The 70,836-nt window shown below is 37.0% G+C and overlaps 1 protein-coding gene across 1 annotated transcript; it reads left to right on the top strand.

Moving 5' to 3' along the window:
* Positions 1-42,569: 42,569 nt before the first annotated feature.
* LOC136319295 (NKG2-A/NKG2-B type II integral membrane protein-like) lies at positions 42,570-60,569 on the top strand. Its single transcript, XM_066252610.1, has 4 exons — positions 42,570-42,773; positions 43,132-43,227; positions 50,961-51,112; positions 60,393-60,569. The coding sequence occupies exons 1-4, from the start codon at positions 42,587-42,589 to the stop codon at positions 60,567-60,569; spliced, it is 612 nt and encodes a 203-aa protein (XP_066108707.1). The 5' UTR covers positions 42,570-42,586.
* Positions 60,570-70,836: the final 10,267 nt, after the last annotated feature.

Here is a 70,836-nt window from a genome sequence, read left to right as displayed (position 1 = left end):
TAAGTTTAAATAAGCATTTCTTCAGAGTTTACTAAATCCAAATTTGTATTACCAAACAGCTTTTATTTAATAGAATTGCATTTAGGATGAACTATGTTTGACCTTCACAATTTGGCACATTCATTTCAAGAATCTATTTTTTAAGTATAAGGTAAATTAAAATAGAAGTATATCTATTAATTTCAAAATCTAAAATTACTAGTTCTTTCTCTTCATGCTATGGGATGTCATTTTAAGTTATATAGGTTTTCAAACCCAAATACACCTGGGCGTATGCACTTTAGTAATTTTTTAGAGGCAAAAATTTAAATATTTTAAGATATCTTCCAACATATTTCATATTTTATTTTACTCTCTTTACCCTAATTTGTACAAATAAGGACACCAATATTTTCATAGATTTATTTCTATATTAATGGTACTTCCATTGTATCACATCTAGCCTGTGCAATTTCCCATTAAATAAATTGTGCCACTGAGAGAGAGGAATAAAGACACATACCTGTGGAAGTCAGAAAGTCCTGCATCCTTTCCGAGGAGATCAGGGTGCTCCTGTGACCAAACAATATCTGTGGTTCAGAGACTGCCCTGTGAAGACTGATGGTGAGGCAAAGGAAAAAAACGGTTGATTTCTCATCACTGCTTCACTTAAAGTTTGGACAGGAAATTCTTACACTTAGGCAATTTTGAAGCTGATTTAACTCATCACATCCTTAGAATATAGGACACTTTGAGCTTTAGGTACCTCATTAATTTGTCTATTGGTAAGCTCCTCTAAGAAATTTTTATTTCTCGGACAAAAGATTTGACCACTCACGTTGTTAACTTATTTCTGTTCTAAAATCACACACACTGAAAGCTTAGGCCTTGTTCAGAGTATCTGAGAGGGCAGTTCCGTTTTAATCTTCTGAGATAACTCCATTCTGCTATCCACAGTGACTGCTACCACTTGCATTCCCATCGACAGTACACGAGGATTCCCTTTTCTCCATATCCTCACTAAAACTTGTTTGTGGACTTCTTGATGATAACCTTTCTAACAGGTATGAAGGGGTATGTCATTGTGGTTTTAATTTGCATTTCTCTGATGATAGTGATGTGGAACACCTTTTCATATGTCTATTGGCTTCTTTGGAGATGTGTTTATTCAGGTCTTTTGGTCATTTCTTAATCATAGTGTTTGTTTTTGGTTTTGAGTGTTATAAGTTTCTATAAATTGTGGATATTAGGCCCTTATGAGAAAAACTGGCAAGTATGTTCTCCCATTCAGTTTTGATTGTCTTTTCATTTTGTTGACGGTTACTTTTGCACTGCAAAAGCTTTTTGGTTTGATGTCATCACAATTATTTACCATATTTTGTTTCCCTTGCCTGAAGTGAGGGGTGGTGGAGGAAGGTAAAGGGGAGGATAGATGGTGAAGGAGGAAGGAGACTTCACTTGGGCTGGTGAATACATAATACAATATACAAATATGTATTGTGAAATTGTACTCCTGAAACATATACTTTTATTAAACAGAATTTTAGTTCTCACTTCCTGTCTGTTCTTATCTGTCCTTCTTTCTATCTCTCTCTGTCTCTGTCACACAAAAGAAAGAATAAACACAAAATTTTATTACCACAAATATAATTTTTAAAAAAGAGTGCAAAAGAAAAGCTATCTTAGAAGTTTAAGTTCTATTCTTCAGTCCTCTTAAGCAACGTTGCTAAATAATGGCAATACCTAATTTTATTTGTACTGTCATTATGTTCTTTATATTATAAAGGAAGTAATAAAAATAGTAATCCCATTAACAGGCACATAATGGTAGATATCATTAATTCTCTAAAGAACTGCTACATTTTTAACTTATGGTAACTGTAAACAAATATTACTTTCAAAACTTATCTACTCTGCCCTACTTCTTAAAATCACTGCATTCTATTTTATTATGTTTACATAGATCAGTAACATTTCCCCAGAAAAAAATTAACACCTCTTTGAAGGACAAAATATTAAACAACATTAAATCATTCTATAATGTAATAAATTAAAATATTAAATAATCACTCATTATATTTTTCATTAACTCATCATCCCATTACAATTAGTTGTCTAAATTTTAATACATATATCATATTTGTTATGAATGTCAAAAGCCCATCTAACTATATAAGAGGAAAACAAATGCAATTTAAAACAATTTTATTTATCTAAAACTGGGGAGGGCAGAAAAGGTAGACTTTGAAAACACATGTTAAAAAACATATTAATATCAGAAGAAATAAAACATTAAATCTAAATTATTTCATGTATATCAGATGATATTCTTTTCATCCTTGTTATATTGTATCATAGAAAGTGGAAATGTTTATATATCATTGGTATATAAATTTAAATTGAAAGTACCATGTGATTTAGCAATCATACTTCTAGTTATATACCAAAGAAAATTACATAATGTTTTGAAGACATTTGCATACAATTGTGTTCATTGAAGTATTCTTCACCTTACTTGAGGTATTTTTTTATTAATGTTAATGGGGTGATATTGATAAATGAGGGTACACATCTCCAGAGAAAACATCTCCAGATTATTTTGAGATTTGATTATGTTGCATACCCCTCACTCAAAGTCAAATTGTCTTCCGACACCTTCTATATGGTTTTCTTTGTGCCCCTTCCCTTCCCCTACCCCTCCCTCTCCTTCCTCCACCCACTCCCACTCCAAGTTACCATCACATTCTTGTCCATGTCTCTGAGTCTCATTGTATTGTAAATGATCCGATATCATCATTTCTTATGGCTGAGTAGTATTCCATAGTATATATGTACCAAAGCTTTTTAATCCACTCGTCCTCTGACGGACACTAGGGCTGTTTCCAGATCTTCCTATTGTGAACAATGCTGCCATAAACATGGGGGTACATTTCTCCTTTCGAAACAGTGCTATGGTGTTCTTAGGGTATATTCCTAAAAGTGGAGAGCTGGGTTAAAAGATAGTTCGACTTTTAATTTTTTGAGGAATCTCCATACTGTTTTCCACAGTGGCTGCACCAGTCTGCATTCCCACCAGCAGTGCAGGAGGGTTTCCTTTTCTCCACATCCTTGCCAGCACTTATTCTGTGTTGCTTTGTTGATGAGCACCATTCTGACTGGTGTGAGGTGATATCTCATTGTGGTTTTAATTTGCATTTCTCTAATGATTACTGAAGTTGAGCATTTTTTCATATGCCTATTGGCCATCTGTATGTCTTCTTTGGAGAAGTGTCTATTCATTTCTTTTGCCCATTTTAGATTGGATTGACTTCCTCCTGTTGAGTTTTACAAGTTCTTTATAAATTTTGGTTATTAACCCCTTGTCAGACGTATTATCGAATATGTTCTCCCATTGTGTGGTTTGACTTTTTATTCTGTTCTTTTTGTCTCTAGCTGTGCAAAAGCTTTTTAGTTTGATATAGTCCCATTTGTTTATCCTGTCTTTTATTTCACTTCCCCGTGGAGATAAGTCGGCAAATATTTTGCTGCAAGAAATGTCAGAGAGCTTACTGCCTATGTTTTCTTCTAAGATGCTTATGGTTTAATGGCTTACATTTAAGTCTTTTATCCATTTTGAGTTTATTTATTGTGAATGGTATAAGTTGGTGGTATAGTTTCATTTTTTTGCAGGTAAATGTCCAATTTTCCCAACACTATTTGTTAAAGAGGCTGTCTTTACTCCATTGTATTTCCTTACCTCCTTTGTCACATATCAGTTGTCCATAAAAGTATTGGTTTATTTCTGGGTTCTCTGTTCTGTTCCATTGATCTATATGCCTGTTCTTATGCCAGTGCCAGGCTGTTTTGAGTACAATGGCCTTGTAGTATAACTTGATATCGGGAAGTGTGATACCTCCCACTTTATTCATCCGTTTCAAGATTGCTGAGGCTATTCGTGTTCTTTTTCGTTCCATATAAATTTTTGAAATATGTGTTCTATATCTTGGAAGTATGTCATTGGTAATTTAATTGATATTGCATTGAATTTATAAATTGCTTTGTGTAATATAGACATTTTAATGATGTTGTATTCTTCCTTACCATGAGCACGATATATGTTTCCACTTGTTTGTATCTTCCTTGATTTCTTTTATCAATGTTTTATAATTTTCTGAGTACAAGTCTTTAATCTCCTTGGTTAAATTTACTCCTAGTACTTTATTTTTTTGGTTGCAATAGGGAAGGGATTGTTTCCTTAATTTCCTTTTCTGACAGTTCATTGTTGGTGTATAAAAATTCCTCCGATTTTTGAGTATTAATTTTATATCCTACCACCTCACTGAATTCATTTATCAGGTCCAGTAGTTTTTTGATTGAGATTTTAGGGGTTTTGATATACAATATTATATCATCTGCAAATAATGATAATGTTACTTCTTCTTTTCCAATTTGGATGGCTTTTATTTCTTCTTCTTGTCTGATTGCTGTGGTTAGGACTTCCAGGATTATGTTCAATAAGAGTGGTGAAAGGGGGCACCACTGCCTTGTTCCTGATCTTAAGAGGATTTCTTTTAATTTTTGCCCATTGGGTATGATATTGGCTGTGGGTTTGTCATAGATAGCCTCTATCATGTTGAGGTATGTTCCTTGTACTCCCACTTTGCTGAGATTTGATCATGAATGGGCGCTGGGTTTTACTGAATGCTTTTTCTGTATCTATTGAAATTATCATGTGGTTTTTCTCCTTCCTTTGTTTATGGGATGAACCACATTGATTGATTTGCAAATTTTGTACCAGTCTTGCCTCCTCAGAGTAAATCCCACTTGATCATGGTGTATGATTTTTCATATATTGCTGGATCGGTTTACTAATATTTTGTTGAAGATTTTACCATCTATATTCATCAGCCATATTGGCCTATAATTTTCATTTTTTGTGTTGTCTTTGTCTGATTTTGGAATTAGAATTATACTTGTCTCATAAAAGGAACTTGGAAGTCTTTCTTCCTCTTGAATTTTTGAAATACCCTGAGGTGGATAGGAGTTAGTTCTTTTTTGAATATTTGGTAGAATTCACTTGTGAAGCCATCAGGCCAAAGATTTTCTTGGGAGTTTTTGATAACTGTTTCAATCTCATTTGTTGTAATCGGTCTGTTTAGGTTTTATGAATCTTCCAGATTGATTTTTGGATGATTGCATGTTTCAAGGAATTTGTCCATTTCATCAAGGTTGTCTAGTTTTTTGTCATACAGTTCTTCATAGTACTTTCTTACAATATTTTGTATTTCTGTTGTGTCAGTTGTTATATCTCCACTCTCATTTCTAATTTTATTTATTTGAGTCCTCTCACTTTTTTTCTTGGTGAGTCTAATTAAAGGTACATTGATCTTGTTTACCTTTTCAAAGAACCAGCTCTTGGTTTCATTGATCCTCTGTGTTGTTTCTTTAGCCTCTATGTCATTTATTTCCACTCTGATCTTTATTATTTCCTTCCTTCTACTACCTCTGGGCTTTACTTGTTCTTTTTCTAGTTCTTTTAGGTGCAGGGTCAAGTTGTTTATTTGAGCTTTTTCTACCTTCTTAAAGTATGCCTGTAGTGCTATGAACTTCTCTCTTAGTACTACTCTTTCTGTGTCCCATAAATTTTGAATTGTTGCATGTTCACTAGTATTTGTTTCTAGGAATTTTTTTATTTCTTCTTTGATCTCATTGTTAATCCATTCATTATTTAACAACCTGCTATTTAGTTTCCATGTGTTTGAGAATTTTTTAGCTTTTCTGTTGTGGTTGATTTCTAGTTTTAAGCCATTGAGATCAGAGATATTGCTTGATATGATTTCAATCTTCTTAAATTTGTAGAGATTGCTTTTCTGTCCTAACATGTGGTCTATCCTAGAGAATGTACCATGAGCACTTGAAAAGAATGTGTATTCTGCAGCTTTAGCATAAAAGGTTCTGAAGTTATCTATTAAATTCAGTTGATCTAGTGTGTCCTTTACATCTGCTGTTTCTTTGTTAATTTTTTTTTTTTGAGGACCTCTCTAGTGATGTTAGTGGGGTATTGAAATTCCCTACTATTATAGTATTGCTGTTCATCTCACCCTTTATATCCATCAAAGTCTGCTTTATATATTTAGGTGCCCCTTTATTAGGTGTGTAGATATTTATAATGGTTATATCTTCCTGTTGGATTGCTCCCTTTAACATTATGTAGTGGCCTTCTTTATCTCTTCCTATAGCCATTGTTTTAAAGTACATTTTGTCTGATATAAGTTTTGCTACCTCAGCTTTTTTTTCATTTCCATTTGCATGAAATATTTTTTCCATCCTTTTACTTTCAGTCTATGTGCATCTTTTATTTTAAGGAGTGTCTGTTTTAGACAGTCTAGCTTGGTGTTGTCTGCCTCCAATTTTCAGTTGTGTTATTTCTAAGTCTTCTTCAGATGGCATGTACAGGTCCTGTTTTCTTATCCATGCAGCTACCCTATGTCTTTTGATTGGATCATTTAATCCATTTACATTTAAGGTTATTATTAATATGTAGTTGTTTATTGAAATTTTATTCTTTAAAGCTGTATTTCTCTTTTGCTATATTCTTTCCCCACTTTGATCTGTTTATAACAGGCCCCTTAACATTTCTTGCAGCATCGGTTTGGTTGTAATGAATTCCTTGAGATGCTTTTTTGGGGTTTTTTTTTTTTTTTTTGTCTGGGAAGCTTTTTATTTCTCCTTCAATTTTAAATGATAGCCTTGCTGGATAAAGTAGTCTTGGTTGTAGGTTCTTGTCCTGCTTTACTTTGAATATTTCTTGCCATTCCCTTCAGGCCTCAAGTGTTTCTGTTGAGAAGTCTGATGTCTTCCTTATGGGGGCTCCTTTGTAGATGATAGCCTTTTTTTCTCTAGCAGCTTTTAATATTTTCTCTTTATCACTTAGCTTTGGTGTTTAATTATGATGTGTCTTGGTGTAGATTTCTTTGGGTTTCTCTTTAATGGAGTTCTCTGTGCTTCTTGAACTTGTAAGAGTTTTTCCTGAATTAATTTAGGGAGGTTTTTAGCTATGACATTATTGAACAAAGTCTCTATCCCTTGTTCTTCCTCTTCTTCTTCAGGAATCTCTATGATGCAGATGATATTTATCTTCATGTTGCCACAGAGCTCTCTTAGAGTTTCTTCAGACTTTTTGAGTTTCTTTTCCTTTTTTTGCTCTGCTTCCATGCCTTTGTTCAACTTGTCTCTAACTTGCTGATTCTATCCTCAGCTTCATCCATCCTGTTTTTAATTCCTTCCATTGTGGTCTTCATTTCTGATATTGTATTTGTCATCTTCGACTAATTCCTTTTTAATATTTCATTGTCCTTTTTTATACTCCCTATTTCTTTATTTAGGTGTTTGTAATGACCATCCATTGTTTCTCTAAGATCCATAAGCATCCTAACAATTATTTTAAACTCTGCATCTGGAAGTTTGGTTATTTCCATATCACTCAGTTCATTTCCTGGAGGTTTTTCTGGTGGTTTCATTTGGATTGCACTTCTCTGTCTTCTCATTATGTCCGTGTGTTTTGGTGTATTGTTTGTAGAGCTGGTTGAGGCTAGCTTGGCGTTGTCTGCCTCCAATTTTCAGTTGTGTTATTTCTAGGTCTTCTTCAGTTGGCATCAGCTGTTATTTGTAATCCAATGTTGGATTTGGCTTTTCTAGTAGAATTGCTTTGAAGTCTTGATTTGTTTGTTTTTTTCTCAGTTTTCTTAACACGTGGTAGTCTGGTTTACTAATCTCAGCAGGGGGTTTATTTGACACTGTATCCAGGAATGCATGGTTGTAACCTGAAACTCATGAAGGCCTGATCTGCCAGTTACTCTCTCCAGGGGTGGGGTGTTTACTCAGCTTCAGTAGGGGAGATCTATCTTAGATCACCATATAGAATTGATATACTGCCCCTCCTCCTTAATTCTTGTTTTCAACTGTGTCTTGTTGTGCTGATTGGAGCTAGAAAGATGTCTGGAGATGGGTCACCGGAAACTACTTTAGTCTTGTATTGTGTGGAAAAATCAACCCCTCCCCCAGCTTTAGCCACCTCCAGCACTGGATGAGTCAGCTTCTCAGGTAATCCCATGCATTCTTTTTCCCCTCACCTTCTGTCTCTCTTTCTCTCCTTTTTTCTTTTGGAAGACTAGCCAGCCCTTTCAACACACTTCATTCCCAGGTCCCCAAGAAAGTGACTGTGAGCTATATTTTCTACTCTTTTCCTTGGAGTGAGAGCCCTTCTGGGCTCTCAGCCTCACCCCCACTCTGTTTCTGTAAGCAGGGGAGACCCACCACTCCTCAGTTCTCCCTACCAGACTCATTGTGGCTTCTTCTTTGCTCCTTAGTTTTTGAGAGCTGTTCTTGTAGTCCAGAGTTGGTTTTTTATGCTGATTGTTCCTAAATTAATTTGTAATACAGTTTGGTGGTGTGAGCTGGGAGTCTGTGTATCTGCCTATTTTGCTGCCATCTTCAGGTTTCTTAGTTGAGGTTTAAAAGCAACCTTAGTGTCTTCACTGGATGAATGGATAAAGAAAATTTTATATACATACACACATATGCACATATCCAACACAGAATGGACTATCATTAAAGCATAAGGGAAAAAATTTTCTGTCATTTGTGACAGGGATGACCTGAAGGTATTATGCTTCCTGAAATAAGCTACACAGAGGAAGTCAAATATTTCATGGTATTATTTATATGTAAAATTTTAAAAATATCAAATTTGTAGAAAAATGATTACCATGGTTTGGGGTGTAGAAATTAAGAAAGGCAGTATATGGTACAAGCAAAAAATCATGAATATACCTCAAGGATTTCAAGTATTACATGGTGACTATAGTCAATGCCACTAAAATGTATAGTTAAAACTTACTAAGAGATAAAACTGGAAGTTAGATGTTCTCTTCTAAGAAGAATAAAGGTAACAAAATAAACCCCAGATTATAAAAGCTACAACTGATATGCAACCCTGTTAATTATGAAAAGTTATAAAAAGAAAATTCTATAAATTGTTTATTACAAAATTTTCATGAGATGTAAAGCATAGGAAATATACTGAGTAGTACTGTAATGATTATTTATGAAGCCGGGTTGGTACTAGACTTATTTAGGGATTATTACAAAAGTTATATAAATGTCTATACACTATGATGTACACCTGAGGCTAATATAAAATGTATTAAATCTCAGCCGTAATTGCAGAATAAAAAATAAAATAAAATTGTATTTGCAAAACATAAAAAAAGTTCTATAATATTGTTTTATCCCATTATCTCAGTAAAACTTTCATAAAGCCCTGTGAACAATGTCTTTACTTCTTACCTGTTATATACTGAGAAGCATAATGAATGTCGGAAAGTTATGGGATGAAAGCGTGGTCTTAAAAACATTCACTTTGGCACTGGCCAGTTGGCTCAGTGTGTAGAAGTCTGCACCCTGCGTGTGGAAGTCCCGGGTTTGATTCCCAGCCAGGCCACATCGCAAAAGTGCCCATCTGCTTCTCCACCCCTTCTCCTCTCTTTTTTCTCTCTCTCTTCCCCTCCTGCAGCCAAGGCTCCATTGGATCAAAGTTGTCCCAGGCTCTGAAGATGGCTCCATGATCTCTGCTTCAAGTGCTAGGATGGTTGCTGTTGCTATGGGACAACACTGAAGATTGGCGGAGTATCTCCCCCTGGTGGGTTTGCCGGATGGATCCCAGTCGGGTCTATGTGAGAGTCTGTCTGTCTGACTTCCCACTTCTTACTTCAGAAAAATAAAAAAATTAAAAAAGAAACAAACAAAATCATGTACTTTATTAACAAAGAAGAGAAATGATGACACAAACAGCTTTCCCTAAGAATATGATATCCATATTCATTTAAAAAAAGAAAAGGTTAACAGAAGTTTTCTTATTTTTAGAGAAAAAGGTCTAACTTATTTAAAGTTGTAAACTTAATTTTTAAGCCATCAGTTTTTATTTTTCTGAACTAGTAAAATAAAGCACTATGTTTATGGCATCAAGGAGTTTTATTTCCATTAAACCATTGCAGAGAAACAATAATCTAACCAATGTCTTTATTTTGCAACCAACTGACTTATCCGTGAAATGTAGTCTAAAATGAGTTACCACAGAAATGTTCACTCAAAGAAAGTTATCGGCCTTGGCTGGTTGGCTCAGCGGTAGAGCATCAGACTAGCATGTGGAAGTCCCACATGATTCTTGGTCAGGGTACACAGGAGAAGCGCCCATCTGCTTCTTCATTCTTCCCCCTTTCCCTTCTTTCTCTTTCTCTCTCTCTTCCCCTCCCAGAGCCATGGCTCCATTTATTTAAGCAAGTAAATTCCAGGTGCTGAGGAAAGCTCGGTAGAAGCTCTGCCTGCAAGGATGACCCCAGATGGGCTAAGCACCAGCTCCAGATGGGGGTTGCCAGGTGGATTTTTGTTGAGGCACACATGGGAGTCTGTTTGTCTATCCCTCCTCCTCTCACTTGAAAAAAAAAAGAAATAAAAAGAAAGAAAATTATTTAGTCTCAGATATCACTCTCAGATATCACATATATTGCCATTCTTTCATCATTATTTTTCTCTCTAATTTTCACTCTGTCCCTAAACTGTCAGAATCAGTAAATGTTAGGTTATGGAAAGACACAAATGCCATGTGATTTTACTTATATATGCCATCAAATGTACAAAATAAACTAACATCAAACATAATAGAAATAGACTCCTAGATACAGAGAACAGACTGACAGCTGTCAGAGAGGTTGGGGCATGGGAGGCTGGGTGAAAAAGTGAAGGGATTAAGCTGAGAAAAAAACATAGACAACAGTATGGGGATTACATGAAAGAAATGGGGTGGGGGAAGGAGGAGACGGTAAATATTATAGGAGATAAATGGGGATGAAATGAGACTTGACTTGGGGTGGCGAACACACAATATAATATACAGACGATGTACATATCATAGAATTGTACAGGTAAAGTCCATATAATTTTATTATCCACTGTCAACTCAATAAATTCAATGGCTTTTTAAAAAAGAAAACATAGCCTTTTAGTGTGAAGCATAAATAGGCAAAGAATCACTATTTTTCTGGTCTCCCTACTATTTTGGGAATAGTACAATAGAATTCTTGTTTTATTTTTTCATTGATTCAAGGAAGAGAGGGGGAATGGAGAGCTAGAGAGAGCAAAAAAAGCATCAACTTGTTTCACTTAGTTCTATTTTTTTAGTATGCCCTCATTGGTTGCTTCTAGTATGTGTATTGATCTCAGATCTAACCTGCGACCTCCGTGCACCAGGACAATGCTCTATCCACTCAACGACCCGGCCATGGCCAACAGAAAAATTCTTTAAACAAATCTTATTATTAACAGGCACTGAATGTTATGAAGAACTATGAAAAGAGTAGTTGGCTATCTTAAACAGGTAATAAAACATATTGTCAACTACATAAATTGTGAGTCTAATTCTTTAAAAAAAAAAAAAGGTCTATTAAAGCTTAGTTTCGCCTCTAAATCAAATTAAGATTTTGATAATTTTTAATTTGACATTGGCTCAGGATAAGAAAATCACAGTTTGTTTAAAGACATTCATACTGCAGTCTTTTGTATTAACCATAAAACAGCTAGATAATCTATGTGCAGATGAAATTCTGCAATTTTACATATTTAATGTCTTGTGGATTTTTATATTTTTATAAATTTCATCACACCTTTGTAGTAGAAATACCAGTTAACTGGTTTCAATTAACATTTACCATTTGTAATACTTTTATATATTAGTTTGTGCCATTTAAATTTTATGTACTCTGTTTTACTGATGCTTAAAAGAACGGAAGAGTTTAAATTGTGGGGAAAAAAACCTACAATGTTGATAAAATGAAGGTATTTAAATGTCATGCAATGTGTTATATCTGTAACTGTATATAAGGCAATTATTCTAAAAAAATTCATTTTTCTCTAATAAAACCAATTTTGAGGAGGTGGTTTCACGATGTTATATGCTAGAGAATTTTCCCTTCTCTTCTGAGAGCCTTCACATCACACTGCCAACCCTTAACATATACAGGGTTGGAAATCAGTTTTTACAAATACTGAACCAAATATTATATCCTGTTACAATGACGCCCAGACAAAAGATGTGGACATAATTTGTTGTTTTTAGTCATTTTCTAGTATCGCATTTTCACACACCTCCAACCCTCAAATTGATGTCTACTAGAGCCAGTGAATATGTCCTGAATTGGATATAGGGTCTTTGCAAATGCAATCAAGTTAAGATGAGGGTATACTGGTGTAAGATGGGCCTTATATAATACATATGATGTCCTATAAAAAGAGAAACATTCGGACAAAAAGACAGAGATTTACAAGCAGAAGAATGATAAACAGAGACAGAGACTAAAGTAATATGTCTGTAAGCCAAGGAATGCCTAGGACTCAGAGTTACAACCAAAACTAAAAGAAATGTATACAGTACAGAGTCAGCCCCGGAGTCTTCATAGTGAAGATAGTCCTGTTCACGTCTTCATTTCAGACTTCAAACATGCAGAACTGTGATAGAATAAGTCTTTCTGATGTAAGCCAAAGTACATTAGAACATATACAGTAGTTGACAATGTGTTGTTTATATCTGCTTAAGATAACCAACTACTCCTTTTATCATTTCTTCATAACATTCAGCACCAGTCAATAATAAGATTTGTTTAAAAGATACTTTTCTACTAGCCCCACAAAAAGTGAAAAAACTAGACCACATGGTGATTCTTTGTGTATTTATGTCTCAAAGTTAAAAGGCCATGTTTTCACTATTCTGTAATACTTACTGTTTTTGACAGTTTAGGGACAATGGTGAAAAGCAGAGAGAAAAAAAAACACAAAAAGAATGGCAATATGCATTATACCTGAGACTAAGTGATTTTCTTTTGAGTGAATATTTCCCATATAACTCATTTTAGAGCAATTTACACAGCTAAGCCAAATAATTACATAGCAATAATATGTCACATTATTGTCACTCTCTAATGCTGTAATAAAAATAATTTCCATGATGCCATAAACACATTTCTTTTTTTAAATTTATTATGTTGACATGATTTCAAGTGTCCCACTCAGTATAGCACCCTCTACACACTACATTATACCTTTCCATGGCCCCATGCAAAATCTCTTTCCACCCTTATTTTTCCTTCCCCATGTTCCCTTCCCCCCTACCTTCATCTGCTTTCCCTCTGGCTATTGCTAACATGTTATATGCTAGAGAATTTTCCCTTCTCTTCTGAGAGCCTTCACATCACATGTTGTGATGCTACCATGTTGTGTGTGTGTGTGCACGCCCGCGCACACACGTGTTCTGGCTCATCCTTTCACCTTCTTTGTTTCAGTCTGCTCTTCCCATTCCTTCTAACAGCTGTCCATCTGTTCCCTGTGACGCTTTTTCTGTTTCTATTTTGTTCCTCATTTTGTTGTGTTTATTAGATTCCACATATAAGTGAGATCATATGGTATTTGTGTTTCTGTGCATTCGTTTCATTAGTTAAGAAAATTTAAAACTGCTGGCATAAGAATTAAGCCAAAAACCTTAAATAACTTAGCCTTTTTGTTACAGAATAGGGAAACTTCAGCTTTTTCATTTCAAATGAACATACATATCATATTCTTAGAGAAAGTTGTTTGTGTTGTCTTTTCTCTATTTTAATGTGGTAATGAAGTGCATGTTTTTAAGACCATACTTTCATCCCATAACTTTCTGGCCTCCACTATGTTTCTCAGAATATAACAGGTAATAAGTAATGACATTGTTCACAGGGCTTTCAAAAATTGCATTTAAAGATTTGAATAAAACCATTTTATAGAGTTTCTCTTTTTACCTTTTGAAAATACAAGTTTATTTTATTTGTTTATTTTTAAATTACACTTTATATTTAATACTATTTTGCAAAGTTTCAAGTGTATAGCATAGCCATTAGATATTTATGCAACTTAAAAAGTGATCTCTAAATAAGTCTAGACCCACTTGGCACCAAATTTAATTATTTTAATGTTGTTGACTAGATTCCCTGTGGTTTAGGTCCCTGTGACAATTCTGTAACTACCAATTTATGAAATATTCTTTTGAACTTCTCATATTCAACAGGGTTGCATATCAGTTGAGGTTTTACAATCTTGGATTTATTTTGTTACTTTTCTTCTCTTTAATGAGAACATTTAAGTTCTCTTTGTAAATGTCAATTATACAATACAGTGTTATTGAATATAGCCACCACGCAATACATTAGATCCCTAGGCATATTCATTTTATAACTGAAAGTCTGTACTCTTTTACCAACCCTCATTTATTTTCTCTACCTCCAGACATTGGCAACCAATTTTCTATGAATTTGATATTTTTATTTTCCACATATAAATGATAGCATGCAGTATTTGTCTTCCTCTGTCTAGTTTATTTCACTCAACAGAATTCCTCAGGTTCATGGTCATAAATGACAGAATTTCTTTTTCGCATGGCTGAATGGCAATCCATGTGTATGTGCATTCTTATGCGTGTGAACATTTTCTTTATCCGTTCTCCCACTGAAGACACTTAGTTTGCTTTCATACCTAAATTGTGATGAAGAATGCTTCAATGAACATAGGAGTACAGATATCTTTTCAAGATAATCATGGGAATATACACAGTAGTAGACTTATTGGATCGTATAGCACTTACAATTTTAATTTACTTACCAATGATATATAAACAATTCCCCTTTTCTTGATACAATATGAAGTGGATAAAAATAGTTCCATCTGATACACACTAGATAATTTAGATTTAACATTTTATTTCTTCTGATATTAGTGTGTTATTTAATTTGTGTTTTCAAGTCTACCTCTCCTGCCCTCCCCAGTTGTGGTTTGGAAAAATTTACAAAAATTACATTTGTTTTTCTCCTGCATATTTAGATTAAGGTTTTTCTAACTTAAACATTTATTTCTGTAAAATACCTACAACAAATTATGAGGAGAGGCTGAGTTAAAGAATAATGTAATGAGTAGTAATTTAATATTTCAATCTCTTACATTATGGTATAGTTCAATGTTACTTAATATTTGATCATTCACAGAGGCAATTATTTTTAGCAGGAGAAATATAAATTATTTATATAAAAATATTAAAATTAATTGGAGCAATTATAAAACTAAGGTGGGAAGATTGAAAGTTTGAGAATTAATATTTGTGAAAGATACTGTAATTTGAGAATATAGTAATTCTTCAGAACATTAATGATAAATATCACTAAGTACTATTGTTACTGGGATTCTGCATTTATATTTTCCCATTATAATAAAAATAACATGATAAGAGTATAAAGAAAATTATGTAATGCCAATATTTAGAAAATTGTCTATGAGTAGCAAAGTTAAGTTAACTTTTTGGGGGGGAGTTTGTATTTTTTTGTATTTTTCTGAAGTTGGAAATGGGGAGGCAGTCAGACAGACTCCCACATGCGCCTGACCGGGATCCACCTGGCACGCCCAACAGGGAGCGATGCTCCGCCCATCTGAGGCATCCCTCTGTTGCAACCAGAGCCATTCCAGCGCCTGAGGCAGAGGCCACAGAGCCATCCTCAGCTCCCGGGCCAACTTTGCTCCAATGGAGCCCTGACTGCGGGAGGGGAAAAGAGAGACAGAGAGGAAGAAGAGAGGAGGGGTGGAGAAGCAGATGGGCGCTTCTCCTGTGTGCCCTGGCCAGAAATCAAACCCAGGACTCCTGCACACCAGGCCGATGCTCTACCACTGAGCCAACCGGCCAGGGCTTAAGTACACTTTTTTTAAAGCTGTTATTCATTTTAGAGATGGGGGGAGAGAGATAGAGAGAGAGAGAGAGAGAGAGAGAGAGAAGGGGTATGGAGCAAGTAGCATTAACTCCCATATGTGCCTTGACCAGGCAAGCCCAGGGTTTTGAACCAGTGACCTCAGTGTTCCAAGTCAACGTGTTATTTACTGCGCCACCACAGGTCAGGCTCTAAGACATTCTTAACAAGACCTAAGTTTTTAGTGTCTGTGTTTTTAATATGGAAGTTAACAGCACTGGTTATCAAGTCTTTTGTCCCAGAAATCTTTTAGAATATGAATTTCCAAAGGCACTTACCAATGTACGTACTAAATGATACACTACAAGCTCAAAGTCTCCATATTCTGAAGGTGTGTATGAGATAAATCATCTTCAAAATTGCCAAAGTGTAAGAATTTCCTGTTCAAACAGTAAGTAATACAATGATGATAAATCTGTTTTTTCTACTGTTCTTTCAGTCAATATTATATTAATATAATTCATTCACATTTTTGTTACAAATTGCCCTTATTTAAAATCTGTATACTGTTTCAGTGTTTGACTTCATAATATTTTATGTTTTATACCACTAGTGCACATTTGCTAATTTGCAGGCTTTTATAAATGTTTGGTTTCTAAAATAAACTTTGCCAGTTAATTTTACCTTTTTTTAAGAAAATTAAACATATATATCATAACTGAGCAAAATGATTACAAGGGAAATGGAACCATGTACTTACAAATCAGGTCACAGATAGAGTTTGCAGACTCCTCAGCCCTGCTCCCGTGTATTCTCTCATCACTTCTCCTCCCTCATCACTTACCACTGTGCTGACTTTTAATATTCTAGTCTCTTTGTTTTTGAACCTCATATACTGAAATCGCACAGTATACATTTTACTTATCTCTTTTCATTCCCATATGATGTTGTTGCACTTTATCTATATCGCATTAATCTGCAGTTTAATTTTTACTGTTGACTTATGTAAACGTAATATTTTAAAATCCATTCTAACTGATGTCATTCATTGGGGAAATAAGTCTCATGCTTTCGGAGATAAAGAGTGTACTGTGTCCATTAGTTTTAGTCATAAGATTGTCTTTGCTAGACCCACCTCCAAAAGCCTACTTTGGTTTAGAAGAAAAAGAAGCACTTCCTGTGATTGTTTTTGTTGGCAGGTTACCTGATGGATCACCCTCATAGGCTTGGCAGGTGTTTCTGGACAGGATTCTCACTGAAACACAGAGAAGAAACTATCTCCTATTGCTGGGCTGTGTATTAGGAAGTGGCAGGTCTAAGTCACTTTCTAGTTTTGAATGGAGATACAAGATACCCCGTCACTCAGCTGTTTCTTAGGCCTGAGGAACCACATCATTTTCCCTTTCTCTTTTTTCTTTCAGAATTCTCCTTGTATCTTTCATTAGTCCCAGAATTTGTTATTTTTCACTATGACACTATAGAGCTTTAACAAAGTTGACAAAAAAACCCCTCAATTCTTACAATACAAGCTAGATTTAATGAAGTTTCTATTTATTGCAATGTATTTCAATAATTTTCTATTTAATGTAGATGTTAAAATGTATTCAAGGCCCTGGCCAGTTGGCTCAGTGGTAGAGCATCGGCCTGGCGTGCAGAAGTCCTGGGTTCAATTCCCAGCCAGGGCACACAGGAGAAGCGCCCATCTGCTTCTCCACCCCTCCAGTCTCCTTCCTCTCTGTCTCTCTCTTCCCCTCCCACAGCCTAGGCTCCATTGGAGCAAAGATGGCCCGGGCGCTGGGGATGGCTCCTTGGCCTCTGCCCCAGGCGCTAGAGTGGCTCTGGTCGTGGCAGAGCGATGTCCCGGAGGGGCAGAGCATTGCCCCCTGGTGGGCGTGCCGGGTGGATCCCAGTCAGGCGCATGCGGGGGTCTGTCTGTCTCTCCCCATTTCTAGCTTCAGAAAAATACAAAAAAAAATGTATTCATAATATGGCTTTATTATCTCTTAGTATCTGTAATTATGATAATGCTATTCCATGTTTATTCTATATATAAAAGATTTGTATTTTTAATTTTATTCAAGTCATTTGCCAATTTTATTATTTTCAATAAGAATAACTTTGACCTTGTTGATCCTCACTACTATAATTTCGTTCTTTGTTTTGATTTTGATTTTTTTGTGTGTGTTTTCTTTTTTTATTAGGATTTAATTTCTCATAATTTTAGCTTTTCCATTTTTAGGTTCTTAAAATGCATGCTTGGGTTTCTTTATTTTTTGTGGTAAAACACATATTTCAGCAGCCAATACTTTCAGGACAGATTTTTACTGTTACATTTCTCTTGTAACTCTTGTAACAATTGTGATCGTTCATTACAATCATTTCTTGGACTCATACATTATTTAGAACTTTATTACTGAATTTAAAACCATGTAAAATTTTTTAAATTTGGGGTTATTGACTTTAATTTTTGGTAAACTACTGTTAAAGAATTTTCTGTAAAACTGTAAATGTTTCATATCTTTATTGAAATGTGGCTAGTGTGTCAGAGAAAACTATCTTAAAATTTTATTTTTAATTAATTAAAATTTAAATTTGAATACTCACATTTCTTGTGCTCACCTGCGAAACTTGATGAGTAGTTACTGCAGTGATACCACGTACTATATATTTTGTAATAATGTTCTTCGTAATATGAGTTTAAAGAGTGGGGCAAAAGTAGGCTTACAGCAGTTATTATTTAAAATAATTCAACAATTAATAAGTAATAATACAACAATAATCTCTGTTTCTAAACTCATGACTATACACCTACTTTTGCCCCACCCTAAATAGTACATCGTTTTGAATATTTTTATGTAAACTGAGAAATATTAGTGTTTAATACTTCTATATAGTGTGTGTGTGTGTGTGTGTGTGTGTGTGTGTGTATTGGTTAACTGTTTAAAACTTTCTGTAGTATTTTTGATATATCTGCTTCTTTGGTAAGTAGTGAGAGAAAATTGTCTAATTCTCCATTTATACTTATTCTTTCTTTTTTTTTTTTTTACTTATGTTGAACTTATATTATTAGGTACATACAGATTTATAATAAAAATATTGTCTGACCTGTGGTACCACAGTGAATAAAGCATGGACCTGGAATGCTGAGGTTGCCATTTGGAAACACCAGGCTTACCAAATCAGGACACAGATAAGAAGTAACTATGAGTTGGTGTTTTCTGCTCCTCCCCTATGCCTTTCACTCTCTATCTCTCATCTCTTTAAAATCAATTATATATATAGTAAAAAGAATAAAAATAAAATAAAAACATTGCTAATTGGACACTCAATCTGTCTTTATGAAACATGCTTCATCATTTTCAACAGAGTCTTGTCTTACATTGTACAGCGCATTATCTGTAACAGTTTCCTCCTGTTTGTGTTGCATGTTTTACTTTTTTATTATTTTCCTCACAAGCATCTTTCTGTTTATAAGAAGGAAGTGTCTCATTACAAGTCAACAGTTATTTAAAATATAAATATTCTAGTAATTTAAATAGAAAATTATTCTACTTGTATTAAATATAATTAAATTGTTATATAAGTATTATGTAGTATTTACATCTTTTATGTATATGATGTATATGTATAAATATATAGTTATAATTAATTACTAAGTGTTATATAGTTACCATTTAATTGGGATAATACTGCTGTTAATTTGAACTCTACTTTTTCTGTTTTCTTATTCACAATAAATATTTTTATTTTCAGTTCTGTCTATAAAAACTTGTTAATTCAGGAGATGACGTCAGAGTAATGGCGGAGTAGGAAGCGATACCGATAAATCTCCCCCAAAACTCAACAAGATCTTCAACCAGAAACAGAAAAACCTATACTTGGAGCCTCCAGATGCTTCACAATACACCCGAAGGTATGGTCTAGTGAAAAATTGGCTAAATATATAACCAAATCCTGAAGGAAATAGGGAGTAAGAAATGCTCCGCCTTCCTCACTAACCTAAACAGGGCGGCTTTCTCTGGTAACTGTGAATATAGAAACTGAGGCGGGCAAAGGGGGTGAATACATCCAGGCCGCGCACAAAAGGCCGAACCAGGCTGTGGCACGGAGATCCTAGCGGAGGAAAAACTGTTCCTGTGGCAAGCCGGGCAATACAAGCTAACACTCGCGCCAAACCCAAACAAAGAAAGACAAGCGGGGCAGCCATTTTACCCGTTCTCCTGGTTGGTGCGCAGTTAGTGGGCGAGAGATCTCTTCCTAAGCCCAAGAAGTGGGTGTCCGTGTTGCCCCACAGAGAGGCAGGGTCAGAGGCCTTTCTGTGGGCCGAAAGCAGAATCTCTGGGCAGCCCCAGCGCCCTGGGAAAGCCGCGCACGGGAGGGAGCGAGAACTAATTCCAACGGTGGAAATTTTCCGTGCTGGTGAGGGTTTCACTCAGGGAAACGCGGCCGGCCTCATATCCTGGTGTGCGCGCGCAGATAGGTAGTGAGCGATTCCTCCGAGTGCCTCGGCAGGGCGCGCCCGTGTTATCGCACAGAGGGGCAGAGTCAGGGGCCTTTGTGTGGGCAAAAGCAAAATCTCGGGCCGCCCAGCGCCTTGCAAAAGCCGCGCACGGGGATGGAGCGAGAGCGAATTCCAGCGCTGCAAATTTCCATGCGGTTGGGGGTTTCACTCAGAACGTGAGACTACTGGCCGGATATCCTGTTCTGCACGCGCAGATAGTGAATGAGAGTTTCCTCCAAGCACCCCGGAAGTGGGTGCCCGCCTGTGTTACCGGACAGAGTGGCAGAGCCAGAGGTCTTTGAGTGGGCGGAAAGCCCGCCTGATTATGCTAGCAGCTCTGACTGACTGAGCCTTACCCAGAGCCCTGTGCTGAGTGGAAATAGAGTGGGGAGTTGCCAGCTCTTTGAACCTCTTACTATCCAGGCAGAGGCAGCAACAACCCCATAGCTGGATTATCAGGCTACTAATTGAGGAAGGAAAGACTAGGAGAAAGGCTCCCGGAACACGGACTCTCTCACTGTCGGAGCCTATGAAAGCTAATGAGCCTTGACACCCAACGAGACTAAAGCACAATACATGACATTGCCATAGAGACTTATCAACTGCAAACCTCTACCTGAGCGTGCCAAAGGGGCAGAACCTGGGGTACAGAGTTACCGACCAGGAAGAGGGAGAGAAAAGAAAAAACAAGAAGATAACCTCTCAAAATCAAGAATAATCTGCAGACTTTATAACCTATCCCATTTTATTATATTTGTTCGTTTGTTTCTCTTATCTTCATTCTTGATACTTTTTTTCCTCCTCCAATTTGGCCGATTAACTCTCTGCCGGTCTTACTCTCTCCTCTCCTTGAACTACACTACCCATAAGTGTTACATCTCCCATTATCTTTTTACTCCTCTTCCTTTCTCTCTATGAGGGTTGCACTCCAAAACCCTTAACTCTCTCTCTCTCCTTTCTTTTTTCTTCTTTTACTGGTTCCCTCTTTTTTTCTCTCTCTCTCTTTCTTTTCTCCCTCTATATTAGTTTCTTCCTTTCTCCTTTACATCTCCTCTCATTCAAACCTCAATAACAAACAAATTATCTTATCTGGGACTCAAACTTATGTTTGTGGCATTTTGGGGTTTTTACTTCACCTTTTTAACTCACTAGCAGTGCTCCCATCCCTGGCTCTCCATTTTATCTAGTTCTTGTTCCACTAAATACAATAGTATTTTTTTAATTTGTCCCCCCCATTTTTCTGTTCTCTTATTCCTCTCATCATAACTCTTAGACAACACCAACACCTAAAAGCAAATCATTTTATTCTTGACCCAAATTTTTTCCTTATTTGCTTTTTGTGGGTCCATACCGCCCCCCCCTTTTTTTTTCCTTTTTTTTTTTAGCCCCTTTCTTACTTTTCCCCAATTCAGGACCTCCATCACAGGCATTGTTTGTTATAATTCACAGTTCACCACAAGATTTTCTCAAGAAAAAGGGGAGAGGAGAGGAAAAAAAGAGGGGGGGGAATAATTTCCTTTTTTAAAAAATTATTATTTTATTTTTCTTTATTTCATTATTAATTTTTTAAAAAAAAACAAATCTTTTTGATTTTTTATTTTTTTTAACTTTTTATACTTTATTAAATCTCATTAATACTATCAACAAAACCACCCTCAGATGCCATTAAGGAAGAGAAAATCGAATATCATGGGTACAAAAGAAAGAGAGGTAACACAGCTAGATGAGGAAAAATCTATGGAGAAAAAATTTAATATATTGGAAACCTTGGAGCTAAATGACAGAGAATTCAAGATAGAAATCCTAAAAATCCTCCGAGATATACAAGAAAACACAGAAAGGCAATTTAGGGAGATCAGAAAACAACTCAATGAACACAAAGAATATATGTCCAAGGAAATTGAAACTATAAAAACAAATCAAACAGAGATGAAAAACTCAATTCACGAGCTGAAAAATGAAGTATCAAGCTTAGCCAATAGAACAGGTCAGATAGAAGAGAGGATTAGTGAAATAGAAGACAAGCAACTTGAGGCACAACAGAGAGAAGAAGAAAGAGACTCAAAAATTAAAAAAAATGAGATAGCCCTACAAGAATTATATGACTCCATCAAAAAGAATAACATAACAATAATAGGTATATCAGAGGGAGAAGAGAGAGAAAATGGAATGGAGAACATACTCAAACAAATAATAGATGAGAACTTCCCAAGCCTGTGGAAAGAACTAAAGCCTCAAGTTCAAGAAGCAAACAGAACTCCGAGTTTTCTTAACCCCTGCAAGCCTACTCAAAGGCATATCATAATGCAATTGACACAAACCAACAGCAAAGAAAAAATTCTCAAGGCAGCCAGGGAAAAGAAGAATACAACATATAAAGGAAGGCCCATTAGATTATCATCAGATTTCTCAGCAGAAACTCTACAAGCTAGAAGAGAGTGGACCTCAAGATTTAAAGTCCTGAAAGAGAGGAACTATCAGCCATGAATACTATACCCATCAAAGCTATCCTTCAAATATGAAAAAGAAATAAAAACATTCACAGATACAAAAAAGATGAGAGAATTTATCATCAGAAAACCCCCACTCCAGGAATTACTAAAGGGGGTTATCCAATCAGATACAAAGAACAAAAAAAAAAAACAGAGCCACAAGTAAAAGCTCCAAGAAGAACACAATAAAACCAAATTTACACTGTGACAACAACAAAAAGAAAGAGGGGGAGAAGATGGAGATTAACAGTAGCAAAGGACGATGGAGTGCAAAAGTACTCACAAAATAGTTCGCTACAATGAACAGGGTAGGGACCCTTTTCATTACTCAAAGGTAACCACCATTGAAAAAACCACCACAGAAGCACATGAGATAAAAAAGATAGCAACAGAGGAAAGATGTATGGAATACAACCAAATAAAAACAAAAGATAGAAAAACGAAAGAGAAGGATCAAACAAGACACAAAACTAACAGAAAGCAAGATATAAAATGGCAATAGGGAACTCACAAGTATCAATAATTACACTAAATGTAAATGGATTAAACTCACCAATAAAAAGGCACAGAGTAGCAGAATGCATTAAAAAAGAAAATCCAACTATATGCTGCCTACAGGAAACTCATCTAAGTAACAAGGATAAAAACAAATTCAAAGTGAAAGGCTGGAAAACAATACTCCAAGCAAATAACATCCAAAAAAAAGCAGGTGTAGTAATACTCATATCGGATAATGCTGACTACAAGACAGGAAAAGTACTCAGAGATAAAAATGGCCATTTCATAATGGCTAAGGGGACACTGAATCAAGAAGACATAACAATTCTTAATATATATGCACCAAACCAAGGAGCACCAAAATATATAAGACATCTACTTATTGACCTTAAAACAAAAACTGACAAAAATACAATCATACTTGGAGACCTCAATACACCGCTGACGGTTCTAGATCGGTCATCCAAACAGAGAATCAACAAAGACATAGTGGCCTTAAACAAAACACTAGAGCACCTGGATATGATAGACATCTACAGGACATTTCATCCCAAAGTGACTGAGTATACATTTTTCTCCAGTGTACATGGATCATTCTCAAGAATTGACCATATGTTGGGCCACAAAAACAACATCAGCAAATTCAGAAAAATTGAAGTTGTACCAAGCATATTTTCTGATCATAAAGCCTTGAAACTAGAATTCAACTGCAAAAAAGAGGAAAAAAATCCCACAAAAATGTGGAAACTAAACAACATACTTTTAAAAAATGAATGGGTCAAAGAAGAAATAAGTGCAGAGATCAAAAGATATATACAGACAAATGAAAATGAAAATATGACATATCAGAATCTATGGGATGCAGCAAAAGCAGTGATAAGAGGGAAGTTCATATCACTTCAGGCACATATGAACAAACAAGAGAGAGCCCAAGTGAACCACTTAACTTCCCACCTTAAGGAACTAGAAAAAGAAGAACAAAGACAACCCAAAAGCAGCCAAAGAAAGGAGAAAATAAAAATCAGAGCAGAAATAAATGAATTAGAGAACAGAAAAACTATAGAAAAAATTAATAGAACAAGGAGCTGGTTCTTTGAAAAGATCAATAAAATTGACAAACCCTTGGCAAGACTTACCAAGGAAAAAAGAGAAAGAACTCATATAAACAAAATTCAAAATGAAAGAGGAGAAATCACCACGGACACCGTAGATATACAAAGAATTATTGTAGAATACTATGAAAAACTTTATGCCACTAAATTCAACAACCTAGAAGAAATGGATAAATTCCTAGAAAAATACAACCTTCCTAGACTGAGTCAAGAAGAAGCAGAAAGCCTAAACAGACCTATCAGTAGAGAAGAAATAGAAAAAACCATTAAAAACCTCCCCAAAAATAAAAGTCCAGGCCCTGACGGCTATACCAGCGAATTTTATCAAACATTCAAAGAAGACTTGGTTCCTATTCTACTCAAAGTCTTCCAAAAAATTGAAGAAGAAGCAATACTTCCAAACACATTTTATGAGGCCAACATAACCCTCATACCAAAACCAGGCAAGGATGGCACAAAAAAAGAAAACTACAGACCAATATCTCTAATGAATACAGATGCTAAAATACTAAACAAAATACTAGCAAATTGAATACAACAACATATTAAAAAAATAATACATCATGATCAAGTGGGATTCATCCCAGAATCTCAAGGATGGTTCAACATACGTAAAACGGTTAACGTAATACACCATATCAACAAAACAAAGAACAAAAACCACATGATCTTATCAATAGATGCAGAAAAGGCTTTCGATAAAATACAACACAATTTTATGTTTAAGACTCTCAACAAAATGGGTATAGAAGGAAAATATCTCAATATGATAAAAGCCATATATGATAAACCATCAGCTAACATCATATTAAATGGCACTAAACTGAAGGCTTTCCCCCTTAAATCAGGAACAAGACAGGGTTGTCCACTCTCTCCACTCTTATTTAATGTGGTACTAGAGGTTCTCGCCACAGCAATCAGACAAGACAAAGAAATAAAAGGCATCCATATCGGAAAAGAAGAAGTAAAGGTATCACTTTTTGCAGATGATATGATCCTATACATCGAAAACCCCAAAGAATCCACAAAAAGACTACTAGAAACAATAAGCCAATACAGTAAGGTCGCAGGATACAAAATTAACATACAGAAGTCAATAGCCTTTCTATATGCCAACAATGAAACAACTGAGAAGGAACTCAAAAGAATAATCCCCTTCACGATTGCAACAAAAAAAATAAAGTACTTAGGAATAAACATAACAAAGAATGTAAAGGACTTATATAATGAAAACTATAAACCATTGTTAAGGGAAATCGAAAAAGATATAATGAGATGGAAGAATATACCTTGTTCTTGGCTAGGAAGAATAAATATAATCAAGATGGCTATATTACCCAAAGCAATATACAAATTTAATGCAATTCCCATCAAACTTCCAATGATGTTTTTTAAAGAAATAGAGCAAAAAATCATCAGATTTATATGGAACTATAAAAAACCCCGAATAGCCACAGCAATCCTAAAGAAAAAGAATGAAGCTGGGGGCATAACAATACCTGACTTCAAACTCTATTATAGGGCCACGACAATCAAAACAGCATGGTATTGGCAGAAAAATAGACACTCAGACCAATGGAACAGAATAGAAAGTCCAGAAATAAAACCACATATATATAGTCAAATAATTTTTGATAAAGGGGCCAACAACACACAATGGAGAAAAGAAAGCCTCTTCAATAAATGATGCTGGGAAAACTGGAAAGCCACATGCAAAAGAATGAAACTGGACTACAGTTTGTCCCCCTGTACTAAAATTAACTCAAAATGGATCAAAGATCTAAACATAAGACCTGAAACAATTAAGTACATAGAAGAAGACATAGGTACTCAACTCATGGACCTGGGTTTTAAAGAGCATTTTATGAATTTGACCCAATGGCAAGAGAAGTGAAGGCAAAAATTAATGAATGGGACTACATCAGACTAAGAAGTTTTTGCTCAGCAAGAGAAACTGATAACAAAATAAACAGAAAGCCAACTAAATGGGAAATGATATTTTCAAACAACAGCTCAGATAAGGGCCTAATATCCAAAATATACAAAGAACTCATAAAACTCAACAACAAACAAACAAACAATCCAATAAAAAAATGGGAAGAGGATATGAACAGACACTTCTCCCAGGAAGAAATACAAATGGCCAACAGATATATGAAAAGATGCTCATCTTCTTTAGCTATTAGAGAAATGCAAATCAAAACAGCAATGAGATACCACCTCACACCTGTTCGATTAGCTATTATTAGCAAGACAGGTAATAGCAAATGTTGGAGAGGCTGTGGAGAAAAAGGAACCCTCATACACTGTTGGTGGGAATGTAAAGTAATACAACCATTATGGAAGAAAGTATGGTGGTTCCTCAAAAAAACTGAAAATAGAACTACCTTATGACCCAGCAATCCCTCTACTGGGTATATACCCCAAAAACTCAGAAACATTGATACGTAAAGACACATGCAGCCCCATGTTTATTGCAGCATTGTTCACAGTGGCCAGGACATGGAAACAACCAAAAAGCCCGTCAATAGATGACTGGATAAAGAAGATGTGGCACATATACACTATGGAATACTACTCAGCCATAAGAAATGATGACATCGGAACATTTACAGCAAAATGGTGGGATCTAGATAACATGATACGAAGCGAAATAAGTAAATCAGAAAAAACCAGGAACTGCATTATTCCATACGTAGGTGGGACATAAAAGTGAAACTAAGAGACATTGATAAGAGTGTGGTGGTTACGGGGGGGAGGGGGGAATGGGAGAGGGAAAGGGGGAGGGGGAGGGGCACAAAGAAAACAAGATAGAAGGTGACAGAGGACAATCTGACTTTGGGTGACGGGTATGCATCATAATTGAACGACAAGATACCCTGGTCTTGTTATCTTTGAATATATGTATCCTGATTTATTGATGTCACCCCATTAAAAAAATAAAATTATTAAAAAAAAAAAACTTGTTAATTCAATATGCTTTAAATATTCTTCTATTAGTGGCCTGCATTTATAGCATGCATTCTTTACTCATTAAAATCTAACCAATTAGTATGTTTACACTAACAAAAGAAGACAGACCATCTTCTTTTATACAGTTAACAAAAATTAGGGAATATTTCAAAATGAAAATGAAGGAATAAAAAAAGAAGCATTTGATTTCTTTTTATTAAGCAAGAATGTCAAAAAAGGAAATGACATATCAAAAAAAGTTGTTCAATTATGCAAATAGATGCAAAACCAACATTTATTTCAATGTTGAAAATGCACTATACAAAAGCCTGAAAGTACTAGAGTAACTGCAAGTTCCCTGATCTTGAAAGTGCACATCATGCAATTTGCCAGCCCTTGCAATGCCCCTGCAGCACAATTTGCCCAAATGCAAAGCCTGGAGAGCCATAGGATGTCCTAAAGCTGGTGAAACAGAGACAACAGGGGCAACAGCACTTGGAACATCCCAAAGCGTGATTAGCAGACTATAGAATCACTTTCAAGAGACTAACATAGTACCAAGAAGACAAGGGCAGGGTAGACTATTTGACACAACAGCAAGAGATGACCGTTACTTAACCTTATTTGCAAGAAGGAATAGGCACAGCAATGCAACAGAGCTGTGGGGACAGATTCTTGCTGCCACTAGATAACAGATATGCACCTAGACCTAGACAATACAAAATAAGCTCCATTATGTTGTACTGCACGCCCGATGACCAATCATATGTGTTCCATTATCTGCTGAATACCGCAGAACCCATAAAAGGTAGGCAGATGAGCATCGTTACTGAACCTGTGATGAGTAGTCAACTGTCTTCTTCTCTGATGAGTCATGGTTCAGTCTGCAGCCTGACAATCATTCTGTCCTGATCTGGCGTGAATAAGGAGAAACATGGGAGAATCCATGTTTCATGTGAAAAAGGGACTCTTTTGGTGGTGGTGGAATCATGGTGTGGGCTGGCATCAGCATTGGTGGTTATACTGACCTCCACATCATCAAAAACAGATCGCTGACTGCTGTCAGATAATAAGATGAGGTCCTGCACTTTATAATGGTACCTTAGGCTGGAGCAGTTTCAAACAACTTTCTTTTCATGGATGATAGTGCAAAGCCCCACCATGCGCACCTCATCGACAACATGCTTCTGGAGGCAGGAAATGAGCGCATGGACCGGCTTTTCTGTTCTCCAGACCTGACTCCCATTGAACATGCTTGGGATGCACTGGGAAGACATCTGGCAAACCGTCCAATGTCTCCCACAACACTTCTTGAGCTGGAAGTTGCCCTGCAGTGAGAGTGGCAGAGATCCGACTATTGCTCAACAGTCTGATCCTGTCCATGTGTCATTGCTGTCAGTGTGTTTTGCAGTCCTGGGTTGACCATACACCCTACTGAACAATGTCTGGCACTCTCATCCAGTTTGACGTGTCTGTTCACCCCCACAAATATGTCACTTGCTGTTCAATCAACATAATTAAGCATGCATCTCATTTGCATAACAAAACAAATTTCTTTAACTTATTGTTTGTTTTTCTGATGTTCTTGTTTAATAAAAAAATCAAATGCTTCATTTTTTATCACTTTATATTCATTTTGAAATATCGTCTAATTTTTGTGAGCAGTCTATTTACTGCTTGTGCTATATTTTCTCCCTTGAATTCCAATACAAGTATTTGTTTTTAAATTGGAAACATTATCATTAATATTTTATCAAGTCAATATCTAGATGGATATAGCAACACAATTTATTACATGAAACTTCTCTTCTTTTTGTACATCCAAATTTCCATCTAGAACAGGGGTTGAGAATCTTTTTGGCTGAGAGAGCCATGAATGCAACATATTTTAAATGTAATTCCGTAAGAGTCATACAATATGTTTAACACTAAATACAAGTAAACGTGTGCATTTTATGTAAGACCAACACTTTTAAAGTACAATTAAGTCTCTGAATTCTTTTTCATAATGTTGTTAGGCTGTTGCTAACCAATGATGAATAAAGTACTTCTTACCATTAATACGACTTCTGGTGCTGCATGGTTTTGCTGATGGCTTTGTAGCCTGGTTGATAAGTGGTGAGGTTAAGCTTCATGCAGGCGTTGAGACTTTCATCCATTAAATGTGATCGTAGATTGGTCTTAACATTCTTTAGATGTGAGAAAGACTGCTCATATGTATACATAGAGCTAAACATTGTCAGTACAGCAATACTCACATGCTGCAGTGTGTGGTATGTGACCGGAAGCGCGTTCCAAGTTTTGAAGATCAGCTGGTCCATGGGTTGAAATTTTTTCATTTCTCCCCATTTGTGTTTGCTCACCAACTCTGCTTGCTGTCATAGAAGTCTTTCCAAATCTTCACTCAGTGACTTAAACTTATTCACCCACATGTCTGAGGCCTTCAGGTCAGCAGCTTATAGCTCAAAATCTCTGACGGAGACACAAGGGATGTAACTCAGTTTGATACTGTCCACTGCACACTCTTGTGGATGGGTGATAAACTTAAAAAGACAAGTGCACTCACAAAATTCTCCAAAATGTGCTTTGAATGACTACAGGAGATTAGATGTGAAGCCCAATAGCTGTTGGAGATCAAGATGTTGAGCAGGGTCACTTGCTGTGCATGAATCTTTAAACTCTCCCAGTTTTTCAAAGTGTAGTAAACGACCTGTTTCAATGTTGGCAATGAAGGGTTTTAGCTGTTTTCAAATGAAAACATTGCTTGTTGAAGGGATAAGACTGTATTTCCAATACCTTGCATTTTCACACTGAGCTGGTTCAGATGTTCAGTCATGTCCACGAGATAGTAGAATTTCAGTGTTAGCTAACTCAGGATGCTCGATGTTTTTCATTTCAAGAAAAGTCTGAATTTTGCTCAGACAAGTCACAAAATGGCTGAGCGCCTTCCCTCTTGACAACCAAAGCACATTGCTGTGCAGAAGCAGACCAGGATAATTATTTCCAACTTCATCCAGCAGTGTTTTAAACTGGCGATCATTTAAAGCTTGGGCAACAACAAAGTTGACCACCCAAATGACCAGCAATATCACCTCACCAAGCTGCTCACCACACATCTAGTGCCTCCTGATGTAGAATGCATTGAAAACTTAGGATGGGTCTCTTTTCATGTTCACGAAGAAGCGCTACAAATCCTCTGTTTTTCCCCACCATGCACGGAGCTCCATCAGTACACACTGAGATAAGTTTTTCCATTGGTAGATTTTTTTTCTTTAGCGAACTCAGTGAAAGACTTGAATAAATCCTCCCCTTTTGTTGTCTCTTTCATAGACAAAACAGCAGGACTTTCCTCATGTACTGTGTCACTGACAGCGTACCTTGCAATCACACTGAACTGGAATAAATGGCTTATGTCTGTTGACTCATCCAAAGCAAGAGAAAAGAATGGTACTGCATTCATGTCCTTCACTTGTGTTGCCTCAATTTGATTTGCCATCATGATGGTACGATCAAGAACAGTTCTTGCCAACAGTGGCATGTCTTTTATTCATTTGATTATCTTGTCTTTATCCGAAAAGTCATCAGAAAGTTCACTGGCAACATCAAGCATGAATGTTTTGGCATACTCCCCATCTGTGAATGGCTTTCTGTTTCTCACAATTGCTAAAGCACCAGCAAAGCTAGCCGAAGTCCAGTCATCTTGTTGGGTCCAAACACGGAGGTGCGGTTGACAAGCTTGCACTCTGCACAGTAGCTCTTGAGGTGCTTTCTTCCTGCTGTCCCCTGATAGATATTTTGATGAAATGTAGTAAGGGTTGTGTTGAAGTGCCGCTTTATACATATTTGACCGTTTCATCGATGCAATTTTATCATTGCATATTAGACACACACAGAACCTGCTCTCTCTACAAAGGCGAATTACTCTGTCCATTCCTGCTGAAAAGTACGATACTCCTCATCTTTTTTCTTTTAGCCATCTTCTTCGCCCAAAGGGTTTCTGCAATTAGCTATCTGAGTACTTGATTAAAAGGAGGGAAGTTTACTTCCTGACTTCACAACGACCTGTGTACATTATGCACTGTCCAATGAAAATTTGGTGTTGTCCCAGAGGACAGCTTTGATTGGCTCCAGCCACCCACAACCATGAACATGAGCAGTAGGAAATGAATAGATTGTAATACATGAGAATGTTTTATATTTTTAACGTTATTATTATTTTTATTAAGGATTTGTCTGCGAGCCAGATGTGGCCTTCAAAAGAACCACATCTGACTCGCGAGCCATAGGTTTCCGACCCCTGATCTAGAATAACTGTTTCATCTTTAGAAGACCTAAGTATTTTCTTTAGTTTCTGCCAGTTAGTAATTTTCTACAATTTTAGAATTCCTTGAAAATAAATGCATTTGCCATCATATTGAAAGGGTGTTTTCACTTGGTATTGAATTTTAGTTTGTCTATCTCTCTTGTGTTTATAGATATTGTTATTTAAAGTATCATAGTCAAATGTCATCAAAGATATATGTATATTTACAGATATATTTATATATATAATATATATTATGAAGACTGAATTCTAACTATACACTATTTTGGGAAATTTTTATTGTCTTAATATTGTCTGAATACAGGTTTCAATAAAGTTAAATGCCAGAAAAAATATCTTTACATGTAACAAAAGATATGATATATATAACATTATTTAACTGGGAAAACCAAAGTAAATACTATAACAATAAACATATCAATTTTATAAACAACATTAGTGAGATTTAAATTATTTGGCATTATTAATAAATGATATAATAATTCCACAATGTGGTGATGGAAGATAAAATATTATAAATTTAATTTGTGGAAATATAATGTTTTGCTCTGGCCAGATGGTTTGGTTAGTTAGAGCATCAACCTGATGTATGTATGTTGCCAGTTCAGTCCACAATCAGGGCTCATACGGAAACAGATCCATGGTTCTGTCTCTCTATCCCTTTCTCTCTCTCTAGAATCAATAATTTGTTTTATTTTAAAATAATGGTATAGATACAAATGAAGTAGCAAATACAGTATACCAAAAAAAGCAGTTCTAAAAGGAAAGTTGATGTCAATAAATGCTTACAATAAAGAAAGAAAAATCCCATAAAAACAACCTAACTATGCCTTTGGAAAGCAAAAGAATAAATAGAACCCAAAGTCAGCAGAAGAAAGGAAATACAGATTAAAGCAAATATAAAGGAAATAGAGAACTGAAAAACAATAGAAAAGATTGAATGAAAGGCAGAAACTGCAGGCTGAACCGAAAACACAAGACTAGTGTATTCAAAAAGAAAAATTTATTTTTAAAATGCCTGGGTGCAGGGGGTGTTCTAAGATGGCATGGAAACGGAGTAGGAGGACTTTCCAACTGTCACCTCCCAGGACCAAATTGGATTACAACTTACTTTAAGAACAAGCATCTTGAAAAACAAACTTTGGACTAAATGAAGAGGGAGTCTATAACCAAGTGTAAAAAGCCAGTAGCCACGGCCACCACCACAGCCACCTGGCTCATGCAGGTTCGCATTGGATTTGGACAGACAATAATGAAACAATGGAGCCAGGAACTGGTGGGCCATTACCTTTAATCCTAGGTTGCACCCGGCGGGCAAGTAAAAACACACACTGGGCTCCAAAACCCACTCATTCAGTGCTCACAAAGCTACTGACTTATTCTAGTTTCCTAGAATCAAAGGTTTCTAGCTTACTAGCCTTATTCACCTCTGTTCCCCATCTCCTTCTCTGTGCACAAACTCTGCACTAACTGACTTCTCTTTCAGCATTCTGCCATCTTGGCTACTTCTCATGGTCTCCTCCATGGGGCCTTTCTCTGCTCTGCTCTAGCATGGGCTCCTCCTAGAACATAATCACTCTTCTCTTGAACAACGCAATCTCTTTTCCTTTTAAAATCTTTTGGCGGGAAAGCCCTCCCCCAACACATATTAACATAATCATGCCCATCCCAAGCAATCACCTGGGCAAAGGGCTTCCACATGGGCAGCTCCATCTTTAACAGTGACCATAATACCAAGGATCACCGAAGAAGCCACACAGAGACTGGTAGGAAGGGAGGAGGTGTAGAAAGGGCTGCCCTCGCTCATGAGTGCAGGAGTAAGCAATGGCTGACGACAGTCCAGAGGAACACTCATGGTGGGGAGGTTCACCATGAGAGGTGTGTGTACTCAGCCCCAGTCTAGAACCCCAGAACCTAGAAGAGGCCTCCAGACAGCATTTGGCAGTGAAAAGAGCAGGGTCTCTGTATGCGAGAAAGAAACAGAGCTCTGGAGATGTAAGTTCTGTCTTAAAGGGCCCACGCAGATAATTTCATTCACAGCCACTTACCTGGGGCCCGGTGGAGGAAGAGCTGAGAGGACTGGAGCTGCATGAGGAGAGTGTAAAATTGGAGGCCCAGGGAGATACACTATGGGGGATGGCCATTGGAACCCCTGTGCTGAGTCATTCTCCAGTACTGCAGTTTCCACCTTTTTTTTTTTTTTGGTGGAGCAGTCTCCTCTATGTGGCATCATCCTGGGGAAAAGCAACAGCTCCACCCTCAGGAGTCTCTCCTAACCCAGTCATGGCAACAGGTTTTTCTGAGAGGCCAGGGCGCAAGGGGCACGTCAGTGACTACATGCTTTATTGTTAAGACTAGAGCTCCCCCCCTCACACACTCTCCTGAGCCTATAACTGGAGCTTCTGCCTAACCAGAGACTCAGTGGAAACTGTTGGGAGAGCTGGCAGACCATACCTCTGGGTCTCAGAGGCCATAACCACTGAACTCCTGGGACCAAACCCAGCTAGGTCTGTGAAAAAAGTCTGAACAGACTGACACCTGGGGCCAAGGTGTGGAGCCACACCCACCACCCTTCCTAATCCCTGAATATAGTCTGAATCCACAGACTCTAGCAGAGGTTTTTTCAGCAGCATAGCCCAACAGGCAGACAGCACACAGAGGCTACAGAATACAGGACTCAGGGATATTTGGCTTTTTAAGCAGACCTTCCCCATTCTCATGGATAGGAAGAATAAACATCATTAAATGTCTGTATTATCCAAAGCAATCTATAGATTTAATGCAATTCTTATTAAAATAGTAATAGCATACTTAAAAGATATAGAACAAGTATTTTAAAAATTTATATGGAACCAAAGAAGAACATGAATAGCCTCATCAATCTTAAAAGTGAAGAATACAGTGGATGGTATCACACTTCCTGATATCAAGTTATTCTCCAAGGCCAGTGTAATCAAAACAGCTTGGACCTGGCATAAGAACAGACATACAGATCAATGGAACAGAAAACAGTGAAGCCAGAAATAAAACCAAGACTTTATGGTCAATTGATATTTGACAAAAGAGGCAAAAGTATACAATGGAGTAAAGACAGTCTTTTTAATAAATGGTGTTGGGACAATTGGACAGGTACATGCCAAAAAATGAAACTAGACCACCAACTTACACCATTCACAAAAATAAACTCTAAGTTGATAAAAGACTTAAATGTAAGTTGCAAAACCATAAACATCTTGGAAGAAAACATAAGCAGTAAACTTTCTCATAGTAATATTTTTGCCCATTAATCTCCATGGGGAAGTGAAATAAAGGACAAGATAAACAAATGGAAGGATATCAAACTAAAAAACTTTAGCACAGAAAAAGATACTGTGAACAAAATAAAAAACCCACACAATGGGAGAACATATTCTCCAATATGTCTGATAAGGGGTTAATAACCAAAATTTATAAAGAACTTCTAAAACTCAACAACACCAGGAATGTAAACAATCCAATTAAAAAATGGACAAAAGAACTGAATAGATACTTCTCCAAAGAAGACATACAGATGGCCAATAAGCATATGAAAAAATGTTCAAAGTCACTAATCATCAGAGAAATGCAGATTAAACCACAGTGAGATACCTGTCATAATGGCATTATTAACAAATCAATACACAATAAGTGCTGGTGAGGATGTGTAGAACAGGGAACCCTCCTGCCCTGCTAGAGTGAATGGACACTTTCAGTCACAGTGGAGAACAGTTTGGCATTTCTCAAAAAATTAAAAATAAACTGCCTTCTGACCCAGCTATTCCACTATTAGGAATATATTCTAAGAATACCAAATCACTGATTAAAAAGAAGATATGCATCCCCATTTTTATTGCAGCATTGTTTACAATAGCCAAATTCTGGAAACAGCCCAAGTGTCCGTTAGTAAATGAGTGGATTAAAAAGCAGTGGTACATATACACAGTGGAATACTATGTGGACTTGAAAAAGAAAGCAATCTTACCTTTTGCGATGGCATGGATGGACCTGGTAATTATTATTCTAAGTGAAATAAGCAAGGCAGAGTAAGACATATATTATATGATCTCACTTATATGTGGAATCTAATGAACAAAATGAACTGAGAAATGGAATAGAGGTAGAGTCGAGGTCACAGGGAGCAGAGGGACAATTGTCAGAGGGAAAGGGGATGAGGGGATGGAATCAGAGAAGGTGAAGGGATTAGTGAAATTATATATGCATAACACAGAGATACAGATAATAAGACAGCAAATCCCAGAGAGAACTGGCGATGGAGTTGAGGGAACAAAGGGTGTGTAATGGAGGACATGGGGGTGGGCGGTGAGGGTGTTATATGAGTGGGACACTTGAATCCATTTTAACACAATAAATTAAAATTAATAAAAATTAAAAAAGAAAATAATACAATCTTTAATAAATATTAATACAAGAATAATCTGTTTCACATAGTCACAACTATAAACCAACTTTTGCCTTACCCTATATATAGTGCATTTTTAAAAAAAATTTTATATAAACAAAAAATATTTGTGTTCTATACTTGTATATATCGTGTGTGTATTGGTTAATTGTTTAAAACTTTGTATAGTATTTTCGATATATCTGCCTATTTGATGGTGCAGTGGATAGTGTCCACTTGGAACGCTGATGTTTCCAGTTTGAAATGCCGGGCTTGTTTGGTCAAGGCACATATGGGTGTTGATACTTCCTGCTCCTCCCCCCTACTTTCTCCCATCTCTCTCATCGCTAAAATGAATAAATAAAATCTAAGAAAATACAAAAAAGAAAAACATTGTAAATCGTTTGGAAACTCATTCTGTTCTTTTTTTATTATTATGACAGGGACAGAGAGAGTCAGAGAGAGGAATAGATAGGAACAGACAGACAGGAACGAAGAGAGATCAGAAGCATCAATTATCAGTTTTTTGTTGTGACCTCTTAGTTGTTCATTGATTGCTTTCTCATATGTGCCTTGACCGTGGGGCTACAGCAGACCGAGTAACCCCTTGCTCAAGCCAACGACCTTGGGTCCAAGCTGGTGAACTTTTGCTCAAACCAGATGAGCCCACGCTCAAGCTGGTGACCTCGGGGTCTTGAACCTGGGTCCTCCATGTCCTAGTCTGATGCTCTATCCACTGCGCCACTGCCTGGTCAGGCTCAATCTGTTCTTATGAAACATTCTTCATCTTCTACAATGATGATTCTTGCCTTATACTGTGACAGTACATTAACTATATCAGTTTCCTACTGTTTATGTTACATGCTTTACTTTTTTATCTTTAAACTCCTATGTGTCTTTATGTTCATATTCAAGCAGTGTCTCATTAAGACAGACAACAGTTATTTAAAGTATAAATATTCCATGAATTTGAATGAGTTTATTCTATATACATTTAATATAATTAAATTAGCATTTAAGTATGATTTATATATTTCATATATATGTGTAAATATAGTTATAATCAACAATTAAGTATTATGTAGTTATTATTTATTTGGGGTGAACAACATCATTTATTTAAAGTCTAACTTTTATTTTTATATTCCACAATAAATACTATTTTTATTTTCACTTTTGTCTATAAAAGCTTGTTAATTCAATATGCTTTAAATATTCCCTTATTAGTGGCCTTCATTTTATAGCATAAATTCTTTATCTAGAAATTCTAGGAATTAGTATGGTTACACTCTCAAGACCAATCATCTACTTTTATTTACTGCTTATGCCATATTTGGTCCCTTGAATTCTAATACAAGTGTTTGTTTTAAAATTTGAAACTTTAACATTAATATTTTATAAACTCAATAGCTAGAGAGATATATTTACATAATTTATTTTATACAATTCCCTTTTTTCTGTATATTCAAATTTTCATCTAAAAAAAGTGCTTCATTTTCAGAAACCTCAAATATTTTCTTTAGTTAAGGTCAGTTAATAATTCTCTCTATTTTTAAAATTTCTTGAAAATGAATGTATCATACTGAAAGCATATTTTCACTTGATATTGAATTTTAGTTTTTCTATCTCTCCTGTGTTATTAGATGTTATTACTAAAATAATCATAATCAAATATAGTCAGAGATATCTATATATTTACATATGTACATATATAATACATACAGATATATCATATATTTTTATATTATAAAAATTAAATTCTAACTATACATTATTTTAAGTAATTTTTATTGTCTTTATATTGCCTGAGTGCATGTTTTGATAAAGTTCAATGCCAGGAAAAAAATCCATATCTTCAAATATAATAAAGGAAACAATATGAAGAACATTATTTAATTGGGAAAACAAAAGTGAATGAGCCTGACTAGGCGGTGGTGCAGTGGATAGAGCATCAGACTGGGATGCAGAGGACCCAGGTTTGAGACCCCAAGGTCGCCAGCTTGAGCGCAGGCTCATCTGGTTTGAGCAGAGGCCCACCAGCTTGGACCCAAGGTCGCTGGCTCGAGCAGGGGGTTGCTCAGTCTGCTGAAGGCCCACGGTCAAGGCATGTTTGAGAACGCAATCAATGAACAACTAGGGTGTTGCAACGTGCAATGAAAAACTAATGATCAATGCTTCTCATCTCTTTCCATTCCTGTCTGTCTGTCCCTGTCTATCCCTCTCTCTGACTCACTCTCTGTCTCTGTAAAAAATAAAAATAAATAAAAAAATTTAAAAAAAGTGAATGAATATAAGAATATCAATTTCATAAAGACAGCATTAGTTCATGTTATTTTATTAGTTATTATCAATTAATGAAATAATAATTCTATAATGTGAAAATAGAAAAGAAAATATTATTAAAACTTATAAAATAATAATAAGGTTCCACTATTGCCTTATGACTTGGTTGGTTAAAGTATTATCCTGTTGTGCAGATATTGCTGGTTTGATCCTCAATCAAAGCACATACAGAAACAGATCAATGGTTCTGTCTATCTTCCTCTCTCTCGTGTCAACAAGTAAATTACAAAGATTTTAAATAATATTCATACATACAAATGAAATTGGAAACACAACACACCAGAACAAAAGTAGTTTATGTCAATAAATGTCCATATTAAAAGGAAAGATCCCAAACAAACAACCTATGTCTTAAGAAAGCAAAACAACAAAATGAACCCAAAGTCAGCAGAAGAAAAGAAATACCGATTAGAGTAGATATAAATGAAATAAAGAACTGAAAAAAATAGATAGGATTAAGCAAAATAAGAGCTAGTTCTTTGAAAAAAAATAAACAAAATTGACAAATTCTTAACTAGTCTAACCAAGTAAAAAAGAGGTAGGATCCAAATCAACAAAATTTTAAAGGAAAAAGGGAAACCACAGAAATTCAAAAAATAAAACAGGCTACCACGAACAATTATATGTCAACAAACTGGAAAACTTAGAAGAAATGGAAATATTTTAGGAATATTCAACTTATTAAGACTTAATCAAGAAAAAACAGAAAGTCTAAATAGGCCAATTATTATTATGGAGATTGAACCCGTAATCAAAAACTACCAATGCAGAAAAACCCAGGACCATATAGCTTCACTGAAAATTTTACCAAAAATTTTTTAAAGTTATTTATATTCTCTATAATTGAATCGACTGGAATGCCATTGGGTCCCAAAATCACACAGGTTCCAAGTGTACAACTCAAAAAACTATCATCTACACACAACATCGTGCACCCATCACCCCAAGCAACGTCTCCAACTCCAGCTCTGCCAATAACATTGTGCAGTTGGTTTAGGTTGGGTGCAGCCAGAAGACTCCCCCCACCCCCCACACGAGTAACATTTGGGCAGATCTGCAGGTCTCAGGAGGGCAAATCAAAAGTCTTTCATCGGAGATTGTGCTTGCCAAGCCTACAGGAGGTGTCCAGTCTCTTTATTCCAGGACCAGACAATAGATTCAAGGGACACACATTCTGAATACCGCAGCTCCAAGCAAAACTCCCTTCCCCATGCTGAACTCAGCTCCATAAAGAAGAGTATCTGGGAATTGGAAGGGCAGATCCAAACAGTCTCCTGTTGTGGGTGGTGGCCACAGCCTGTAGGAGCAGGGCAGGCACTTCTTCCATTTCCCAGGGTAGCACAAGCTGAGCTCACAGGGAAATACGAGTGTTCCCCCACACTCATGACATGTAGCCACACAACCCAGCACCTGCTCAACAGATTCTCAGACAAAACTCTTCCCAGGAGACATTCTTCAAATTCCGAGCTCTGTATGACACTCTGATTTCCCTACCTGACTGAACTCAGCAGGACAGGCTGCCCAAGTGATTCAGCAGGAGAGAGGAGGGTACTTACTGGCTGTGCACTCAAGGTGAGAAAGACGAGTCCCCTTCCTAAAGCCACATGGTTCAGTCATTGTCTGAGTCTCTTCCAAGACCCCAAAGGTCATTGCTGGGTACAGCCAGCAGACCACTATGTGACACTCGAGCACGGCAGAGTGGCATCACCAGCAGTGAGTTGTGCACTCCCAGGCTGGTGTTATAACAATAGGAGTGCTCATCTTTGAGAAGGTGGCTCTGGTTCTCAGGCAGACTCCCTTCTCTCCCAGGCAGGATGATTCTCCACAGATTTTCACCACTAGATGTTATGTGGGCTCCTCCTCATATCTCTGTTGCTCAGGGTTGGGGATTCCTGTGAGCTTCAGACTCCAGACGCTGAGTAGAGGAAGTTTTACAATCCAGTAGTCCTCCAGCTTCTCAGCCCTTGCATGTGGGTGCAGAGCCAGCCCTTTCTGTGTCTCCACCCTTCTTATCAGACTCTATGTGGCTTCTTCTGTAAATCCTTGGTTATATCAGTTAACCATAATCAAAAGGACTTAAACCTGGGATGCAAGGATTGTTTAACATACATAAATCAATCAATGTAATAAATCAAATTAACAGAATGAAAGGAAAATAACTTGATTATCTCAATAAATGTAAAGAATTTAATGAAATTGCCATGATAAAAACTCCATGTGGTGGGAGATTACAAATGCCACATGTGATGCAGGTGAGGTACAATTAATATACAACAAAGTCAAGGAGATGCTGTTATCTTTATTTAAATAATTCAAGTGAGAAAACAAGAATAAAATATGAAGTGTTTTGGAGGATATTTAAAATTTCACATTCATGCCTGTGGAGAATTATTCTAGTTCACACACACATGTATAATTGAGTGTGTTAATCAAAACAATTTAAAGTAAAATCCTATAAGAATTATGACAAGGAAGAGTTATTCTTTTTTTATAATCAATATAGGTATAATTATATATATATATATTATTTCATTTTAGCCCAACCTTTAAAAGACATTCAAAAAAAATTCTTTAATTATGGAGGTCAAATATAATACCTTTTACATTTACTTAGATTAAATTTTAGGCAGTTGGCTTTTAATAAAATCAGAATAAAGTAGTTCTTATAAAATGCTAATGTAAGCTTAATTATAAAAAATTAAAGACTTTAAAAAAATTTTACAAACACTGCAAGTAAAGGAACCACACTGATAAAGAGATTCTTGTTTAATGAATTATGCTATAGCATTTAACTGATATAAATTAATTAGAAATAACATGGAAAATGTGTTCATATAAGAATTAGTATAACTAACATATCCTTGAACACTTATAAAAACAATATTAAATGTTCTATATACATTATATCTACATATTTTTATTCCCACTTCATATTAGTAAGTTAAGCTGCTAGATATTAAATAGCTTTGGTAAAGGTCAATTTTAAATTTCAAATCCAGAATTAATTCTATAGTTCACTGGCCACAGAGCCCATTGACTGAATTATTGTTACATTATTTGATTCAATTACTATTGCTTACACAACTAAAAGTACCCTCACTGACAGCCATAGAAACTTTTTGGAAGTTTGAGAAAAATAGTGTTCTAATATAAATGATCTACACACTTGTTTATCATATTATGTGTTTTATATCTCTTCCATTAACTCAATTGCCAATTTCTTGTGTTACATTATTATTTTTAAAAATTTCATTGTTGTTTTGTTGCAATATCATTTAGGCATTTAATAAGGTCAGTGCGATTGTATGATGTTTCAACATATAAAACATTTTTTAATTGTAATTTTTTTTAAACTCCACAACCATTAAAAATAAAATATTATTTGATAACAACTTATCACCTGAAATGCTGAGATCACCATTCAAAACCCCAGACTTGCCTTGTCAAGGCACATATAGGACTTGATAGCAATTTATCACCTTTTATAAATAAATATATGTCACTAAATTAAATTGACTTAGTTTAGAAAATTATTATATGTGCCAACATGACTAATGCCCCACCATAAGAATATTCAGTCAGTAATCATTTTATGACTTCATATTTATTATAAATATTGTGTCTCTTTTTCCAAGATAGTAGTTTAATTTTTTAGCAAGAGAGAGAGAGAAAGAGAGAGAGAGAGCAGTTTAATTTTTTATCAAGAGAGAGAGAGAGAGAGAGAGAGAGACAGAGACAGATAAGAAGGGAGAGAGATGAGATGCATCATCTCATAGTTGCAGCCCTTTGGTTGTTCATTGATTACTTCTCATAAGTAGCCCTTTAATTTTTAATACAAACATAGTAAGGGTGTCAAAATACTTCTGTGGAATCTGACTTTAAATTAACATAGATATTATTATTTATTATATTTTTTATTCCTCTATGATTTATTGTTTTTTTCCCTCCAATAAATTACATATAGACAAATGTAGACTATCTTAAAAATAGCATCTACCATGAGGTACTTTTTAAAGATCTAAGAAATTTAAAACCAGAAGTTTAGATTCTTCAACTGGGAAATGAGCCCTAATACCCTCTACCCCGCCCAGTTTTTCTGCACTAGGATCTCATTACTGCATATGTCATTTATTTGTAAGTACAGTTATCTTCAACCACAGTCTCAGGACTCCACTCAGCTACAGAGATGAACAACCAAGGAGTCACCTATGCAGACCTGAATCTGGTTAATGATTCAAAGAGACAGCAAGTACAACGTAAGGGCACCAAACGCTCCATTTCAGTAACTGAGCAGGAAATTACCTATGCAGACTTTAATCTTCAAAATGCTTCTCAGGATCTTCAAGGGAATGACAAGAATGACCACTGCAAAGGTAAAACATTTAATAGACATACAGTATAATATACAGATGTGCAGCTGGGATGCAGAGATGTGGAGGAACAGTAGAAAATGAGCTAACATATTTTTCATCATTACGGATCAGAACTAGAAGTTGGAATATGGTGTTCAAGAAGAAAGCTGAAGACTAATTTTATTCAGACATTGTTGTAGGTGTGGTCTTTGACCAATAACTTATAGAGCATTATATTTTCTGAAAATGTTTTGCTATATTCTAAAAGATTACAGTGGTAGGTTTGAATTTGAGGTCTGGTGTCTGTATGTTATTCTCTGTTTGTAAACTAACATTTGTCTTATCTCTTTTCCTGGTGTTTCCTTTTCTCTCCCTGCAAATTTCCCATCACCTCCAGGGAAGCTCATTGCTGGGGTGCTGGGAGTCATCTGCCTTGTCTTGATGTCCACTGTGGTAACCATAGTTGTTATTCCCTGTAAGTAAATTTTTGTAAGATTATACAGAACTTTTCACTTTAATGATCATCAGTGCCTCTAAACACTTCTAATGTTATAGAATAGAATTTATTCTATTCTGCAGCAGCCTAGCTTCCTCCACACCCTTAGCCACCCCCCCCCCCGCACTCTCAGTTCCAAGTGAAAGCAGCCTTTGCTCAGGTTAGTGAGGAAGGCAGAGTGTTTCTTTGTCCGTCTTATTTCCTTCAGGGTTGATTATATATTTAGTCAATTTTTCACTCAATCCTACCTTTGCCTTCAGTGTGTGGAACTCCCGGACACTCCAAGGATAGATTTTTCTGTCTCTGGTTGATGAACTTGTTGAAATTTTGGGGAGATTTGTCGGTCGTGCTCCTCACAGTGCCATTTCTCTGACGTCACTCATAAAACTATTTCTAAGACATTATTTTGAGACTATTTTCAGGTTCACAACAATATTAAGAGGAAGGTACTATGATGCGTGCAGAGCTTCTGGTTATCACCATCACTCACCACAGTGCTACAATGTTACTGAGAATAAATTTACTTTGAAACATCATAATCACTTTAAGTCTACAGTTCATCTAACACTTTACCTTTAGTATTGTAAAATACTATCAAATCTATATCTATGTTAATTTTTAAATAACATTTATCCAGGTATATTTTATATATTTCTAAATCTGGTAGAAATGAAAATAAATCATGTAAAAATGATTATGAATTATAATATCCAGAACTTTTATTTCTTAGTCTATAATAAAGTAAACAATATCACATATGTTTTCAAGTTAATTGATTTGACTTAGATTTTATGTGTTGAAAATGAGGAGTGAACATTCTAAAGCAGCAAGGTATGTAAATCAGTCAACTCAGGAGAGAAAGATCATAAGACATTTGATTTAAAGAATTATTAACTCTTTGTTGGGGATAATGTTCAAAGAGGACATAAAAGAAACTTATAAAATGTACCATAGGGTTAAATAAGAGTACAGCAGATGAAATCACATGGAAGCCAGGTCCACTTTTTCAGCCTGGGTGTTAGACTTCATGGAAGACATTTCACTACAGAAAACTATACGGTGACATGTTTTCTTGGACCAGTTCCAAGTCTGCCATCCAATATTGAAGAGGATGAATCTCAAGCTGTGCCTGACAAGCAGGAAGACCTCCCTGTCAGTGGCATGTTCTGGAGGAGGGGGAACTCCTGAGTGTGACTAGCCACAGAAACTTGCTGGAGGGTGGACACCACAAGCACTGCCTGCATGCATGCAGCTGTCCACCACCCCACTGTAGCCAAACAATAGAAAACTCTATGAAACAAGGAAGAAGCGCACTTTCTCTGGTGTTTCTCTCCATTGCTTTTATTAGTAAAACATCAAGTGAGCTGACAAGAAAAAAGGTTATGGGATCTAGGGCCATTGTCTCTGAAAAGGCAATGAATATAGAATTGGAGCTGAGAATAGTAAATTCTAATTAGCAATCTAGGTTATCATGCAACAACCCAAGGTTTCTATATAAAAGCTACTTTAATATGCCTCACTTTCTCATAGAATGGAACCAACATAAACATTTTCAGAATCTATTTTGGTGTAGCATTATCAATGATTAGATTCATTTTTGGTAGAAACGAGTGGTTTCATTGGGAAATAAACAGTGTCCTTTCATAGTTTTACATGTTTATGTTTTCTCTTCTGGAGTTTAGATACTTTGGATGTACTTTGTTTTATTAAATTCTCTGTCTCTGCCTTTTGACACTATTAATTACTATGCTTAAAAGCATATTTTGATGGAATAAATAAAGTATCAATAATGAAAAAAATTAAAAGGATAAAATATTCATGTGAGTCAAACTGTTAGTTACTGAGAATTTGGGATTAACTTTAATAATTTGACAGTCATTCTGCGATATCACTATAATTCAATTACATGTGGGTGTTCTTTATTTGCAAAATAGTCATATACATTTATCTCTTTGAATATAGATATAGTTTCTATATTCTCTATAGTTATTATTTATATTCACATAAAGGCAATATGTCAATATTCAACATTGTTTCTTACAATCTATACTTTGTAACAGTATCTAATTGCTGAAGTTGTGTTATAAGCATCACAGTTACAATGACATTTTAAAACATTTATTTCATTCTATTATTTTTCACTCCCATTTGTGGTTTGGTTGGCTTTCAGTTGACTAGGCTGGGCAAATGTAGGCTTAGCTGCAAACCACAGATTCAGTTCAGGTCTTTTTTATATACTTTAATCTCTGAACAATCTGTTATCTGGCACATGACCTTTTCATAGCAGTGATTAGCCACTCTCAGATGGTCTAGCAGAAATGTGCTTCTTGATATATGTGCTCAGAACTATTAAACTGTTACTTTCACAATCACATTTTATTTTTAAAACAAAACACATGGCCAACCATATTAATTGTCTTCAAACTGTACTTTTTTCAAAATTGTCAGATGGAATAAATGTATGTTCACCAAAAAAAATAATCTAAGCTATAATAATATCTGTGGGATCATGTGGAGAAGAGTAGCATACCAGTAGTTATGACCATATGTATGAGTTACGGAAATTCTAGAAGCCAAAATATAAAATACCCACATACTTTGTACATCTACATTGCTCCTTACATAATTTTAATATTGCTAGATGTTTCTTTGTATTTTAATCAAATTACTTAACAAGTCAATAGAAATAATATATTATGATAGAAAACACTTTTATCAAATTTAAAGTACCAATTATCATTATGGAGAGACAGAATTCATCATACTTCTGAGGAGAAGTCACTAAAATAAATGATCAGAAGGAAAAGTCTGAATAGGTACTTCATTAATCAAAGGCAGTATTTTCAAATAAACATAATCAGACTTTCTGGGATAGTATTGGGGAAATGGTGACTTGTGTGTATACGTATTGTTAAATCCTTGTTCGTCTCAACAATTGTGTTTCTGATAGAAAATTACTCTGACAAGCAGCATCGTAGTGACTGAAGTATTTGTCTGAACCTCTCTACCCTTCACAGATATTTAGCATAAGTAACAAAAAGAAAAATAAGAAACAAGTTATGGGAAATGGAGAGTCTCCTTGGAGACACAAGGTAGACTGATATTTTGTGATGATTAGGAGCAAATTTGCCAACATTGTTGGTTTCCACATGTCTTTATCCAAATATGACGTTCTGAGTGTATTCCAATGGAATTGCAATTTCCTTTGACAGATGGTACTCTCAACTCCTCAATACTTTGTTCAAAATGTTTTCATGCATCATTTATTACTTCCTAAAATCTTATATTTTAATGTTTCTCGGCTTATACCAGAAATATTTATTTTATTTATTTCTCTTTCTTTCCTTCCTGCAACCATGGCTTAACTGGTTCAGGCACATCAGACTGGGTTCTGAGGATTGCTCCATGGAGCCTCTGCCTGAGGCACTAAAAATAGTTCGGTTGCAAGCATGGCCCCAGATGGGTAGAGCATCAGCCCCAGACAAGGGTTGATGGGTGGATCATGGCCGGGAAACATGCAAGAATCTGTCTCTCTCCCCTCCTCTCATTTGGAAAAGAAAAAAAAAGAAAGAAAAAAGAAAGTGGGATAAAATCATATTATAGAATATCTTCTTTAAATTTTGCAAATGCAATTTTATTTCTTTTACAATGAATATTCAATATCATTTTACATTAGTGTCAGATATACATTTTATATTAGTGTCAGCATAGTGGTTATTTATTCATATAACTCATGAAATAATTCCCAAATAACTCTAGTACCAACATGAAACCATATATAGTTATTTCAATATTATTGGCTATATTCTCTATGATTTACATCTCCAAGACAATTTTATAACTAACAATTTATAATATATTTTTTAGAACTTTTCATATTTAGCAGGGTTGCATATCAATTGAAAATTTTATAACCTGAGGTTTATTTTGTAACATTTCCCCCCTTGGGGAAAATATTAAAGTTATATCTATTAGTAAATTTCAATTATAGAATATAAAAATTATTAATTGTATTCACTGCGTAATATATTAGATCAGTGGTTCTCAAACTTTTTTAAGTTGGGCACATTTAAAAGCCAACAAATATATCATTGTAAGCACACTATATACAAATATCTGAGAAATATGTTTTAATAATTAAGTAAAATATTAAAGAAAAAATATAAAATCCAAATGTGTTTTTATGGTAATTAAATGAAATAAATATGACAAAATTATATTTATTCTGACATTAGAAAACATTTTTATGTTACATTTTTTTGAGTTATACTTTTTAGAATTCGTAAAAAGAGGGGTTAAAATAAAAAAAACAACAAAGAAGTTATCTTTTTATATATATGTCATAGATCCATTCTTAGTAAGATTTAGTAAATTCGGCAGGTTCTGGTGCAAATGTGTTTAGTTTTTTTCATTATTGTGTTTATGAGAAACATGAGCCTGATGTGTCCTAGCGATTTCTTCAATGTTTGGGCATATATTTGAAAGGCAAACTCTCATTTCCTCATCAATACATTGAAGAATTCCTCTTTTTACTCTTAATTGTGTTGAATGCAGAAAACCCCCTCCATACATATCATCTTAACTTTAGACCAAAGATAGAAGAAGCTTGCCTCCAGTCTTTCCGGAGAACATGGGGGGTAGTGTAAACAATCCAGTACCACAGCTTAACAGCCTTTTGCAACGTAATCAGGCAAGTGAGGTGAGGGGTTGGGCAGACAGGTTACACCCACACCTCTATCCCCCAAAAATCTAAACTCCAAAACACCTGTTGGTTTTTTGGTCCCCAACAGGCACATATTTCTCTGGAATAATACCATATGGCATACCTGAAAATTTTCTAGGGCGCACCAGTGCGTCCTGGTACACACTTTGAGAACCACAGCATTAGATACTTAGGCCTTATTCATCTTATAATTGAAAGATTGTACTCTATTACCAGCCTCCCCTATTTTCTCCACCCTCAGCCCCCAGCAACTGTTTTCCAACCAATCTGATAGTTTTAAATTCCACATATAAATGATATCATGCAGTTCTTGTCTTTATCTGTTGCACTTATTTCACTAAGCAAAGTGTTTCCAGGCTCCTCCTTGTCACAAATGACAGAAATTGATTTTTCCCTTGACTGAATAATAATCCAGCATGTGTGTGTGTGTGTGTGTGTGTGTATCATTTTTTTATGCACTCATCCATGAAGACACTTAGGTTGCTTTTATACATTAATTATGGTGACTATGCTTCAATAAACATGGGGGTACACATGGTACTACTGTTCATGTCCAGTTGAAGAATTCTGATTTTAAGTTTCTTAAATCTCCAAAAATAATTGTGTCATTTTCTTTGAGTGTATACCCAAAAAGTATATATGCTGGATCATATGGTGCTTTCAATTTTAATCAATGAGGCTGTTATAATATTCTTTATTCCTTACTGAATTATTGCATTGTACTGCTCAAACAAATAATATATTGTCTAATGTAGATATCTTAAAAATTACAGCTGCCATGAGGTACTTGTTTAAAAATTTTAAAAACTTTTTTTTCTTTGACAAAGACAGAGAGAGAGTCAGAGAGAGAGACAAAGAGGGACATACAGACAAGAAGGGAGAAAGATGAGAAGCATCAATTTTTCTATACCACACCTTAGTTTTTCATTGATTGTTTTCTCATATGTGCTTTGACTGGGGGATTACTGCAGAGTGAGTGACCCCTTGCTCAAGCCAACGACCATGGGGTCATCTCTATGATCCCATACTCAAGCCAGCGACCCTGTGCTTAAGCCGGTGAGCCCAAGATCAAGCTCCGACCTTGGGATTTCAAACCTGGATCCTCTGTGTGTCAGTCCAATGCTCTATCCACTGCATCACCACCTGGTCAGGAAGATTTAAGAAACTTAAAATCAGAATTCTTCAACTGGACATGAACAGTAGTGCCATGTACCCCACCAGTTTTTCTGCACTAGGATCTTGTTACTCTATATATCATTATTCACAAGTACACTTATCTTAGAGCACAGTCCTACAACACCACTCAAGTGCAGACATGAATAACCAAAGAGTAATTTATGCAGAACTGAATCTGGTTAATGACTCAAAGAGACAGCAAGTAAATCTAAAGGGTACTAACAGCTCCATTTCTGTAACTGAGCAGGAAATAACCTATAAAGAATTAAATCTTCACAATGCTGTACAGGGTTTTCAAGGAAATGACAAGCATGACTATTGCAAAGTTAATATATTGAATAGACATACTTTATAAATGTTCTAAGATGTGACGTTAGGGTGCAGAGATGTGGGGGAATAGTAGGAAAGGAGCTCACATATTTCATTTTTAAGGATCAGAACTAGAAGTTGGAATATGGTATTCAAGATGAAAGCTGAGAACTAATTTTATTCAGGCATTGTTGTAGGTGTGTTCTTTGACCAATAACTCATGGAGCATTATATTTTCTGAAAATACAATGGTATATTCTGAAAGAAAGATTATAGTGGGAGAAATGGGTTTAGGGTCCAACTTCTATACAAGATCCTCTGTGTGTAAAGTGTCTACACAGTTGACTCCTCCTCTCCTTTCCTAGTGTTTTCTTTTCTCTACCTGCAAATTCCCCATCACCTCCAGAGAGCCAATCCCGCCTCCATTGCTGGGATCCTAGGAGTCCGGATGTACACTGAGGTAATGATAGCTGTTATTGCTCGTAAGTAAATTTTTGTAAGATTATATGGGACTTTTCACTTTTATGTCCATCAGTGCCTCTAAACACTTCATATTATTATAGACTAGAACTCTCATTTAAAAATATGCATTTAGACTAAGTGTGGAATGGTTATACTGAATTTATACAAGGCATAAATATCAGAATGATTTCAGAGAATAGTTTTTAAATACATGTACATATATGTTCACATATATCCATATATATTCTGATTTTAAACTGAAGGCATGCTTTTGAACACATTATTGAGAAATACAAATTAATTCTTGAGACTGATTCACCTAAATGTTGTAAGAGAAGGTGAAGTTTTGTTTTCTTGGTTTTTGAAATTTTTTCCCCTAAATTATAATTACTTCATTAATATTTCTTGGTAAAATTAATTTTAGTCCAAATTATTCTAAGAAACAAAAGTATTATGATTTACTTAGGTCAATATTAATTTTTCACAAAGATTACTTTTTTATCTAATGGAAATCTGGAAGAGAAAAATTGTTCCTTGACAATCAAGATCCACAAAATTACATAATTATTTCCTAAATTCTGATATTAGTGTAGTTTATACTTTGTATCTGACATAAGTTATAAATTATAACTTCTGGAGCATAATTTATAATACTAAGCAATGAATGTTTATAAATACCAAATATAAAACCAGTGCTTTTTTATACAACAATATAAAAAATATTCATTTAAAATCATTGTTGCTGATTTGCTCAAAAATAATTTCGCATTCTACAACAATGGTTTCACTCATTGAAATTCAGGACACGTACAGAATAGATATTTTTATTTCTGTGTTTGCTTGTATGGGCACATACATTAAGGAATAAGAGGTTAACTATTTCTTGTGAGTGTATGTAAGTTTTCTTTTATGCAAATCAGCCTTTTAGTGTGTATACATATGTTCTGTACAAATGTGTCTATACCTATGTAAAAGTGTAAATTAACTTTTATTTCTAAAAATACAAATGAATTTTGGATAATTACTCATAATCTTTCTTCAGCGTATCACTGTGGTCGTTGTCCAAAGGACTGGGTACTGTATTCCAACAACTGCTATTACATTAGTACTGAAAGAAAAGCCTGGAACAAAAGTTTGCTGGCCTGTGCTTCTAAGAGCTCTAGCCTGCTCTACATAGATAATAAAGAAGAAATGGTAAGACTTTAAATATTTTCAGCATTATACAGAGTGGTACCTTGAGATACGAATTTAATTTGTTCTGTAACCGAGCTTGTAAGTCAGTCAACTTGTATATCAAACTGCCGATACTGGCCCTGGCTGGTTGGCTCAGTGGTAGAGTGTAGGCCTGGCATGCGAAAGTCCCGGGTTCAATTCCCGGCCAGGGCACACAGGAGAGATGCCCATCTGCTTCTCCACCCCTCCCCTCTCCTTCCTCTCTGTCTCTCTCTTCCCCTCCCGCAACCAAAGCTCCATTGGAGCAAAGATGGCCCTGGCGCTGGGGATGGCTCCTTGGCCTCTGCCCCAGGCACTAGAGTGGCTCTGGTTGCGACAGATAGGCAGAGCATCACCCCCTGGTGGTCATGCTGGGTGGATCCCGGTCGGGTGCATGCGGGAGTCTGTCTGACTGCCTCCCCGTTTCCAGTTTCAGAAAAATACAAAAAAAAAAAAACACCAAAAAAACTGCCGATACCGAACCCATGCACCAACACGCCAACTAGCAGCAGCTACCCAAATCACAACTTGTATCTCGGAATTTCGCTTAGATCTCGAACAAAAGTACAGACCAAGTCACAGCTTGTATCTTAAAAAAAAACTCGTATGTTGGTCTGTTTCTATCTCAAGGTACCACTGTATTAAGAAGATTATTTTAGTATTTTATATTTTATATTTGTATAATTCAGTCATATTTTTGTATATATTTGTAGTTTATTTATTTTAAAGGATGTTACTATTTCATTGTTTAACTCTATGTTTTATATTTTTGACATTAATGCACAGTGATAATTTTAATATTAATGCATTATTTGTAGTTTTTTAATTTTCACTGAAGTATAGTACATATGTTATATTTTAAATCTATTCTACTTAGAATATGGTTTCTTAATGTATTATGAATTGTTATTAAGTGAAAATCCTTGTACTTGAAGATTTTTAAATATTTCACTGGATTTATACTAACATATATTATATAGGAGTGTTTCATATAACATATGCTATTTATACAATATATTATATTAATAATAATATATAAATAAAACTATATTATTATCATTGTATATTTGTATAATTATAATTTTTTTCACTATGCTTCAGAATAAAAATTCAGGGTCATAAATATATGCTTATGCCAAATTTATTAGATTATTTTAGCATTTATAATGCCTTGTATGAATACATGTTTTTTCAAATAATTTCATGATCCAAAACCTGGTACTATCATGAATTTTAATGCTATAAGTTCTGATCATTATAAAAATAGTATTATGACAGTAATAAGCATTTCCTGATTACAGACAGACTGAACACATCCTAGGCAGAAATCATTATGAAATTTTCAATTGTGAGAATGAGAAATGATTGTTCATGTCTCTGTATGTATTGTTCATTTTTCCTGTATGTTGCCAGTTATTTTCTTTCTTAGGCATTGTTAAATTTTGGGTATGAACTCTTTTTTGAATTTGAAAGGTGGAAATAGCTCTTTGGACTGTTCATTATATTTTTATTCTCACATTATAATATTTTAATAACCAGCATTTATTAATGTTGCCATAGTCCCATATCTCATTTTGGGTGTTAGTGATTATTTTCAAGTATTTCAGAAGTTAGTGAAACTCTGTGAAGATAGTCTGCTACCTTACTCTTTAAGGCTTATCATTTTTTAGTAACTTCTATATTTAGGTCTATAACACATTGAGAATTTATATTTTTGTGTTGCCATATTTGTGACACTGTGTGGTAGAAATTAAGTTTATATACTCTACATTATTATCTGATTGATGAAGCATAATTAAGATAACCCTTTTTTCATAACTAAATTTATATACCTAGGTCTATATATTTTTAATATAAAATTTAAGAAGTGGTTCATTCATTGAGTTTTAAAAATTATTTTTCTTTCTTTTTTTTTCTCTGTATTCTCAGACACTGTCTACACCAGTATTGATTTCCTGATATTGTTCTAAAACCCTCCATGACTCTGTTAATATTTTCATTTTCTCTCTAGCCTCAGGAGTTAACATTTTCTACTATTCCATCTTTAACTTCACCAATTCTTTCTTTTGCATCTCAAAATTTATGTTAAATGTAGTAAATTTTTTCAATGTAGGTAATGTATTTTTCAACTTTAATTTTTTATTTGATTCATTCAAATAGTTTTTATTTCTCTACTTGTTCTGTCACTGTCATCATATTTATATAGTTATTTAAACCTAGTTATTCATAATTTAGGTTTAAGTACATTCATAATAATTTTTTAAAAATATGTTTCTATTAAATTCCCCTTTCCCCTGATTATGGAAGATATTTTTCAGAGGTTTTTATTTTTTTTGCATGTTCTCTAATCTTTCATAAGTACTTATTTTTGATAATAGATTAAGTATAGATTCTGTTTCATTTTTCTTAGATTTATTTATTTATTTAACTTTACTATAGTTTTACTGTAAAATCTTCTCTTTTAAAGTATGCTTACCAAGTTTTCAAAATTCTTCTTATTTACCTATATTTTTGGCCTGGCTAACTTGGAATTCCACTGCATATGCCTAGCTTAGTTGACAAACAATGATTTTTAAAAATGTATTCAAATACCTCAAGTCAGTATGGTTTCCTCCCTCTGCTATTTAATGTACGTGTGTGTGTATGTGCGTGTGGTTGTGTGTGTAGGGCAATGCTCATAACTTTGAAATTAGTTCTCAGAGTCCCTTTAGGCTTTTATTTTTTACTAGATTATCTTTGTATCTTTTATACATGTGCATTTTTTTTCTATCAGCCAAATACATGCAGAGAGCTGACGTCATCTCTCTTACTGTACTCTCATATTACTGCCTTCTTGTTGTAGGTATAACTGGCACTGTGCTTGACACAATGGAGAGCACTACTTGGAACTAGAAAAAGGAGGGTTTTCATCATTTATTACCTAGTATATTTAGCACCCTGAAATGGAAAAAAGTGGGCATTTTAACAACCACTTCTGCTGCTAATCAAGTCTAACTGTGGCAATATAATTTGCAGCCCTCCCCAAGTTGTAAAAATTGTAATAAGGGTTAGGAGAGACATAAGGGCATCCTAGACAAGAAGTCTCAAATTTGCTCTATTTAATTTGAATTTCCAACAGCTTTTCCAATATTAAGTAATCATGTCATTTTTAGTTTTTGATCAATTTTCAGAGCTGTGAATTTATTATTTTTGTCCATTTGTCCTCTTCACTTTATCACATTAATATATATATTTTCCTAATGTGTCTAATGTGTAAAAATATACTGTAAATTAAAATACTATAAGTTAGAAAAAATTAACTTTATATTTTTCATTTTATTGTATTTTTTTTAACGAGAGTGAGAAAAAGAAAGCAAGAGACAGGGACAGACAAAGGAAGGGAGAGAGATGAGAAGCATCAACTTGTAATTGCGGCTCCTTCATTGTTCATTGATTGCTTTCTCATATGTGCCTTGACCGGCAGGTTCCAGGTGAACCAGTGACCCCTTGCTCAAGCCAGCGACCTTGGGCTTTAAGCCAGAAACTTTGGGGCTCAAGCTAGCGACCATGTCTATTCATGTCTATGATCCCATACTTTAGCCAGGTTATTTAAATTGCCAGTTATAAAAGCTGTCATGATAATGCAAAGCACAACATAGACAATATAGGAAATATTCTAATAAGCATGCATGGTGTTCAATGGGCACCAGACCCATTGAGGTGATCCCCTCTCATGGTACACAAACATCTATTTGACATGCTATACACTCAAAAGAAAAACAGAATTGAAAGCCAACTGTAATCATAAATCAAAACTATTTTTTAAAATTTTTTCTTCAAAGTGAGTTCTCTGAAAATAACAATTTGGCATATTTTCTTGAGGTATTTCTTAGTTACCAAAATTGTTCTGTTTAATATTAACAGATGTTGCATTAAAAAATCTCAACATACAGATAAAAATCAGTTTAAAATTAATTATAATATACTCATTTAATATATAAAGATTAAGAGCTTTGTTCCATTCTTTAACGATAGTACATGTATATTTCTGTATATTTTTAATGCCTTGTGCATCTCACAGAAACATGCAAGAATCCTTTCTCTTGTCTTTTGTTTCCATAACAGTTGCTGGTTGGCTTGTTGGACATGCATCCTGCATTTTCAACTTTGGCTTCTATGCTGTCTTTCATAGGTCCTTGCTCATGAATTGCCATTCACAAATATTTAAATAGTTCACTAATGTTCATATTATCAGCTTCAAGTTGCCTAATAAAAGACTCTTTGGAATAAGTAAGTAGTCACCCATTGCAATTTCCTCATCCTGCACATTTCCTTGAGGTTGAGATTTCTTTTCTTTTCTTTCTTTTTTCTTTTTTTAATTTAATTTATTAAGTGTCCCACCAAGTACATTCCCCGCAACCCCATAGTCTCCTTAACATCCCCCTGCCTCCCTCCCCCCAACAACCTCACCCATTCCCTCCAGGATTTGCTTTCCTGCTTTCTATAATGCTGTGTTATGTATAAAAAACTTCAGCAATCTCTTTCCCTTCCCTGATGCCATCCTCTCATCCTCATTCCCACTGTCTGCTTTTCTTCTGGTTTCTTTGATCCTACATCTGTCTCTATTCTGCTCCTCAGTTCACACTGTTCATTGGCTTCCTCAAATGAGTGAGGTCATATGATATTTTTCTTTCTCTGCCTGGCTTATTTCACTCAACACAATAGTTTCCAGATCCATCCATGTTGTCGCAAAAGGTAAGATTTCCTTCTTTTTCACGGCCACATAGTATTCCATTGTGTATATGTACCACTACTTTTTAATCCATTCGTCCACTGATGGAAACTTGGGCTGTTTCCAAATCTTGGCTATTGTAAACAATGCTGCCATAAACATGGGGGTGCATTTCTCCTTTTGAATCAGTGATTTGGTGTTCTTAGGATATATTCTTAAAAATGGGATGGCTCGGTCAAAAGGCAGTTCCATTTTTAATTTTTTAAGGAATCTCCATACTGTTTTCCACAGTGGCTGCACCAGTCTGCATTCCCACCAGCAGTGTAGGAGGGTTCCCTTTTCTCCACATCCTCGCCAGCACTTATTCTGTGTTGTTTTTTTAATGAGTGCCATTCTGACTGGTGTGAGGTGGTATCTAATTGTGGTTTTAATTTGTATTTCCCTAATAATTACTGATGTTGAACATTTTTTTCATTTGCCTGTTAGACAACTGTATGTCTTCTTTGAAGAAATGCCTATTCATTTCTTTTGGTCATTTATTGATTAGATTATTTATCTTCCTAGTGTTGAGTTTTACAAGTTCTTTATATATTTGGTTATTAACCCCTATCAGATATATTGTCAAATATGTTCTCCCATTGTGTGGTTTGTCTTTTTATTTTGTAGATATTGTCCTTAGTTGTGCAAAAGCTTTCTAGTTTGATACAGTTTCATTTGTTCATCCTGTCCTTTATTTCCCTTGCCTGTGGAGATAAATAAGCAAATATATTGCTACAAGAGATGTTGAAGACCTTACTGTCTGTTTTCTCCTGTGATGATTATGGTTTCATGACTTACATTTAAGTCTTTTATCCATTTTGAGTTTATTTTTGTGAATGGTATAAGTTGGTGGTCTAGTTTTATATTTTTGCATGTAGTTGTCTAGTTTTTGCAACACCATTTATTAAAGAGACTGTCTTTACTCCATTGTATGCTCTTACCTCCTTTGTCAAATATCAATTTTTCATAAAAGTGTGGGTTTATTTCTGGGTTCTCTGTTCTGTTTCACTGATCTATATGCCTGTTCTTATGCCAGTACCAAGCTGTTTTGATTACAATGGCCTTGTAGCATAACTTGATATCAGGAAGTGTGATACCTCCCACTTTATTCTTCTTTTTCAGGTTTGCTGAGGCTATATGTGGTTTGTTTGTTTGTTTGTTTTTTGGTTCCATATGTATTTTTGGAATATTTTTTCTATATCTTTGAAGTATGTCATTGGTGTTTTTATAGGAATTGCATTGAATTTATAAATTGCTTTGGGTAATATAGACATTTTAATGATGTTTATTCTTCCTATCCATGAACACGGTATATGCTTCCACTTGTTTGTATCTTCCTTGATTTCTTTGGTCAATGTTTTATAATTTTCTTAATACAAGTCTTTAATCTCCTTGGTTAAATTTACTCCTAGGTACTTTATTATTTTTTTCTTGCAATAGTGAAGGAGATCGTTTTCTTTATTTCTCTTTCAGAGAATTCATTATTGGTATATTAAAATGCCTCAGATTTCTGAATATTAATTTTATATCCTGCCACCTTGCTAAATTAATTTATCAGGACCGTGTTTTTTGGGGTTTTTTGTTTTTTTGGTATTTTTCTGAAGCTGGAAACGGGGAGGCAGTCAGACAGACTCCCGCATGCGCCCGAACGGGATCCACCCGGCACACCCACCAGGGGGTGATGTTCTGCCCATTTGGGGCATCGCTCTGTTGTGACCAGAACCAGTCTAGCGCCTGAGGCAGAGCCCACAGAGCCATCCCCAGCGCCCGGGCCATTTTTGCTCTAATGGAGCCTCGGCTGAGGGAAGGGAAGAGAGAGACAGAGAGGAAGGAGAGCAGGGGGGAAGGTGGAGAAGCAGATGTGCCCTTCTCCTGTGTGCCCTGGCCGGGAGTCGAACCCGGGACTTCCGCACGCCAGACCGACGCTCTACCACTGAGCCAACCGGCCAGGGCCTTAGGACAGTGGTATTTTGACTGAGATTTTAGGATTTTCTATGTACAGTATCATAAGATCAGCATATAATGATAGTTTTACTTCTCTTCCAATTTGGATGCCTTTAATGTTTTGTTTTGTTGTTTTTTTTTTTGTCGGATTGCTGTGGCTAAAACTTCCAGTACTATGTTGAATAAGAGTGGTGAAAGGGGGGCATTCCTGCCCTGTTCCTGATCTTAAGGGGATTTCTTTTCATTTTTGCCCATTGATTATGATGTTGGCTGTGGGTTTGTCATAGATGACCTATATCATGTTGAGATATGTTCCCTGTATTTCCACTTTACTGAGAATTTTGAACATAAATGGGTGCTGGATTTTATCAAATGCTTTTTCTGCATCTATCGATATTATCATGTGATTTTTCTCCTTTCTTTTGTTTATATGATGAATCACATTGATTGATTTGTGAATATTGTACCAGCCTTGCCTCCCCAGAATACATCCCACTTGATAATGATGTATGATTTTTTTCATGCATTGCTGGATCCACTTTGCTAATATTTTGTTAAGAATTTTAGCATCTAATTCATCAAGATATTGGCCTATAGTTTTATTTCTTTGTATTGTCTTTGCCTGGTTTTGGAATAAGGATTATGCTCGCCTTATAAAAGGAGCTTGGAAGTCTTCCCTCCTCTTGAATGTTTTGAAATGGCTTTAGAAGAATAGGATTTAGTTCTTCTTTGAATATTTAGTAGAATTCGCCTGTGAAGTCATCCGGCCCAGGGCTTTTGTTTGTTGGGAATGTTTTGATAAGTGTTTTGATCTCATTTTTTGTAATCGGCCTGTTTAGGTTTTCTGATTCTTCTAGATTGATTTTTGAAAGTTATAAGATTATTTTCTTTTGAGATCTTTTCAGGAAAACCTCCAGATACACTGAGACTACTCATACTCGAGCAAGAAAGTGTTTCTTTTTCTTGGTCAGTTGGTCTGGACCTTTGGAAACTTTGTCAGTGATATGATCTCAGCCACTAAGTGATCTGCTGTATTTTCCTTTGATGTTGTTCAAGGCGGCAGTGGGGAGGTATCCAAACCCTTTAATGTATTTATCTGTGTCATTTGCAAGTTGGTTAGGATACTCTAGATGTTGGATATGCTGGGCCAGCTGGGTGAGTCACCAACAATTTGTGGAGTATACTATGTGGTTGATTCGCTTAGTCACTAATTTCATCAGATGCCGTTGGGCTGTGTGCAGTTTACTGAGCTGTCACCCTGACCTTCTTGGCTTCCTCCCTCTCTTCAGCTGTGGGCCTACATGGTGTTTACAATTAATATCAGTACACAAGCTGTTACTTATTTTCTCATGAAATTTATTTTATTACAGAATTTAATTGGCATTTTCAATATATTACCATGGATTGGACTTTCTTACAGAAAAAACAATTTGTCATTATGGTCAAATGGCACAACTTTCTCTTCCAAACTGTAAGTTTCTTGAGACTCATATAATTTATGCTTTCATACTTACTATGTCAGGAATTAATCTAAGAAAGAAAAAGCAATTAGTGAACAATTATATAAACTAATAATAAATATTCAGATTTAGATATGAACTATTACTCTAAATAATTGTTGATCCATTATAATACTGTTATATATTACCAGATTAATGATATATTATCTCTGTTTCAGATTCTCAATAACTTCAGAGTCAGACAAGAATTGTACAAATGTCATCTGAGTGGCTCTGTACAATCTCTTTTCGATCTTGTTTAGAAAAAAGAACATATGTTTGTAAGCACCAGGCATTTTAGCTTAACTAAATTTAGTATAATAAAAATCTTGCCATCTCTAAAAAACTCATTTTTAGTTTTTTTAGAAACATTCAGATTTGTATTTGTAGAACTATTTCTGAAGACATTATTTTGAGACCTGTTTTAGGTTCACCACAAAATTTAAAGGAAGGTACTGAGATTTCCTACAGTGCCCTTGTCCTCACGCATGCAGAGTCTCCCCATTATTGGCATCACTCACCAGAGTGGTACGTTTTGTACTGAGAATAAATCAACTTTCATACATGATAGTCACGATAGTCAAAGTCCATAGTTTATCTGATGCTTCATCCCTGGTTTTATAAAATTATACTTAAATTTATATTAATTTTTTAAAAAAATATGTGCCAAGGTACATACTCTATACATTTTTAAATTTCTGCTATTTATTAAAAACAAATTACGTATGAGTTATGAATCACAACATCAAGAACTATTATTTCTAAGTCTATAATAACATGAATAAGATCACACATGTTATCAAAATAATTGATTTAACATAGTTTCTTAATGTTGAAAATAGGGATTGAACCTCCCAGGGTGGTAAGGTGTATTAGTCAGTTGAGTTAGGAGAGAGAAACCAGGGGACGTTTCAGAATTAGTAACTATTTATTGTGGATAGCCTACAAAGAGGAGAAAGAAGAAAATTATAAAATGTACCATAGAATTAAAGAAGTTTAACAAAAGGTGGAATCACATGGGAGCCAGGTGCACTTGTTCAGGATGGGTGTTTGACTTCCTTGTAGGCAGTGTCACTACAGAACACTTTATGGCAGACACGTTCATCGATGCTCTGGAAAAGTAGTTCCAGGTCTGTTGGCCAATATTGCTGCAGATGGATCTCAAGCTATTCTTGACAAACAGGAAGACCTCCATGCCAATGTCAGCAGGCAGAGATTGGCAGAGAAGGAATCTGACTGTAACTAGCCTTAAAACCTCACTGGGCGGGGGGAGAGGTTGATAGCACAGGAACTCTTGAGGGCATGCTGCTCTCAGCCACTCTCCTGTAGCCAAAGAAAATAAAACCCTGTGAAACCCATAAGAGCCCTTTTCTGACATGTTTCTCTAGTGCCTTTTACCGGAAAAACATTAAGTAAGCTGATAGGGGGAAAAAAGGTTATAGGATATAGTGCCATTGTCTCAGAAAAAGCAATAGAGATAGCTTTGAAGTTGAGAGTAAAAGTTCTTTGTATTTAGTGTGAGGAGGGTAGGCACAGACAGACTCGCACATACACCTTGACTGGAATCTCTGATGCTTTGCCCATCAGAGGCTCTTCCTCTGTTGCAACCTGAGCCATTTTTTAGTGCCAGAGGCAGATGCCATGGAGACATCCTAAGCATCCAGGGCCAACTCGCTCTAATTGAGCATTTGCTACAAGAGGGGAAGAGAAAAGAGGAAGAGAGAGAGAAGCAAGAGGGGTGGAGAGCACATGGATGCTTCTCCTCTGCCTTGACAGGGATACTGCCCTGACTTCCACATGCCAGGCAGATGCCTTACCACTGAGCTAACCACCCAGGGCTGAAAGTAAAAAATTCTTACCTAAACTTAAGTTACTATGCAGTAACTCCAGAGTTCCTATATAAAAGCCACGTGAATACTGTCAACTTGCTCAGAAACTGGAACCAACATATACATCTTCTGAGTCAATTTTGGTGCAGTATTATCCGTGATTAATTTTTTTTTTTGGTTGAGATGAGTGGTTCCATTGGGTAATAATCAGAGTCCTTTGGTATTTTTTACATGTCTCTGTTTTTCTTCTACTGGATTTTAGGTGTTTTAGAACTTATCTTGTTTTATTAAATTATCTCTCTTCTGTTTTGACACTTTTAATTACTATGCTTAGAACATAATTTGATGGAAATAATGAAGTGTTAAATAATGAAATAATAAAAAATTAAAAGGATAAAATATTCATGTGAATCAAACTGTTAGTTACTGTAAGTTTGGGATAAAATTTAGAAATGTGACAACCATTCAGAGATATGTTTATTAAAGTTCAATTAAAAGTGGTAGTGCTTTTTATTTGTAAAATAAAAAAATTAATATCCCATATATATATCTATGAATATAGATGATTTTATAGTTTCTATATTTACTCTTTATATTCACATTTACCAATAGAAAATATGTCAATATTCAAATTTATTTTCATATACTACATACCTTCCAGCCGTATCTAATTGCTTAAGTTGTGTTAAAACAACACAGTTGCATTAACTTTTAAAAACAAACATTTATTTCATTCATTTATTTATCATTTACCCTTCTGTGATTTGGTTGGCTTTCAACTGAAAAGGTTGGGCATATATGGGCTTAGCTCCAGACCATGCATTCAGTTCAGATGCTTTTTTTTTTTTTTTTGTATTTTTCTGAAGTGAGAAGCTGGAGATGGGGGATCAGGGGAGGCAGACAGACAGACTCCTGCATGAGTCAGACCAAGATCCACCTGACATGCTTAACAGGGGGCAATGCTTGGCCCCTCTGAAGCATTGCTCCACTGCAATTGAAGCCATTCTAGTGCCTGAGGCAGAGGCCATGGAGCCATCATCAGCACCGGGCCTTTGCTCCAATGGAGCCTTGGCTGAGGGAGGGGAAGAGAGAGACACAGAGGAAGAAGAGGGGGAGGGGTGGAGAAGCAGATGGGTGCTTCTCCTGTGTGCCCTGGGCCAACACTCTACCACTGAGCCAACCGGCTAGGGCTTCAGATGCTTTTTATATCTTTTATTCTCCAAACAGTAGGTTACCTGGTACATGGCCTTCTCATAGCAGTGATTAGCAATTCTCAGTGGGGCTAGCAGAAATTTATTTCTTAATGTTTGTGCTCAGAACTCATAAACTGTTACTTTCCCAAACATATTATATTATCAAAACAAGTCACATGGCTAACCTCATTATCTACAAAAACACTCTTTTTATAGTAGTCAGAGGGAAGAAATGTAGATCCACTGACAGATTATCTAATGTACAATAATAGCCATAGTAACATGTGGAGAAAAGAGCAGTGTACCAGCAGCAGCATGTCTACCTGTAGGAGTTATGGAGATCCCAGAAGCCAGAATATAAAATATCTGCATACTTTGTACAACCACATGGTTACTTGCATAATTGTAATATTGCCAGACATGTTTCTTTGTATTTTAACTATATTTATTAACAAATTAATAGAAATAGAAATATTATTTCATGATGGAAATAATTTCTCATAATTATAATACCAGTTATCATTGTGAAGAAACAATCAGAAATCATCAAACTTTCAAAACGAGATCTCCAAACTAAATGATCAGAAAGATATGTCTGAATAAGTAATTAATTAGTCAAACCCAGTATCTTCAAATAAAAATAATCAGACTTCTTGGAATGGTGTAGGAAAAATGGTGACATTTGTGTATATAAGTAAATCCCTGTTCATCTCTGTAAGATATTTTCCCCCAAGGAAGAAAGAAGGACGTAGCCACCAAGTGTGGACAAGCAAAAGCTTTATATAGAGTGCTCCCAGGCAAGGTGTACTGTTCGGCAAGACAGGGGCCAGGAAAGTCTCACAGATCTCCTGCCTGGGAGTAATTTATAATGTTGGTAGGGTGGTGGTGGTTTGATAGGTCATGGTGAAATTTCATTGGCTGACGGACAGTTTCAAAATGCTTCTGGGTCATTTCTTTTGGCGGTCGTGGTGTGGGTAGTTTCAGCCGAAGTCCCCAAATCTGGTTCTTTATGTGATTTTCCCCCATTGCCAGCCAACCTTACATTTTGACCTTTTGTGTTAGATAGGGGCACCCTATTCATCTGGCTACTTCCTGCTGGTTAGTGGCATCATGGGGAAGGGAGGTCGGAAGGTGGTGGCTCTGAGGGGAGTCATGTATATGGATGTAGGAGCATCTGGTTGACTGTGATTTGAGAAACCTTGCAGATGCGGCCCTGTAAGAATCTAAGAAAAAAAGGAGCAAACATGAGTAATATGCTAATAATTAGAAGAGGATCTAGGATAGGGGCAACCAGGTGAGGATGGGTGGCTGCCACCAGGAGTTAAGCAGAGTGTAAGAAGAGAGGTCCTTCTGCAGTTTCTCTTGCTGACAGTTGAGGACATTGATATTTTCTTCCATCAGGCCAGTCTCATGGAACAGCATTGCTCACTGCTTTAACTCACTCTGGTGGCAGGTTCCTGGTGGGAGGGACAGGAGTAACAGGAGGATCTGCAGGGCCCAACTTTTTAGTGAGCCGGAGATGGGTGGGGCCCAGTGGTTCTGACTGCCAGTGGTCTTGCATGGGGACAAGCTTGAGGTAGGAAACATGGTACCAAGGTGTTTTCCCTAGGAGCTTGGGTGTGGTGGGAGTAGTCAATATTACCATGTGGGGTCCCATCCACCTGGGCTGTAAGGAGCTGGTTGGAGTTCCCTTAGAAGAACTTTGTTCTCTGGTTGGAGGGGGACTGCTGGATGAGCTTCACTTGGACCCCCTATAAGAGGGAGAGTCCGGTCCACGTGTCCTCTGAGAAAACGGTGGAGTAAAGACAGAAAGGGGAGGTACGTGACAAGAGGAGGGGAGTTGACAGGTAAGTTGTGATTGATTAGGAATGGTCTACCATAAACCAACTCAAAGGGGCTGGGTCCAGTGGGGTTTCATGGGGTTGCCCTGATTCTGATGAGTGCCAGGGGGAGGAGGTTTGGCCAGGAGAGTCTGGTCTCAATAGAGAGTTTGGTCAGCTGACCCTTCAGGATTCCATGGGCCCTTTCCACCTTACCCAACGATTGAGGGTGATAGGGTATATGGAGTCTCCAGGTAATGTTGAGAGAGGTGGCAACCTGCTGGACTATTTGGGCAGTGAAGGCCAGGCTGTTGTCTGACTGGATGGTAGTAGGCAGTCCAAATTGCGGGATGATACATTCAACTAGAATGGAGACAATGGTGTCTGCCATTTCTCGAGAGGTGGGAAAGGCTTCTATCCACCCTGAAAAGGTATCAACAAAAGTTAGGAGATAACCCTGGCTGGTTGGCTCAGTGGTAGAGTGTCGGCCTGGTGTGCAGAAGTCCCGGGTTCGATTACTGGCCAGGACACACAGTCTCCACCCCTCCCCCTCTCTTTCCTCTCTGTCTCTCCCTTCCCCTACCGCAGCGAGGCTCCATTGGAGCAAAGATGGCCCGGGCGCTGGGGATGGCTCCCTGGCCTCTGCCCCAGGTGCTAGAATGGCTCTGGTCGCAACAGAGTGACGTCCCGGAGGGGCAGAGCATCGCTCCCTGGTGGGCAGAGCGTCGCCCCCTGGTGGGCGTGCTGGGTGGATCCCGGTCGGGTGCATGCGGGAGTCTGTCTGACTGTCTCTCCCCGTTTCCAGCTTCAGAAAAATACAAAAAAAAAAAAAAGTTAGGAGAGAGCAAAGTTTTTTGTGAAGAGGCATGTGAGTGAAGTCAATTTGCCAATCTTGGCCTTTTAAGTGCCTCCTCAGTTGATGAGTAGGGAAGCTGGGGTGGAGTCCACCTTGTGTAGAGATTTTGGAACAGATAGTGCATGTGCCTTTTCAATAGTTTGCTAGAGGCCTGGGAAGAAAAACAATGGTTGCAAGAATCAGTAGATAGTTTTTGGCCCTATGTGTAAGGAACAGTGGATATTAGAAAGGAGAGTTTCAGCCTGTTCTTTTGGTAAGGCAAGTCTATCTTCGAGAAATATCCATCCCTGGTTGCACATGTCTCCACCTTTTCTGATGAGGGCCTGTTCTTCCTCAGAAGTGTAGGAAGGTTTCCAGGACATAGAGAGAAACATGAGAGGAGTGGGGGAGGTTCCCAGAGTGAGGTTTTGAGCTGTCACGTGAGCCCAAGCATTTCCCAAGGCCACCAGGTCCTGAGAGGTTTGATGGCCCCTACAGTGTACCACAGCCACCTCAGCAGGAAGCTGTAATACCTGCAAAAGTTTAGAAATGAGGATAGCATTGATTATGGGGAAGTCATTGGTAGTGAGAAAGCCCCTTTCCAGAGGGCAAAGTGGCTGTGGGTGATAAGAAAAGCATATTTAGAGTCAGTATAAATGGTTATGCGGTTTCCCTGGGCCAGAGTGGAAAGGGTGAGTTTAGTAGCCTCCTTGGTGAGTTCCAGCTGCTGCACCCTGTGCCCGGAGGCAGGGCTGCCAACCTTTTATGGTGGTGTCTAATTGTGTAGAGAGAGTTTTAAAAGCCCCATCTGCCCAAGGGCCCCTGGAATCCTGAAGGGACAGCTAACCAAACTCTCCATTGAGACCAGACTCTCCTGCTTGAGAGAAATTATCTCTGTTTTCTGGGAGGTGGTGCCCTCTGGCAGCTGTTGGGTTTCTAGGGTGGAGAAGGTGGTGACTACCGGGTAGGTCACCATCATTGTCCATCAGGTCCCTGTACAGAACTCCCATCTATAAAGAGTATTAGATCTGGATAATCTGATAATCCAAATTGTGGTTTGTTGAGGAAATCTATTAGCTCTGTACAAAAGTGGGTGGGTTTCGGAAGTGTCGTCAGAGCTGGCAGTAGAGTGGCTGGGTTAAGTCAGGGAGAGGGCAAAAGAGTAACTGAAGGGTTTTCGATAAACAGGAGGTGAAATTCTTGTAGGCGGGAAGGACTTAACAGAGAAAGAGATTTGTGCAAAAGTAGGTCAGTGAGCCTGTGGGAGAAGAAGACAGTGATAGGTTAGGATAGGATGAGTTTAGTAGCCTCCTTGGTAAGTTAAGCTGCTGTGCCCAGGGCCCAGAGGCAGGGCTGCCAACCTTTGATGGTGGTGTCTAATTGTGTAGAGAGATATCCCACGGGGCTCTATGTAGGCCCCACAGGTTGAGTCAGTACTCCAATTGCACTACTGTGCTTTTCATCACTGAAAAGGTGGAAGGGGCATCGGGGTCAGGTAAAGCAAGAAGGGGAATGGAGATGAGGGCATCTTGAAGGGTAGAGAGAGCCCTTTTGATGGCGCTGGGGGATGTGAGATGTCTCGTGGGAGTCTCTTTTGCAGCCTCATAGAGGGGTTTAGCCAAAAGAGCAAAATTGAGAATTCAGTGTCTAAAGAAGCCCATCAGACCAAGGAAAGAAAGAATCTGATTAGTGGTAGTAGGTGGTTGGAGACTTCAAAGGGTCTGAGTTTGACCTAGGGTGTGACCTCGACAGGTAGGGGTTAAGGCAATGCCCAGATAAAGGACTTGAGAGTGAAGTTGAGCCTTTGTAGAAGAGACCCAATACCCCTTTAAAGCGAGGAAGTTGAGAAGGGTGGTAGTGTGTTCTCTGGAGGCAGAGAGCAAAAGGCTACAGAGGAGTAGGTCATCTACATATTGTAAGAGAGTACTAGTTTTGAGATTGCATGCAGCCAGATCTTGGGCCAGCGCCTGTCCAAATAGGTGTGGGCTGTCCCTAATCCCTGGGGCAGGACAGTCCACATAAGTTGTTGGGTTGTGTTAGTGTTCGAGTCTGTCTAGGTGAAGGCAAATAGAAAGTAAGACTCGAGGTGTAGAGGAATGGTAAAGAAGTCATCCTTGAGGTCTAAGACCATGAAATGAGTGATGTGTGAAGGGGAAAATAAGGGGTCCCATCCACTCCCATAACCAAGACCCGTAAGGGAACTAGAGGTCCAGAGTGTGATGGTAAAACAGAGAAGGTAGCTCCTGTGTCCACAAGAAATAAAATGGACTTACCCTCTACTCGCAGCATTTCCCTGGGCTCAGCGAGGGTGATGGGGGTCTTTAAGTTCGGGCCATGTCAGCTGTCTATGAGACCGAGAAGTTTGAGCAATGGGCCCACCTGGCTGGATTGGCCTGTCATTTGGTGGCTTGTCCGCTGTGTTGAGGCACTGAAGAACAGCCTGTTACCTGAAGGGGACAATCACTTCACCAGGGGCCAGGCTGCTTGCAGTCACGGCAAGGTTTAGTGGGTGGCTTCAAGCAGGGGCAATGCTGGGCCCAGTGACCCTCTTTGCCACATTTAAAGCAAGCTCCTGGTTCAGTTTCTCTTTGCGGCCTGGACTTGGGTCAGGCACCTCCTATACCTTGCCCGTGTTGATCTGCCGGCCTCAGGGCTGCCACAAGAGCCTGGGTTTGGAGCGTTATTTTTTGCTGCATGTGGGCCTGGCAGGCAGCCTCGGCCTTTTCCTCCCGACCATTAAAAACTTTAAATGCCATGTTTATCAGGTCTCGGATAAGGGTTTGGGGAAACTTTTTCATCTTTTTAATTTTCTTCTGAATGCCCGGGGCTGATTGGGAAATGAAGTGGGTGGCTAATACAGTGGCCCTGGCATCAGAGGCAGGGTCTAAACGAGTATGGAGGACTATAGCATCAGTGAGGCGATTGAAAAAGAGGCCCGGTTTTCCTCAGGCCCTTGAGTGATTTCTCTCAATTTGTCATAGTTAACTACCTTTTGGGCTGCACTCTGCATGCCAGCTATGACACATCAATCATTTGGTCTTGTCACCTCCTACCTGTTTGTCCCATCTGGTAATCACAGTTGTGGTTCGTATCGGGGACCGCCTGTACCCCAACTGGCATTTGGTCATTTGTGAGGTGAATCTGATTGACGTGAGTTCATGCCGCTGTCTGGATTTGGTCCTGTTCATCAGGGGTAAGGGTAGAAGACATAATAACATAGAGATCATGCCAAATGAGGTCATATGCCTGAGTGAGATATTGGAATTCCTTGGTATAGTTGGTAGGATTAGAAGAGTAGGAGCTTAAGTGCTTTTTTTTTTTTTTAATTTTTTTCTATTTTTTTTATTTATTCATTTTAGAGAGGAGAGGGAGAGACAGAGAGAAGAGAGAGAGGAGAGACAGAGAGAGAGAAGGGGGGGAGGAGCTGGAAGCATCAACTCCCATATGTGCCTTGACCAGGCAAACCCAGGGTTTTGAACCAGCGACTTCATCATTTCCAGGTCGACGCTTTATCCACTGCACCACCACAGGTCAGGCTTAAATGCTTTTTGATTGCAGACAGATCATAGAGGGAAAAAGGAAGATGAACCCGAAAAGCTCCTTCCACTCCAGCCACCTCACAGAGAGGGCAGAGAAGATTGTCTCCCTCTTGTGCCTCAGAGAGAGAGCTTGTGTGAGAGCACTAACAGGAGAGGGGAGACAGGGACTGGTATCTGCAGGCAGGTGAGAAACAGGATCTGGTGAAGGGAGAGGAGGAACCTGATAGGGCAGAGGAGGTCTTGCCGGAGGGGAAGAGAGTTCCTCAAGGGCGTCAGCAAAGGAGGAAAGACCAGAAGCAGAGGGTTTAGCTGAGGTTTCTCTGGCTAAAAGGACCTGTGCCATAGAGCAGGCGGCACAGAGATTAGGATGGCAGCGCAAATACTGGAAGCCCTAAATGTAAGGGATCTCCGACCATTTCCCGGTTCTCCGGCAATAGTTCTGTAAATTAATGAGGGTGTTAAAGTAGAAAGTCCCTTCAGGAGGCCACCTGGTCTGGTTATCCAGTGGGTACTGTGGCCAGGCTACAGTGGAGAAGAAGCTCAGTTTCTTCTTCATTAGGAAGGGATCAATGTTTGAGAGATTCCGGATAAGGCACCCTAGGGGTGTTTTTGAGTCAGCCACCCTCAGCCTTGGGATGATTATAGATGAGAATTGGCATCACACAACTCAATCTCTGACCACCAGACAGTCAGGCAGATTGAGAGTGTCCGGGACATCTCCACGGGCACAAACGCACTTGGGAAGGGTAGGAGGTCCCTGATTCAGCTGCGATAATGGACAGGGAGTCTCAGAGTCAGAAAGGACTGAGGGGAGGCCAGAGGCAGGACACTTACTGCACCATGTGCCAAAGTGGGTGGGAGGTTGGAGGTCCCTGGTCTTCCTCAGAAGGGAAGGGGAGAGTAGCGACCCATGCAGACTCAAGCTCCTCCTGGGTTTTGGCACCAAATGTAAGGTATTTTCCACTGAGGAGTAAAGAAGGACATAGTCACCAACCATGAACAAGCAAAAGCTTTATTTAAAGCACTCCTGGGTGAGGTTCACTGGTCCACAAGACAGGGGCCAGGAAAGTCTCCCAGCTTCTCTCACCCTGGGGTAATTTATAGCATTGGTAGGGTGGTGGTGCTGTGATAGGTCATGGTGAAATTTCATTGGCTGACAGACAGTTTCAAAATGCTCCTGGGCCATTTTTTTTTTGGTGGTTTTGGGTGTGGGTGGTTTTGGCCCAAGTCGCCAGACCTGGTTCTTCATGTGACTTTCCCCCATTAGCAACCGACCTCACAATCTCAACAGCTACTTCTCTGAGATAAAATGACTCTGACAAGCAGGATCATAGTGACTGAAGTGTTTGTCTGAACCTTTCTAACCTTCACAGATATTCAACTTAAGTAACAAAAAGAGAAATAAGAAACAAGGTATGGGAGATGAAGAATCTCATTGAAACCATAAGGATTTGATATTTTGTAATGAATAGAGGCAAATTTGTTGACATTGCTAGTTTTCAATACAAGTTTATGTCTTTGTCCAAATAGAATATTCCCAAAGGATCTCGATGGCATTGCAGTTCCTTTTCACAGATGGTACTCCTAATTTCTTTTTTTTAAGTGATAGGAGCAGAGACAGAGACACAGACTCCTGCATGCGCCCCAAACAGGATCTATCAGGCATCTCTCCTTTGGGGCTGAAGCTCTACCCATCTGTGGCTGATGCTCACAACTGAGCTATGTTTAGGGCCTGATGCAGAGGCTCAATGGAGCCACTCTCAGAGCCCTGTGCCTATGTGCTCAAATCAATTGAGCCATGGCTGCAGGAGAGAAAGAGAGAGAGAGAAGGAAGAAGGGCAAAGGAGGAGAAGCAAATGGTAGTTTCTCCTGTGTGTCCTAACCAGGAATCAAGCCCAGGACATCCACATGCTGGGCTGATGCTCTATCACTGAACCAGCCATCCAGAGCCCATTTTTTTGTTTTTGTTCTAAACCTCTTCATGCATCATTTATTACCTCCTAACTGCATATATGTTAATGCCTTTTGGCTTACACTAGAAAGATTTATTCTATCACAGTTCTGTAGGTTTGAAGTCTGAAATCAAGATGTCAACAAGGCTACTTTCCTTGGAAGACTCTAAGGGAGACTCTGTACCACACATTTCTCTTAGTTCTGGGTGTAGCCCAAATTCCCTGCCATTCTTTGTCTTACAGACATATTACTCCACTCTCTGCCTCTGTTATCTCGTGCTTCTACCTGTGTGTCTCCATTCCAAATATCCCTTTTCTTTAAAGACATCATATGTTTTACACTAG

Source organism: Saccopteryx bilineata, chromosome 1 (genome assembly GCF_036850765.1).
Source record: "Saccopteryx bilineata isolate mSacBil1 chromosome 1, mSacBil1_pri_phased_curated, whole genome shotgun sequence".
Lineage (NCBI taxonomy): Eukaryota > Metazoa > Chordata > Mammalia > Chiroptera > Emballonuridae > Saccopteryx > Saccopteryx bilineata.
Note: the sequence above shows the minus strand (reverse complement) of the source record. Positions and strands in the feature narration are given on the sequence as shown.

Bases quoted from the DNA above. Each gene is read 5' to 3' on its own strand.
- LOC136319295 (XM_066252610.1), top strand. From the start codon at position 42,587: ATGAACAACCAAGGAGTCACCTATGCAGACCTGAATCTGGTTAATGAT. The intron at 42,774-43,131 runs GTAAAACATTTA...CTCTCCCTGCAA, and splicing joins CAAGAATGACCACTGCAAAG to ATTTCCCATCACCTCCAGGG. The intron at 43,228-50,960 runs GTAAGTAAATTT...ATCTTTCTTCAG, and splicing joins AACCATAGTTGTTATTCCCT to CGTATCACTGTGGTCGTTGT.